The sequence below is a fragment of the Lygodium microphyllum genome, chromosome 5 (assembly GCF_053477565.2).
Source record: "Lygodium microphyllum isolate KBCC chromosome 5, Lygodium_microphyllum_v1.1.10, whole genome shotgun sequence".
NCBI classification, from domain to species: Eukaryota; Viridiplantae; Streptophyta; class Polypodiopsida; order Schizaeales; family Lygodiaceae; genus Lygodium; species Lygodium microphyllum.
Window position 1 is genome coordinate 168,070,173 of NC_141139.1, and position 72,089 is coordinate 168,142,261.

Sequence of the window (72,089 nt, forward strand, 5' to 3'; positions counted from 1 at the left end):
GTCGAGCTACTTGCACATCATAGGGATTTAGTCAATAGGTACGAGGCGGGGTGAGTCCAGTTGGCTAGGCGATTGGGGCGGTGCTAGTGCAGGGCTCCCGTGAGGCTGGGCAGGGAACATCTCAGCCGAGACATGAATGGTGTAGTCCCGGGCCGCTACCGTTTCCAGAATGTCTTTAAACAATTCATTAAATTCTACCCTATTTCGAGCTGCCCTTTCTGCCCTTGAGCATCTGGTGCCCGAGCGTACGTTGGGGGTTTGTGCCATTGGTGTTGCCACATTGTGTGCGCCTCCTCGAGCGTCTGCTCCCCTAGCCCGTGGATTCTTCGGCCTTCATCCGGGGCAGTGTCTCTTGGGGCTGCGTTTCTTGGCGTACCTTTTAAGAGTGGGCACGTAGCACACCGGCAGAGGGGCGTGTGCTGCATGTTTCCGTCGGTTGGCGGAGAGCGTCCTTGCAAGCTAGCTGCCCTTGGTTCCTCATGTTTTCCTCGTAGGGGGCTTGTAAGATGCGAATCAAGGATTAGGATTCGTCACATGATAAGTCCCTTCATATGTAAGGGATTATAGTGCAGGTTATCAAGCGCATAGGACGAGAAGGGGAGGGGTGGGGCATGCAGTGTTGTTGTAGAGGGATGGCCCCCGTGGTGTATATTTAACCTCCTACCATTAGTAGATCTTGGTTCACGCTGAGTTACGTCGGCTGGCGGTCATGGATTTAGGCAGGGCTCCTCCTCGGAAGGAGAGGATCGGAAAGGGAAGAAGGTGCATAGAAAGGGACTATACCCTGTCTACACTATCAGAGTTGTTGGTCAAGGCTTCCTATGGCGGTAATGTGGATTGCATGCCCTTCACTTGGAGGTGGGGATGGTCACACGGCTTTTAAATGCATGATGAGAGGAGGACTTGAGGAGCTTAGCCTGTCAGACCCAACTCTTCTCCCTGCGCTTGACTATCATTGCTTGTGTGTGTTGATATTGTTTATACACGGTGACACACAAATCAGTGTTTATTTATATACATATTTATGAATCCATGTCACTTCACGAGGATAAGAACCAATTGTAGAACTCGGGATTGTACTGGAGCATGGCACATGCATCTAGTATTCGTGGGGCAGCTTACTTAATACCGATAGATATTTTGCCACATCGAGTAGCATGGAACCTTGTCCGAGTCTACTGGCTATATGTAACTCCTCCTCAGTGAGAATCTTATCAAACAGAGCGTTCTCTTGGCTAGTTCCAGCTAAGTCTATACCCCGAATGGCAGTCAGCACACACTCGAAGGGAAGTTGGTGCCACATAGGTTGGGTCTCTTTGAGACCGCCATTTGGCCAATCACTCCTTTGAAACTGTCATGATATGAGCCCCTAGTTCGGCCATTACAACGCGGCTTTCGCACCAACGTTGCTCAAATTGACTCTGGCCTGCTGACAGTCGCTTTAATTGCTCTATGTCTACGAGATTTGATCGGCACAGCACTTCATTGAACGTGACAGTTAAGCGCAGTTTGTCAGCCTCCTCGTCAGAGATGAGTCGCATGCGTTCATGCAGGAGCCTCTCGTAGTGCTCGTTAAGATGTTCTTGCTCTTCCCAAGATAGAGAAAAGGGCAAGTAATCTCCAAGCTGCTCCTTGGGGATTGTGCCCATGTCCGCAAGGACGTAGACACGTGCGACCACTTTGAGCTTAGCATCCAACTTAGTTAAGCATTCTGTGACACTTCTATGTTCAATGAGGGCTTGCTCGGTTGCTATCTCATGCAAAGTTCTAAGAGTTTCCTTAGGCTTTAGCATGGCTGGGGGCTCAGGCCTAGATGAGCAAGATTGGTCAATGCTAGGATTTCTTATGCTCTTGGGGTTCTCAAGTTTCTCCTAAGGTTCTGCTGCTATTTTGTCATGGTTCTTCTCGGATGTGACTGGTATAGATTTGTCACCCTGTTGTGACGACGTTGTATCCACTCTTGATTGGTCAATGCGAGTTCCGTTGTCAATGGATTGAGTGTTGCAAGCAACTATTGATGGCAACGGCTGCTTTGATTTTTCAGAGCACACGGATGTGTCTGAGGTTTCACCGCTATTAGGAGAGGCATTAATGGGTTCATTGGTGGATGGACTCGATGTGTTATTCATCGGCTCTCCGGTGCTCTTCGTCTCAATGTTCTTGGGCTCCACAACCACTTGCAATTGCTGTTGTTTTCGCTGTTTTCTCCTTTGTTTCCTGGTCCATGAAGGTGCATCTCTCAACGACTCAGGATTCTGGACTAGGCCAACCGGTGATGTGCTTGGTTGGGCCTCAACATTCTCTTTCTCTAGTGTGTCCTTACGGGACATGACCGTGGCCTGCTGAATAGCCTCGCTAGGTTGTGAGAGCACAACTGCCTCCCTTTTCGGAGAGTCTAGCTCTTCAACCAACTCCCTTGTGTGTAACTCCTCCAGCCTAGGCTTTAGGCACTTTGAAAGTGCTAGAGTTGTCGAGGAAGTTGGTTGTGACACCTCCTCCACAGGTAAACTTCTAAGGACATGTTCCACAAGGGGTATTGTCACAGCCAAGGGCCGTGACTGCTGTGGTCCCTGATTGGAAGTAGTAGCAGCTAGTTTAGTGGACTGGCTACCATTGGTAGACTGCGGTGTCAAGTCCTTAGGCAGATCAGAAGTGGTCATGCCTTTTGTTGCCCTTTGCACATTCACTTGTGTGGGTTGAGCAGCGGCACGAGGCTGCTGTTGCCGTGCTTCCCGTGTCCATTTAGGTGAAGAGGATGTAGGAGATTTGGGACTCCTACGTGGGCTTGGCACTGATGACTGGAGAATTTGCTCGAGGCTATTAGGCGATTGTGCCATTTGTTTTGTTGAGCAATTAGCCACCTCACAAGTAGCCTGGTGCCCCTGGTGCCCCTTATCCTCTTGGGGAATCAAAGGCTCTTTGGGCACTAATGGCTTTTGTGCACGCTCAATGGCTACATATGTCATCTGCTTATTAAGCATGCTAGGTTGAGGCTCTTCCTTTCGAACACTCATGTTTGCTTTCTTTTCTCGAGACCTAGAGTTCTCTTAGATTTCCTCCTGTGCTTCGTTGCTTTTGATGCACTCTGGCCTTCAGCTGATAGAGGTGGTGTAGCAGGGGATTTTGGTACCCAAATCCATCGGTTACCTGCGTAGTACCCTTGAGCACGTAGCAACGCTTTGGATATCCATCGCGGCGTTGTGCTGACCCTCCATCGATGCCTGCATCTATAAGGCTTGGGCTTCTTTTGGGGTCTTCTACGATATTTGTAAGTCCAAAGCCCATCCTTGGCATTGTCTCTTGACCTTCTTTTTTTAGGCCTGGCCTCACTCACTGGTTCTTGCTATTCGACCTGTGCTTGCATCAGTTTTTCTGACAAGTCCTTGCTCTCGTTAGTAGGCTTGACTATTACGTCAGCACCTTCCTTGCCTTTCCCTTGAGGTTTGATGAGGTCACCCTTGCTAAAGGTTGTGACTATCCTCACACCCGGTAGTGTCAGGTGTATCCTCTGTGCTACATAGTCGGGCTCACACTTGGTCTCCCTTTTAAAGGGTCTTCCTAGGAGGGTTTCTTTCCCGCAGCTAGCACTATTTGGAGGAACATGAAATAGGATAGGCAAGCTTTCTGTTTCAATTGTCGCAAGGATTTTGCACTTCCCTATGAGTGCTTGTGGGTGTCCCCCATAAGGGCCAAGAGTTGCACTGGTCGGTATGAGCTCTGGTTGGCCTAGTAGGGTCCATGATTCATAGGTCAAGATGTTAAAATCTGCTCCTTCATCAATCAGAGCATCGATAGTATGCTCTCTTTTCGCGGTGAGTTCGACCCTAAGATATGCAGGTGGTACTATGCCTTCATCTTCCGGGTCTTGGCTTGTAAATTTAAGCCTTTTGACAGATGCCCTTGAGTCCCCAACTGCACAATCAGATGTGGATTCTCTACTGAGGTCTTGGGTCATTTGTGCAGCGCTGCTCAAGGCACATCTATTGTTAGGACTGTCATGTCTAGTCATCCCCGCATTGATAGCTTGAGAATGTTGCATTTCGCTCTGACTAGACATGGTTTGAACACAATGTCTTTGTGTTCTCATGGTGTGGCCTTTTTGCCCTGGATGGATAGATTGGCCCGTTGAGGTTCTAGGGTCTCTGTTTCTCCCTGTTCGGGTATGGGCTTTTGGTTGCTCTTTTACAAGTGAGGATCCATGCTCGTGTAGAGCCATTACTACACTAGGGTCTAATTTGGAGGACCTGTCACGACGCATGTTTTTCCTCCAACCTACTTGGGGGAGGTGCAGAGGGGGCAGAGCCCCCTCTACGGGGGTCCGGGGGGGGCAGTCCCCCCCGGCCTGCAGGGCTGTTATGGTAAAAGCCATGCACAATTTGGAGGACCGTTTATAGCCAAATTTTGAACTACATGCTCTAAATTTTAGCCCAGTGATGGATCTGTGATGTGCCTTTAGCTCTACGTAGCCTTTGGGGTCAATCTCGAGGTTTAGATGTGTCAAAATTTGTGTTCTAGATACCTGTCCGATTTTGACAGTTTTTTGTCCGACTCTCAAATGTCCGATTTTCAGGAGTCCGATTATCAGAATCGGACGTCCGATTTTGGGTTGGTCCGATCGGCCTAGTGGTCCGATTTTGGTCACATCCGATTCTGGGACTTGGATCGAAAAAGTGGTCCGATTTTCAAAGTGGTCTGATTTTCAAAGTGGTCCGATTCTGGGAATCGGATCGGACAGGGTGGTCCAATTCTGGACTGGTCCGATTCTGACTGGTCCGATTTTGACTAGTCCGATTCTAGGTGGTCCGAGTGTCCGATTCGGACGGTTTGGTCCGATCGGACGGTTGTCCGAGCGTCCGAGTCTGAGTGGTCCGATTTCCAAAATCGGACGGGTTGGTCCGAGAGGTCCGAGTGGTCCGAGTGGTCCGCCGATCGGACAAGATGGTCCGATCAAACGGTTGTCCGAGCGTCCGATCATGGACTGGTCTGATTCTGGATGGTCCGATTCTGGGACTCGGACGAGCCAGTCCGACTACGCGGCCGACGGCCCTCGAGTTACACGCGATGCCTCTAGGCTAACGTCTACTACACCGAATCGTCCAGCGCCTTCCAGATAGGTGCAAGACACTACAAGGGAATGCCAGACATGCCTGGAATCACTGTGGTGCTCGAATCAAACGGCAATCCAAGGATCTATGCCCCTATTTTCCTGTTTTAGCCTATTATACAGCAACAGAAACCCCTACTGTTTGCTTCTTTTTCTTTGTTTTTTTCCTATCCTGAATGCATCCAAATCACAAAGTAAATACCTACACTACTCCATTCCACAACATAAATCTCAAGAAAGTAAAACACCTACTTGCCAAGGAGATTGAATACCATCTTCAACCCCCTCACTTCCTACCTATCTACCTCAAGCACCGGTCCGGGGAAAGCCCTACTCCAATGCTCGATTCGAAGCGCGCAAGCGCTCAAGGCTTGAATCCGTTGGTCCCGGCAACGGAAGAAAAATGTGGGAGCTTTCGCTCAACTGCCAAGACCCACGGACCGCTTATTGTTTCAAGCGTTCCAAGCCGAGCACTAATGGCTACCTCTCACATAACCGACGCGCCATCCATATCTACGGGTGTAGTGAGCTTACCTCCGTGCCGTTCAAGTTATCTCCTCTCCCGCACACTCCGGTAGCTCCACAATCCAAGTGCAAGCTTCAAGCAAGCTCGATCCTCAAGCTCCATGCTCCAAGCTCCATTGCCGCGAGCAAGACAAGAGAAGAGAAGAGAAGAGAAGAAGAGAGGAGAAGATGGAGAACTTCTCCTCCTCGGTCCCTCACCCTCACACACTCACACTCCCTCTCTCAAGCAAAAGCTCAAGCAAGCAAGAACAAGAAGAAGAAGAAGAAGAGGAGAGCCACTTTTTGCCACACACAAGAATGAGCTTCTCATTCACTTTTCAACTTTATATACAAAACCCTAAATCTCTTTTGGGCGGTCATCCCCTTTTCCCCTTTTTTACATAGCTGGCCGTAGCCAAGGCCCTTTTTCCTATTGTCCTTCTATCTTTCTAGCTTCCTTTCCACCACCCGTCTACATTTACAAATTGCACGGGTGAGAGCCCGGCGCTCCTTGAATTAAACCATGATGCGCTTGCGCTCTTTTACAAAAGTTTTGACTTGCGCTTTTCCTTGTGCGCCTTTCTCCCTTATTTAGGACTCTTCTCCTTGTGTGTCTTTGTCTTCCGTTTCTCTTTGCCTTGGCCTTTGTCTTTGTCTTCTGCTTTAGCTTTTCTGGATTTTCCACCTTCGTTCGTTTGAGGGTTAACAGAGAGGGTGGCAGGTAAATAAGCTTGGACTAACCATCTTATCGAGTTGGAACGCCTCACTGAAACTAGACTCGTCGCCACCCATGCTCTAATTTGTGAAAAGGCGCGAAGAAAGATGTGGTTTGACAAGCATGTCAAACAACGTGATTTTGACCAGTGCGACCTTGTGTTGTTGTACTCTATGAAGCACCATAAGCAGAAAATGAAGTTTCGAGGGTTATGACCTTTTAGAGTGTGTGCCATGAGTAGGATAGGCAATGTCAAACTTGAAACACTAGAAGGTGAGGGCATAGGCTTTTTCAATGGCAATCACATGAAGAAGTACTATCCTCCCACACATCCTTTACATGAGCCCCCTATGATAGAGGCCCCTGTCAATGTTTGTGTCGCAACCATCACTGAGATAGAGGATGATGAGGAAGTTGTTGCTCCAGCTTATTTACAAATCACGGCCATAGTCCAAAAGACACATTCTTTTGATGCTTTGATCGATGAGGGAGCTAACATCAACATCCTAACCCATGCTCATTGGACCCTCATTGGTCAACCCCAGTTGCAGCTAGCTAATGCTAAACTTAGCCCATTTGGGGGCGAATCCTATGCACTCCTTGGAAAGTGCAAAGTCGTTGTCTCTATTGAGTTTGAAAGTTTGCCAATCATCTTCTATGTGTTGCCCAACATGGAGGCAAGCAAGTCGTCGCTGCTAGGGCGCACTTTCAAAAAACAAACCCATTGTTACATCAATTACGACCTACAATGTCTCCACCTCGCCATAGGAAATGTGCGTGTTGTGACAACTTTTAGCAAGGGTAGTGCAAGTCCCTCCAAGACCGCCACTCCACCAATAGAGAAGACCATGCCTAAGGCTAAGGAGGGGGGTCGTGATGTGTCACACCCCACTCAGCCCACAAAACACCACCCCACCAAACCCACTCCTAAGGTTAAGCAACCTACATTTCAATGGGTACCTAAACATCAAGGCAAGCCTTCCCACAATAAGCAAACATGAGCCCGCAGACCTAGGAACTCTCATGCAAAGCCTAGAAAGCAGCCTAGACGCCAAAGCCATAAATGCACCCTTAAGCTGCGATGGGTCCCCATAACCCTATTACATGCTCAAGGATACTATGAGGGCAATAGTTGGGTCTGGGTGCCCAAGACATCACTCCTTAAGAACAAACCCCTTACACAGCTTGTGGCCACACCTACTTCAAGCAGCGTGTTCACTAAACAACCAGTCACACCTAAGACCCAAGCTATCAAATCTATGACAACCACAAAGGCCAAAGCCCTAAAACCTAAGCCCATCTATTGGCAAAAGCCACAACCCGCTGGCTCTACACCAGCCATTACTAATGCCAAAGCAAAGTCTCTAAAGACTCGACCAATCAGTCCCATGTAGCTTGAACCCACTATGTCTCTCGAGATCTCACAAACCTATCAACTTACGCAGCAGCTAGATGTCCCGCAATCATCTAATGTGACCGACTCTTGCATGCTCAAACCAACTCAAGATGAACGTTGCATGTCTTCTAAGCCACAGGACACACAACTAACCTTCCAAGTGGATGCTCATCCCAAGGAGAAATCTAGCAGAACATCATTGCTAATTCATCCATCTAGTTGTGTTCCACTGCAGCCACCAGCAAGTCTTAGGCCTTCATATGAGGGATGCTCATTTCTTGCTATGGCCAAGGACCTTGCTGCCAATTCAAGTGATGACTTGGTTACTTGCATTAAAATGTTGGACAGCACATTCATGACCTTCGCTCGAAGTTATGAGCGGCTAGACCTTGGCCTTCTTGATGAGCCACTTGCTTCTGAAGTCTGTGCTTTACCATGCACCTGGGAAGAGTACGAGATCATGACCATCAAATTCCCCAAGGTTATCAATGGAGCATCCAAAGCAAGGGATCGGTCAAGCATCACCTATAACATCCAAACATCATGTAGCAGTCAATGTCAAATCTTTGACAACCCAAATAAGCATCCAAGAGCTCCAAAGTATGCAAATGAACACCCAATTGAAGCCCCAAGTGGCAATCAAACACAAACAATGTAAGGAGCATGCATTTTTTATGTATGCATCAAAGCATGTACCAAAGGGTCAAGCATATACCATAGTCATAATGACTATCATAAAGCATGCCACTGTAGATCAATGCCAATCAAATGCCAACCAAGAAGGAATTTGATCGAAGCTCAAAAGGCATTCTGAAGCAATGCAAGACATGTACCACAACCTCTGTATACATCCGTGTAGTCATATGAGTCACCCCCAGGAAGCACCCGTGACCAATAGGTAGAGCATACGCTGACCAAATAGGCTTCATCCCTAGTTATTACAGTAATAAATTCACTATCAAAACTAAGTAAATTTGTCCTCAAACGAAGCTCAAAGCCACCTCAAATCATGGGCATATGATATACCAATGTGCTGGCATCAATAGTACACATCAGGGAGTGCACATAGAACACCCAAATCATAGCTAGAAGCAATAGGCACATAAAATCCATGTTAAAAGAGGTTCAACCCTACTATATACAACACTAAATACACTGTCAAACCAACCTATTTCAGTTCCAAAATCAGCTCCAAATCGAACACATAACACGGGCATAGCATTGCCATACATGTAGATATCACTTCAACATAATTGGGCATCATAAGACCAACAAACCTGACCATAGAAGCATCAAACAAAGTGTTGCCCTGTATTTCCAGCCAACAAACCTCAACCAAAATAGAGTAAATGAAGTGGTTAAATCAATCCGAAATCCACTCCAAGCAATGACATAGCATGCCCGAATATAAAAGCATCAACCAGGCATAACCGAGCATCATTCAACCAATGGCAATGAGTGTAGACATCAAAGATAAGTGCTGCCCTATTTTATGATAGTTTGTGGACTATTATAATAGTCCAAAACTAAAGCTTAGCACTCAAATGGAATGCCAAAAGTGGAAGGATCAATGCCAAGCATCAAAACCAAGTGTATAAGTTCTTGTATAGCTACCCAATGAAGGAGATATACTATAGGAGATGAAAAACGTGAGTTGTTGCTTTAAAAAAAAGGGCCTATTCCATACAACGTGATATTGCACCAGCAAGGTGAGGGCTATGTGGGCTACTCCAACTTTCTCGAGAAGGCTCAAAGAGTGCCCATGAAGAATGCAATTGATAGGAAGCTCGAATGGAGTGACTATGGTTGCCAATAAAGAGATGACTATTGTAGGTATTCGAATGGAAGCTAAAAGTGTGTTGGACCAAGCTCAAGCTCGTGAAGAAGAAGGCTCTGATACTAGTTGAAGGGAGGTGAGCCCTGAAGTGGAAGCACGAGCAGGAGCAAGAGGTATGGTGGAAGGAGCATGAGCAAGAGAGAGACACACACAATGGGGGAACTCCAACAGTCACAATTTGTGACCAACCTTCCCTTTATTTAAATGTCACTGAAAGAATAAAGAATGAAGTGATAGTGATGGGCACCTGCCACTTGCAGTGTGTAGGCATAGGTATTGTCAGTGTAGTAATACATGGGCAGTTAGGAAGAGGCGCCTCTACCTCCAACAAGATGTAGAACATGGATGGAGGATGTGGGCTGCTAACAATACTCCTAGGGATTTGTATGTAGCTTGTCCCAATGTAAAGGTGACTATTGGAGATGTCCAAGATGACCTGCACTTCTTTGTGTAGGATTCCTCTTCTCATCTTATCATCCTTGGATAGCCATATATCGCAGTTGTACTCATGGAGACAAAGGTATTAGCTGATGGTTCAACATGTGCAAGGATTAGCAAACTGTGATGGCAAATAGGTTGTATAGTTTCTTATTATTTATGTGAATCATACAAGGAATCGTGATACAATGAGGGATTATTCTTTGCCATCTAATGTGAAAGAGTTTAGAGATTCTCATGAATTGGGTTTTTTGCAGGTACCATTGTAAAGTGGGGATTACAATGGTGAAATATGAAAAAAGCTCTTGCCTCATATAGTAGGCACATGTTTTTATACAGGTTTATTGGATTTTCAATAGGAAGTTTTATATATTTTCAATGGATTGAAGATATAAATAGGTCTACGAAAGAATACATTTTGAGGGCACAAAAAGACATGAAAGGACATGGATTAATGGAAGCTAAAGTATGAATATCTAGAATGTATGATTGGTTGTCTTGTACTGATACAATGGATGAACTTTCAACTATGTTGAGATTTGGGCTGAAATCTAAAAATAACATGATACAAGTATGTTATTTGGTTATATATAAAGTAAAGTAGAGTTTGTGTATATCTTTAGATGATAGGGTTGGAGTAAAGGTTGATACAAAGTATAAGACTGTGGATAAAAGGGTTAAAGCAGCTACATCATCACCTCTAAGACTCTAGATAGTGAGGAGATGATTGAATTTGCTTCTCATCAACCGAATTTGAGGGATTCGAAAGTGATTAGACTCCAATTTACTGTAGAATCTCTCAAGGAGCTAAATATTGATGTATTGACTTTCACCTACAGAGAATCAATGTTTTGTGGATATGTTGTATAGGCATGGAAGAACTTTTGCATTTTAGTCACACGAGAATGGTTGCATGGATCCAACTATTATTTCACCTATGGTCATTTTCACTATTCCACATGTACCATGGAACTTGGGCCAATTCTTGTGCCAAAGGCTCATCTCCCTAGGCTAATTGATTTATTGAAGGAAAAGATTAAGATGGGAATTCTTGAGCCTTCACTAGCTCCTTATTCAAATAAGTGGTTTATAGTGCATGGAACATTGAGATTCATTCAAGATATACAACCGGTTAATAAAGTGACTATCAAGAATGTATGAGTAGGGCCTATTGTGGATGAGTTTGTAGAGGCTTTTGCTGGAAGAGCTATATACTCTTTGGGTGACTTATACTTTGGTTATGATTAGTTCCAATTGGCAATTAAAAGCATGGATCTCACTACTATGAAGACTTGGATCATTGTGTATTTGCACTTTACCACAGAGGGCAATGAATTCTATTGCTCACATGATGAATGCAATGAATGAAGCATTGTGGGATTACATACCACATCTTATTATGCCTTTTCTAGATGATGTGCCAATAAAAGGGTGTGCAAAAAAGGATAAAGATGAAGAATTGGATGCAATGGATGCAAGAGATTCATTGTAGAACTCATCATTGGCTATGAAAAGAACTTAACTATGACTAGGCTGGAAGAGGTGAATCTTACTCTTTAAGGGCAAAAAGTCAATCTTTGGGGTGATTGAGGTTTTTCTTGTGGAAGACTTGTGGTCCATATGGTAGAAGCACATCTCTAGCAAAAATGGATGCTATTGACCAAATGGAAAGAACTTGCCCATCAATTTTAGATGTGGGGAGATTTTTGGGAGATTGTGTGTTTTATCTCATTGCATTCCTCATTTGCCTATATTGTAAGTGCTCTTTATTAGTTATTGAGAAGAGGCTAGTAATTCTAGTGGAATAGAATGCATAGAAGGCTATGAGGAAATTAAAGACATTGTTGAAGACTACACTTACCTTGAGGAAAGTTGATTATGCAAGTGAAGACCCATTATTGTCAATGTTGATATGAGCCCTTTAGGCTTTGGCTATGGCCTATCGGGTATGATGTTGATGAGGGAAATAGGTATGCAATCAGATTTTGGGCTAAAGCGTTGAATGAAAGGCAAAGAAGATATCCACAAATCAAAAGAGAATTGTGGGGAGTGATTATAACTTTGAAATGTGATAATGAGTATTTTATTGAAGCAACACCGATTGTGAAAACAAATTATTTACCTCTTCTTGGGGGATGATTGCTAGTTGTTTCACTCTTGACATTGCTATCTTATGATGGATTGCCTACATTAAATCCATGAATCATGAATTTTGACATATAGTAGGAAAGGATAACCCAATGGCAAATATGTTGTCTAGAGCAAGGTATGAAGATGAAGAGGATATATGATATGGTTGATGATGAAGAGATTGAAATTGTAGGAGATGCACTTAATTATGAATGTTCTATCTCTTCGATAGAAACTTGTTTAGAGGAGTTATATGATGAAGAATGGCTACAGATTAGGTAGTACTTGAGTACCTTGACTAGAAACGATGCATGGTTAGATAATGAGTATAAGAGGATTAGAAGAAAGGCATATGGCTATTTTATGAAAAACGGATTTCTTTAGAAGTGCCCAAAGCATAAAAGAGGTACCCCATTGTGAGTAGTGTGTGACAATGCTACTCGTCTTTCTATGAAACATGCATAACTTTCTTTGAGAGTCTATAGGCTAGTCATAGAGGAGTCTAGGCTACATTCAAAAGTATCAAAGAGAGATATTGGTGAAAAGCCATGTACAAGGATGTCTTACAATTTATGGAGACTTGCAATACATGTCAAATGTATTCTTTTGTGAGATATCATGATGATTTACATCCTACTTACATGCATTACAAATGGGTTATGGATTTAGTGACCATGTCTATGGGATTATGGCAAAAAAGATATAGTATGCTTACTCAAAGGACCTTACAAATAAAGTTGAAGGACAAGCTTTGAGGACAAAAGCTACTAATGCCGTATGTAGGTTCTTATTGGAGGATTTGAAATGTCATTATGGATGTGTGGGAAAGATCATAATTAATGAGGAGAGTTGGATGTTAATGAGGTTAGATCTTTCTTCTCTAAGTTAAGAATCAAGCTTGCACTTACATTGTCATATAATCCTAAAGGAATGAAAAGAGTGAATGGGGTTATCCACAATTGTCAAGGCTTTAGCAAAAGCCTATAGAGAAGAAATACGAGAGTGGCACGATTACTACCAAATGCTTTATGGGCTAATCACACTACTCATAGTGTTATGCTAGGATATATATCTACTAAGCTTATGTATGGGCAGAAGCTAATTACGCCAACATAGAAGATGACTACCACATAGAATATCTTACCATGGGAAGAAGGGATGAGCAGAGAAGAGTTGCTAGCTCTAAGGATTTACCAGTTGACGAGGAGACCAAAAGATATAGGGCTTGCAATAAAAAAACTAAAGGAATCCAAGCTACAAAACAAAGACAATTTTGATAAGAAACATAGACTTTAACCAAGAGCTATAAAAGAAGGAGATTGGGTGCTGGTATATAACAATAGTTTGGACAACTATCATAGTACCATCAAGAAGGTCTCAAAGAGATGGCACGATCCTTACATCATGAGATGTGCATATGATAATGCTACATATTCTCTTTGTGTGCAATGATGGGATAGATTTAAAGATACCTATAACTAGGAAAAGGATCAAACTATACAAGACAAGAGTCTACCACTTATGAGGAAGTAGAGCATGACATTGAAATGACTTATGATAGCATAGAAGAAGAAGAAGAAGAGGAAGATAATGAAGATGAAGTAGAGGATCTTGATCAAGTTAAAGACTAAGATATGTGGCACATGCCGGAGGATGTGCAAATTTAGAGGGGGTGAATGTCATGTAGTTCTATGCCCAATGATTGAAAATTCTAGGGAAGTTTGATAATGATCATGTTTTGCCTATGTGCTCGTGGGATTGGCCTACTTGTATTCATGCTATTTTACACTACCTGTACACATTTGTCAAGAAGTTAAAATGGAGTTTACACCTCTGTGTATGTGCTAAGTGTCAGGCACTTTTCTTGGACAACAAAATGGACATTTCAATGGATGTTAAACAAGATTTAAGTGTGGATTATAGTGTGAATGCATAGCAAGGTTGATCTTGCTTTTTTCACTGCCATTTATGGTCTATTGCATGTGTCTACAAGTTGGGAGTGAAAAATATTGAAAAAGCTAAGCATTGCATGCTAAAGACAAGATAAAAGGAAGAAAAAGTCTAGTGAAGAATGGAAGAGAAAGTGGTGAAGCTCTTGTTGTCTGAAGAGGAATTATCTGGGATCATTGTGACTCTTGTGGACTATTCTAAATAGGGAATATAGGCTATATATTTATGTTCATGAAGAGATTTCTCTAATCTACCTGGGATTTGTGTTTGAATATTGCTCTTGGTTGTCTTGAACAGAGGAACATTGAGGATTGTTTTGAGGTTTCTTGATATACTACTATAGTAAGTTGAGAGATTGAACCTTTGGGTTGAAAGGTCATTTTGAAGCTCTAGAATGGGGTATTATTGGTTTGTGTGGGCTACATCGGTGCCGGATTGTTTTAATGCATGTACAAGCTTGATTTTGAGCAACAAATACATTGTATGATGTAGAATCTCATGCATGGAAAACAATAATGCATATGGGATGATTCTAATTGGGTCTTCCTAAGCTATAATCTCAATTTATGGTTTTTATGTTGATGTATGTGTTGTCCAAGGATTGAACACAACATTTTATGCAATAAACATACTCCATAGTTGGGTTTTGTCTATCTATTGGATTTCTATTGCTTCATACATTCTGCTTCTACATATTTTGTTTCCTCTAGGTTGCAAACTCTTCTTACCTGAGTTCCAATAGATTTTGGCCATACATAGTAAATACCTTGACAACATACACACACACACACACACTCTCTCTCTCTCTCTCTCTATATATATATATATATATATATATATATATATATATATATATATATATATATATATATATATATATATATATATATATATATATATTTGGGAGCCAGGCCTTGCCGATTATGTACGGACATTGATGGAGAGACCTCAGGTGATCATGATATCTCGATTGATTCGCAGCAAGGCCTCAGTCCCACATGACATTGTGCGAGCAGAGCTTGCCACACCGCCCATGCTAGTCGAGGCATTATTTCAGACAGTCTGCTTCCTACACAGATTTCAGGATATGGACAGAGATCGCATTGCATACAGAGCATATATGGCATCTCAGGAGATGGCTCGAGCGGGGGATACCACATCATGGTATGCACAGACTAGAGCTTGGTTTGACAGACATGGGCTGGACATTGATAGACTCCCACCTCTTCTATATGATACTCAGGCGCCCACTTACACCCTCTCTCTCTCTGAGAGGAACAGAGTCATCAGACAGGAGATATGGCATATTTATATACAGAGGACATGGATCAACCCTGCACAGCCACTGCCATCGAATATGGCACATTATTATACACAGTTCTTGAGCATATCAGAGCAGGGATTCATAGAGATTCCGAGATATATGCAGATCTATATGCCACATCGATTGAGAGTTCTTATTGGACAGCTCACGGTATCATCACATCAGCTTATGATTGAGAGTGGCAGAGCCAGTGGCATCCCACGGGAGGAGAGGATATGCCCCCTTTGCAGATCAGAGGTGGAGAGTGAGGAGCATTTTGTTCTCAGATGCCCGGCATACTCAGAGTTGAGATCTAGATACACATTGAGCAGCTCACTTCAGGGATGTATGACTGATATGGATCAGAGATCATTTGGCCGTTTTCTGGGAGAGGCATGGCACATCAGAGAGCAGAGCACACAGCGAGTCCCAATCAGAGAGGGGCCCACCCAGACGACTATTACACAGTTCTTTCAGACAGACAGAGTGAGAGCTACTGTACCAGCCTCCAGCCAGACCCCCGGGCTCACACTACAGCAGGCTGAGAACTAGCGTACCCGACGCCGCACGAGGATCCGTGGGTTTCGGACCCCACAGCCACATCGACAAGAGATCCGGAGGATTCTTGATCTACATCGACAGCAGACTGAGATCCGACGACACTCGACACATTGGATCTCAGATCTCCAGTTTGCTCTTTCTCCACCGCCGATGTACCACATCCTGCATCCAGGAGGGATCACCTGCTATTAGCGACTTCGACGACTGCTACTACATCCCAGGATAGTATATCTCCCTGCATCTGTTACATATACACATCGCACCACTTTATCACAGCCGACAGTTGTTCCCCTATCACAGCCGACATTTGTTTCCCTTTTGTAGCCATTATCTGGAGTACCAGAGCTACATATGCACATACACATATACGACACTTATCACACTCACAGCACCGTATTTTCAGTTTTCAGTTTTTAGCTTTTCATTCAGCACTTTTATTTTGGATAGCTGGACCTCATCAGTTGTATCACAGTTTGTCTCATAGGCCAGTTTTGGTCTTTAGAAGACGTTAATATAACTTTCTTTCTCTCTCTCTCTCTCTCTCTCTCTCTCTCTCTCTCTCTCTCTCTCTCTCTCTCTCTCTCTCCCTCCCTCCCTCCCTCCCTCCCTCCCTCCCTCCCTCCCTCCCTCCCTCCCTCTCTCTCTCCCTCTCTCTCTCTCTCTCTCTCTCAATAAATACAAGTTTTCAAGAACATAGGCAAGTCCATGATATTGTTCATTAAGAAACATGAGTCCCAAAGCAAATCGAGTGACATGTCTAAGTTGGATATCTTCTTACATTGATGGCTTGAAAAAAATGAAGAGGAGCTAAAAAATACTAAGTCTTAGGAGTAACATGTGGAAACTTAACCATGTCTTGAACAAGTATAGCTTCTTAGGCACCCCTGAGCAATGGAGATCCATAAATGAGGGGAGCCTCAAGCCACTCTTATTTTTAGTGGGCTCAATAATAAAACCAATTATTTGAGATAAGGTAACAAACTCAAGGACACCAAGTTGTGGGTTACATATATGAGCTCACACAAGATGGAGAAACCAAAAGACATATTTGATAGCATATGGTGTTGTCTCTATGCATTTATCAAGTGCATGAGTGTGTGTGCATGTGTGGCTACTCATTTCTTCAACAAGCAATCTCCTTGTTTCTAACAACAATGTCTATATTTGCAGTAGCAGTTTCCAACAATCCTTCATTTCACACCATATCCCCCCTCAAATGTGTATTCACATATATAAGCTTAGAGCATTTACTAATCTTTCTCATTGCCTCACTCTGTGATGTAAGTGCAGTGATAGAGGGTGAGGTTAGAATTGAGCTCTTGCCCTAACAATGAGATCTACCTATAGACTTTCCCAATGATCTTGACATCACCTAAAGTTATTTCCTTAACAATGAGATCTACCTAAAGACACTCTCAATCATCTTGATACCACCACCCAAGCCAACCTCACAGCTTATCCTATGGAAGGTACCTACATTAGTGAGTTGCAACTTGGAAGCAAAGAATATGGATTTGAAGGACTCACTTGCCAAAGTTCTTATACACTTGTTGGAGCTAGAGGGAAAGCTAGCATTAGAGGTGGATGTAGCTCATGAGTCATAAGAAGATTGAAGAAGAGTCGAATTAATTATATGCAAAGTGCGAGAGGATTCATAGAATGAAATTGAAACAAGGGAGGAAAATAAGTGAGGTGCGATGGACAATATCTTTTCGGTAGTTAATGAAGCCACATTACAAAAGAAGATTGCATCCCACACACATTTTGGAGGCCTCCTTAACAAGCGGTAAGATGAAACATAAGAGAAACTAGATCATGAAGACTTCCAAGGATGTTCAAAGTCATACATAGAAGATGACCAAGCAAGGAATAATCAAATGGGCCTGAGATGTGGATAAAAAATGAAGATAGACCAACACAACTCAAACCATCACTAGGTGAAATCACCAAGATGAAGGCAACAAGAAAAGAGGTCAAACTAGCTATTTATTGAGGTTGCAAAGTCATCATGAAGAGTTTAGAAAGCCAATGAGATGCTCTAGGGTCACGATATATCTAATAACTTTTCTAGCTTTAGCTGGTTTTTTTGGGGGAGCACCAATGGCACATAGTAGTGGATATTTATTTGTACCAATGGCACCTCAAAGCGGTTACATGTAACCAAAATCTTGATGAGTGTCACTTTGTCATATATATGTCTTTGAGATCTCTTAAGGGACTCTAATGTAACAGCCATGCGCACGCATAGATCTATGTATTATCCACAATCACTTGCTTATTTGGGGGCTTTAACAAAGGTATGTAGTATGAATTGAAATCCATATACCCTATGCAATAATAATAAGCATTTCGAATATTGGGTTTAATTATGTTTTAACCCCTTCGTCTAAGTTGTCATATTACTATCAACTTGTGGTCCTGAGTTGTTCTACCATCATCATATTACAAGGGAATTCGTGCATATACATCGCAAGTACTATATATACAACGCACATACTATAGAGCCTAATATCAACATGTTTTCTCGGCATACTCATAACAATAATAAACTTAATAAAAGAGGAGTTCAAGGTGTCAAATATATATCAATGCTTAAATAGCAATCGACAATACAGTCCAATGGTATTTTGTGCATTATGGTATACCTGAGCATAGAGCATAGAGAAAAATCATTGCCATTATATTGTAACACAACATATAGACTACCAATAAAACAGAACAGATATATCAATGCCAAAATGCACAAGAAAAAGCCGACACAAACCACATGCCTAATATAGAAGCCACTATCAGCAGTGGGGCACTAGCAGTAGCTCTTGTAGAATTGGAAGTATGGAATTGCAAAAATTGGATAGCAGCATTATAGACAAATCTAAAATCAAATGCGGCAGATAGGTATCTCCCTATTTAAACCAATTGTTCTAGTCATTCTAGAGTTTGTTCAAATCATTCTCCTTAGAAATAATCTAGCTTAATATCCCCTTTCAGTCAGAAGTCGTTCTCAAATCAAGTTGTACTCATATCTATGGTTTGCTACTAGTTTGTTATAATCCATCCCGAAATTGTAGCCTTTACTCTACTCATGTGGAGGACTCCTAAGGTCTTGGTGAAATTCACAATGAGTAATATGGCACAACTTTCTCTTTGCCATGCACCATCCCTTATATCTTATCTCATGCTTTTACACAACCTTTCGTGGGCATAAACCTTTACAACTCACCATACGCCATCCCTTCAACTATTTGCAATTATGAGGAGCCTCATATTAATAACATTACAATATACACCCTATAGTATTACACTTATATACCATTCCTTATCCCTCATTAAACCATTTCTTACAGGCTCACACTTGAAGACCTTACATATTTACATAGTTTACATCCTTAAAGCCTTACATGCCTCTACATTAGACCTTGCACTTACACCACAATGTACATCTTACACGTCTCTACACCATATATTAGACCCTTATAGTCTTACATAACACTACAACATCCCTTACACACACATGCACTACAATGTATATCTTACACATCTTTATAGCTTCTTTTCCACATATAGCCTTTTACACTTATACATGATTCATTTTACCTCATATACACATATAGACTTATAAACTGCAATTGTACACCATTCATTACATTCTATATATCCCTACATATCACATATACCATTACATTTCACACCCCATAGCATTTGCTAACATCATTACCATTAGACCATAGCTTGCACCCTCATAGATTTAAACCACACCTTCGAAAAGCATACCTTTACCACTCCCTTACATCCCTAAAGCTTTACATTACCATTTCCAAAAAATAATGTTACACAAATCTTTAGACCTTCCACTTATACAGTTGCTTTAGAAAATAATAATATTAGAAGGCTTTTCTTTGGTATGCACCACACCTTATACCACACACCTCACACCATGTATATCCCTTACACCTTGCACCATAGCCAGGTTGGGCCCTATCACTCTGTTGATGGCATCACGATTCATTTTGGAGAAGCACATGCTCCCTTTGTGCGAGATTTGGATACATTATAAATGCAAATACTTACCCCTTAGGTGCTTCTGCCCATAAATTTGATAATAACTAAAAGTTTATCAAAGTTGCTTGGTAAGTATGACCGAGCAACTACCATAAACTTTGGTCATAAACTTTGATAAACTCCCCTTGGTCATACTTACCCCTTAGGTGCTTCTGCCCATAAACTTTGATAATAACTTGTTTAGACAGAATACTCCATCACCCACAAATTTTATGACAAGGATTGTACAACAGTGGCCCATCAATGTATTACTAGTATTATCGAGCCATCGCAATGCAATTGATCCTTAATATATATCTCCTGTGTATATCTTTCTTTTATATCACGTCCATGTTGCTTGGGCTCTATTACGAGCTCATCACACCTTTTGAGAGCAAAGAAGTATTAGTTTTCTATTTGGAAACCCAAATTTGCTTTAAAACAGATGCAATTTAAACTTGGTTACGGTTTGCACCTTAAAATGACTATTCTAGATTATATTTTCCACCCAAAGGGAACCTTACTGAGATGGACAGTGACAAAACATATACATACAAAACATTTTGAAGTATAGACTATGCAAAATCTTCTCTTTAGAGAGCCCATATTTTATATCTACCTCCCGAACTCCCTAGAGCTGGAAACCTTTAATCTTTGGTTATAAATTTATTGACCATCTCAAAGCAAGGCGACTTGAAGCCATATTTCAACCAATTATATGTCCAACACATTGACATTTATAGGAGATAGAAGTCTCCAAGTTGGGACACTTGATGATAGAGCTTTTTGTGCCTTTTTCAAATGTACTTGAGCAAACATCATCTCCTTTGCATCTAAAGAACAAGCTTACCCAATCTAGCATTGTAGGCCCATCACCTTATGCTATCTATCTACAAATTGATCACTAAATGAATACGCAACATGAATAAATTCTTTTAAAGGAGACTTGTTCCACAATAGGGTTTGTGTCTAATTATATTTGCTATTTGCATGTAGACATAGAACATACAAAGTACACTGGTCATGCCAAAAACTAGCATCACTAAAGTTTTACAACATGCATTGGAGTTGCAATATTAAAATTTAGCTTAGAGTGCTAGCTCAAACCAAATGTTTGCTGAGACAAATTCTCATTATACAGCAATAGTGTTAGATCAGTTTTGTCAAGCATATCCCTTTATTTATGCTATATCTACTCATGTATAGATGGATAATTCAACTCCACAAGTAAATCAGAACCATTCTAACATGCCAAGTGGAAAGACTTCAGTTCCTTTTACTTCCTCAGCATGATTTACAAGTTCAGATGTTATCCAGGTGTATCTAGAGAATCTGTGGGCCTTCCTAACAATGTCAGAATCTCTGTTTTATTGCTGCTTAGAGAGAAGGATCGTTCATAGAGTACCATACTTTAGACAGTATTTCTCTATCCATCCACGTTATATACAGATCTCTGGTGTCCACATGGTATAGTTGAACAATGCACATGCATGCATGTTGCTGCTTTATGCTATAGCTACTTCTCTCTAGATGGATAAAATGATTACACAAGCAAATCTGAATAATTTTAACACAGCAAGTGGAAAGGCATTGTTTCCTTGTTCTTCCTCAAAGTTATTCAATTTTTGATATTCACCATGTGTGTAAACAGAGGCCTGAGCCTTTTTGACAATTTCAGAGTGTCATATTGTTGCTGCTTAGAGATGACAATAGGTCATAGAGTGACACATATTGGGGACCATTTCTACCCCCATCTGTTACACACACATACACATTATACACATATCTTTAAGTTAACATGCTACAGCTGTACAATACACATGCATGCATGTCACATGGAGCTGCAAAAAGAAGGAAACAAAGGCAAAACAACCCAAGACAAGACAAGACAGGAAGGAGGGGAGGAGGGCAAGGGCAGGGAATCAAAGAGACAAGGGAGGGAGAAAGTGAGGAAAAGAAGAGGAGGGAGGAAAGGGGGCACGGGGGAGAGAGGCAGCAAGATGTATGTAAGTTTACACATATTTCAATTGTTTAACAGTCTATGGATGTACACAAGCATGCATCATTTGTATGTAATGCACAATTGATGCACACTTGCATTTAGTGAATCCACACGCATGCAAGCAGATGGCAAGGCAATGGAACACAAGGAAAGGCAAAGGAGGTAAGAGAAGGGAGAAAGGGGGGAAGGTGAGGTGACAAAGAACAGGAAAGGGAGAAGCAAGGTCGGAGGGAAGGAGGAAGGGGAAGGCTGTTGGGATAAATGAAGGAAGAAGGAAGTGCATAGACCCTGTGCTGAAACATGCCTCATGTCTAGGTAATGTCAATTTTGTTTAACTCGTGTTCTACCATGTTCCCAACTTTACACAAAACACCGCAGTTCCATCATTTGATTGTTAAGGTTTAACTATGACCTTTCACTCCTTTAAATTCAGCAGCCTAAAGTTCAGACACTAAGTCAAGGTTGATAAATTCTGCAGTTGAAATTGAATGAATGAAAAGAAAAAAGTATATATTTCCTTCGCTATAATGACATTCTGTACAGAAGTAAGTCCATCTGCTGCCTGTTATTTCCTCTGGCACTACTTATCCACCTGTCCTATCACGTATTCTCTCTGGTGCAGATGATCCAGTTCTCTCTTCATACTCTTTCTCCAGCTTCTGAAAATTTTGAAACACACCGACCCACAGAATGTTACTGGGAAAGCACTCTGAAATTTTTACAGCATGCTTTGTCTAAGCATACAATCAGCCACCAAACCAAGCTCTCTACTACTTTTCCATAACTCAATGCACAACTTGGTTCTATAAGCTTTCATAAAAAGCCCCATTGCAAACCTACCTCCAATGCTGGAACAATTGTTTGAACAACCTCTGGTGTCATTCGTTCAAAATATAGTTTGGACTGCACATCAGGTCTTTTGTTAATCTCTCTCTCTCTCTCTTTTTTTTTTTCGTAAATCTCTCTCTCTCTCTCTCTCTCTCTCTCTCTCTCTCTCTCTCTCTCGCACCGAATAGGGGGGCGTGGCCTATGAGACGGGGCAGAGGACTGTACAGGAGACCCCGATACGTGTGGCAGTTTGGAACTGCAACGGCTCTCTATGGTCACGACCGGACAGACTTGAGGAGATTTTACCCGACCATGATGTTATATGCCTCACAGAGACACATGAGAGCCCAGAGAGAGGGCTTCCACGCATTACAAGATTTGAGTGGGTATCTGCATACCGGGCTACTACTAGGCAGAGTACATCTAGGGGCTCAGGAGGGGTGGCAGTTCTATTCCGTCAGGGGATACAGAGACATATCCAGTTAGTGAGACGAGATGAGGAGGCCAGTTACATATGGATCAGAGTGCAGATATCAGATGAGAGATGGATCTATATGGCAGTATGCTACTTTTCACCACAAGGGTCCAGATATGCTACTACGCAGGGTGATATTCAGGCCAGAGATTCCCCCTCCCCTTATTCACAGCTCTCAGAGGACATTATTCTGTATTCTAGTTTGGGTGAGGTCTTCCTTATGGGGGACTTCAACGGGCACACACAGAGCCGACAGTGTGAGAGTTTTGATATGGAGCAGCCAGAGATCATGAGAGCATTAGACCCTGAGGAGTTGGGGATCAGTCGGGAGTCAGCAGATACTGGGCCAGACGCCACAGGGTATGGAGGGCATTTACTTGAGCTTGGTAGTAGACATCATCTCGTTATTTATAACGGGATGGCACGATGGCCATATTCAAGAGGTCTTACATGCTTCCCACACGGGGGGAGTGAGAGTACTGTAGATTATCTGCTCAGACCGATCGATGGGATGCATACTATCGAGTCCTTCGGCCTTGGGAGACTTCCACTCGGTGCCGATCACACCTTTCTCAGTTTCTCACTCCTCACCTCATTACCATCACCACCTGCAGATATCATACCCCACATGCATACTACCATACACTTCACTCTTGAGCTCTCACATGTTTACTCACAGTATCTGGAGGAGCACATCACGTCACTTGATCCATACGCACCCCTTGATACACTGACCACTGATATCACACGCATTCTGCATGATTCTGCTACACTCACTTTTCCACATCACACATACACGCATCCCCCTCGGACCGGTACCATGCCACAGAACAGGTGGTATGATGATGAGTGCAGAGATCTACGTCGACAACTACACGATTTGGAGGCCAGAGGAGAGATCACACACAGACAGGCGCAGAGACGCATGCACCGCTTGACCCGCCGTAAAAAGCGGGAATGGGAGGAGAGATATTGGGATATATACCACCTTCTTATGAGCAGAGATTGTGCAGAGGCATGGAGGCAGATCAGAGAACCACGCTCACCCACACCGATACATGACCCTGCAGTATGGCATGGATACGCACAGAGTTTATATCATGTATCCGCACAGCCGCTGATACCCACACCATGTACACCGAGACCGGGTATTTCATCCTTTTTCACCACTAGTATGGTGAAACATGCTATCTCACGGTTACAGTATGGCCGCGCTCGTGACCTTCAGGCAGAGCATATTATATATGGCAGAGACACATTGGCTCCACTCATTGCTCACCTCTTCAACCGTGCATCATCTGAGAGGTTCCCTGACTCGTGGACAGAGCACACCATTGTACCTATTCACAAGTCAGGGGATCCTATGGATCCTAACACATATAGGACCATCATGATTGGGCCAGTTTTGGCCAAACTTTTGGCACGGTAATGGAGGAGGAGCTCAGCACGCTGGCAGAGAGAAAGTGCATGCGCACACCCGGACAGGCAAGGTTCAGGCGGGCATTTTCTACCATAGACCACATCTTCACTCTCCGTTGTCTGATCGACCAGACACGAGTGAAGAAACAGAGATTGTATTGTTGCTTTGTGGATTTCCGCAAAGCCTTTGACATGGTTCCGAGAGAGAGGCTTTTCAGACGCCTACTTGATCTGGGGGTGGATGATGACATGATGTGGGGTATTTATGCACTATACGAGCGGGTTACTGGCAGAGTCTGATGTCCGGGAGGTATATCAGATCCCCTTGTGAGCACCATTGGTGTGAAACAAGGATGCCCACTCTCACCGACTCTATTTGGGCTATACATTGATGAGATAGCAGAGTTTATTCAACAGCGAGCCGGTGGAGGTATAGATCTCAGTGGAACCACAGTTCATATCTTACTATATGCAGATGACATTGTGTTGGTCTCAGATTCAGCTCAGGGATTACAGCAGCATTTATTAGCATTGGATGATTTTTGCATACAGAGAGGCATGACAGTGAACCTTGGTAAAACCAAGGTTCTTATATTCCATACATCAGCTCAGATACGCAAACAAAGTATTTTCATGGCAGCAGGAGGAAGTATTGAGGTCACTGGATCATATGTATATTTGGGAGTCACCTTTACAGCAGCTTCAGGGACTTTCTCGATGACACAGGCAGCTCGTGACCGCCTCACTAGAGGATACTCAGCATTGGCTCTTATGGAGCGACAGTGTCATCAGGCACATTTCCAGGAGCCCCGCACCAAGGGGTGGCTCTTTGATACTCTAGTCACTCCAGCACTGATGTATGGAGCAGCTATATGGGGGCCAGGCCTTGCCGATTATGTATGGACATTGATGGAGAGACCTCAGGTGATCATGATATCTAGATTGATTCGCAGCAAGGCCTCAGTCCCACATGACATTGTGCGAGCAGAGCTTGCCACACCGCCCATGCTAGTCGAGGCATTATTTCAGACAATCTGCTTCCTACACAGATTTCAGGATATGGACAGAGATCGCATTGCATACAGAGCATATATGGCATCTCAGGAGATGGCTCGAGTGGGGGATACCACATCATGGTATGCACATACTAGAGCTTGGTTTGACAGACATGGGCTGGACATTGATAGACTCCCACCTCTTCTATATGATACTCAGGCTCCCACTTACACCCTCTCTCTCTCTGAGAGGAACAGAGTCATCAGACAGGAGATATGGCATATTTATATACAGAGGACATGGGTCAGCCCTGCACAGCCACTGCCATCGAAGATGGCACATTATTATACACAGTTCTTGAGCATATCAGAGCAGGGATTCATAGAGATTCCGAGATATATGCAGATCTATATGCCACATCGATTGAGAGTTCTTATTGGACAGCTCACGGTATCATCACATCAGCTTATGATTGAGAGTGGCAGAGCCAGTGGCATCCCACGGGAGGAGAGGATATACCCTCTTTGCAGATCAGAGGTGGAGAGTGAGGAGCATTTTGTTCTCAGATGCCCGACATACTCAGAGTTGAGATCTAGATACACATTGAGCAGCTCACTTCAGGGATGTATGACTGATATGGATCAGAGATCATTTGGCCGTTTTCTGGGAGAGGCATGGCACATCAGAGAGCAGAGCACACAGCGAGTCCCAATCAGAGAGGGGCCCACCCAGACGACTATTACACAGTTCTTTCAGACAGACAGAGTGAGAGCTACTGTACCAGCCTCCAGCCAGACCCCCGGGCTCACACTACAGCAGGCTGAGAACCAGCGTACCCGACGCCGCACGAGGATCCGTGGGTTTCGGACCCCACAGCCACATCGACAGGAGATCCGGAGGATTCTTGATCTACATCGACAGCAGACTGAGATCCGACGACACTCGACACATTGGATCTCAGATCTCCAGTTTGCTCTTTCTCCACCGCCGATGTACCACATCCTGCATCCAGGAGGGATTACCTGCTATTAGCGACTTCGACGACTGCTACTACATCCCAGGATAGTATATCTCCCTGCATCTGTTACATATACACATCGCACCACTTTATCACAGCCGACAGTTGTTCCCCTATCACAGCCGACATTTGTTCCCCTTTTGTAGCCATTATCTGGAGTACCAGAGCTACATACGCACATACACATACACGACACTTATCACACTCACAGCACCGTATTTTCAGTTTCCAATTTTTAGCTTTTCATTCAGCACTTTTATTTTGGATAGCTAGACCTCATCAGTTGTATCACAGTTTGTCTCATAGGCCAGTTTTGGTCTTTAGAAGACGTTAATATAACTTTATTTCTTTCTTTCTTTCTGTGTGTGTGTGTGTGTGTGTGTGTGTAGGCCTCCAAATGGGCAGTTTTATCAAGGTGGCAAAGACATAATAGAGGCATTCAAAAAGCTTAAGGAGTAAGTTATTTTTGGGTCATGTTATATTTAGCAACTTTTATAGCTTTAGCAGTTGGTTTTCTTTTTGTGCCAATGGCCTCATGCAGTGGGTTTCTTTTTGTGCCAATAGCACCCCGAAGTGGGTTGTAACTAAAATCTTGATGCATCTCTCTTTTTTCCTATACGCTTTTGAGGCGTCTAAAAGCATGTTAATACAAAACTCTCCCTTTTTTCAACAATGAGTAATTGTATTAATCACAAGAGAAATACAAGAGTCGTGGCAGAGTAGTAGAGAGAAGATCCTTGAGCCTAGCAATGTGACTTTGAACCCTAGAGGCGGAATCAAAGACAAGGTATTCCAGGTGACTTAGTTGTGCCAACAGCCCCAAAATCTAAGAAAATGAAACACAATCTTCATGTTTGGCTGCATACAAGTGGGATCTTTTGCCTTTTGGAAGACCCAATCAGAGGGACGCAGCAAAGGTCCCACCACAACACTCCAAATGTCAAACAGGAGAGGGTCCAGAATTTCCTAGCTAAAGGGCACAAGATAAATCTATGGCAAGGAAGATTCTACACTAGTAGCGCACACACACACACACACACACACACACACTCACTCTCTCTCTCTCTCTCTCTCTCTCTCTCTCTCTCTCTCTGACCTTCCACTTGGTGGACATTCAAAGGAAGAGGCATAGTATTCTACTCGAAGACAAACCACCACCAGATTGCCTCAGAACAACATTGATGTCAATGCTGATTGTACCAAGCCCTGAAAACAGAGAGCATGTGGGAATAAAATACAAGCAAACACCGCTCTTTGTCTAACATCCCATCATGCACTTGAAAGGCAAACCAGCTCCAAGATTTGCACTACCAAACTACATCGTTGCATGTAGAAAGCCTCACTCAAGCCTCCACATCCACCACACTTATGGATGGATGAGGCCAAAATAGCCCCTCTCCACCACTTGGAGATGCTCCCTCTTTGGCACTAGACAGTCACGAGGGATGATGGCACACTAGGGCTAGAAGACTGATTCCATGGTCACCAAGGCATCGGTCAAGCAACTAGAATCTATATCAATACTTGTGGATGATGGAGAGTCGATAAAACCCTTGCCCTTGGTTTCCTTCTGCTTCCCAAATATCATTAGGTTCTTGCAGTCCTTTCAAAGACAAACCTTCATAGGCTAGAAGAAGTATTACCCCTTCTTCTTCTTCATGGCATAGGGAGGGCAGACTGCATGTTGCAAAGCTGGTCCTAGATCTAGCTAACCCGAAGAGGAGAGATTGAATGTTGTCAATAGACTCGAATTGGATGGTTTGAAGCTGACCATAGAATATAGCCACATGCATGGTAGATGGATCCTCACACATAAGTTTTAGCTTCTTCCACCTCGAAAGTTACCCCATAAATGGTGACGACCACTAGAACTTCCTTCAAGATACAGCTAAGAAGTGCTAACTATGCTTTAACATCGTATCTCAATGGAGGTTTACTTCCTCAAATTTGTCTTTGTCCCAACCAGATGGAAAAGGAGATGGTCATCAAGAACCATAAGTCAATCTTGAAACAAGGTATCACAATCGATTTTGCACAAACCAACCTTTCATAACCATACTTCAAGTTAAACAAACAGAACTTTTGAGCTTATCGTTAGCAGAAGAACACAAAGGAGCCATTCAATGATGAAATGGTGAAAGGAGTGAAGAAATGGGTATGAAAGAGTACTTGGAGCACTGATGGTCAATTCACCCAAAAAACAAAGGTTCAATAGTTCAAGCAAAAAACAAGAAACAAACATGAGGTGAAAACAAGTCCCATAAGCAATGCAACATGTGCAATGGCTTCAACGATTGTAAAAGGTCAATGTCAAGGTCACCCGACTTAAGAAACGTGAATCAACTAGAAATGGCAAACACAATAGGCCCTAGATTAGACGGCAAGGACCAGAAAAAGGATCATGACAAGTAGAAACAAGTCGAAGAAGCAATAGTTGAAACAAAACAAAACATAATTGCCACATCATCAATAGTCAAATCAAAACAAAACATAAGTGCTATGTCAACAATAGAATATCACTCACCAACATAGTGGGATAAACTCAACAAACTAAACACAAAGAGAAATGTCAAGACCAACAAATGCAACTAGGCGCAAATTGTTGAGCTAAAAATGCATTAGCTTGAATTAAACAACCCCAAAACATGCTTAATTAGTGAAGAAAACCTTGTATTTAAAAAGAAACGCGATCCTAGGGAGTTATTGTGTCCCACATGCAAAACCCTAATGTAGGTGCCCCAAACTTTATATAAATAGGCATGCAACCCACCATTCTCCCTCAATCTCGTTTTTGCACGTTTCCGGAGCCATAACTTTGCTACCCACATCCCATTTGCGGAGGACATTGCGGTTAGAGCTTCCACCAGCCACTTGCTAACATTTGGCACTTGATTCTAGCCTTCAGCATGCGGTTGCTGCTGTCACCAGCTGTGTGGAGCTATCATCTACTATCGGGAGTTGTCGCCCACTGTTGGATGTTGTTGCCACACCTGTTGTCTATTGTCGCCAATGTTGAGAAACCCTTCACCCGCAGTTTGCGTTTTTGCGTTCTGCGTTTTGCGTTTTGCGTTTTGCGTTTTGCGTTTAGGGTTTGTAGCCCCAAAAAGGGGTGCCATCCTAGATTGACTGTGCCTATTTATAGGCCACTCTCATTCATTCCTCACGGCTGATTCATTCAGTCCGTCACCTCTTCTCTCCAGCCTCTCCACTACCGTCACACACCTTCACGAGGACATTGCGGTTCGTCGTTCGTGGTTGTCTTCATCATCTTCCTTGTGCTACGGCACCCTTGTTCCCTTGTATCACATTCACTCCATGATTCAGATCTTCATCATTCCATTCATCAGAGTTTTGTCTCTCTTCTCTTCTCTTCTCCATGTTTGCCGAGTTCACTCTGTGTTCCTCCCCGCAAACCCTACTGTCCCGCTGGTACGTCATCTTTTGACATGGTATCAGAGCTGGATCCGCTCATCTAGCAGCGAAGATCCTCCACTCCAATGAAGGCAAAGACCGGTGGCGAGTTCGGCATCCACTTCTCTTCTTCTTCCGCTGCATCAAAATCTCGTTTTTGCAGGTTTCATGTGTTTTCAGCTTGCTGCCCACACCCCTTTCGCGGAGGACATCGCAGTCCAAGCTGGCCATTGCTGTCTACAACAGTCTGGCGCCTGTTTCCAGCCTATCACACACTGTTCGAAGCTGATTTCAAGAAATTGACTGCTGCTACTGTTTTTTTCCTGCGTTTTTAGTCTTTCTCTCTGCTACAGGCTGTCCTACCTGCGTTTTTAGTCTTTCTCTCTCCTGCTGCCTACGTTTTTAGTCTTTCTCTCTCTTGCAGGCACAAAGTTCGACATTCCTCCTCTACATCGCATGCTTTCATCATCTTTGTACTAGGGCACTTGGGCAAGTGAACAATTTCCCCACGAGGGACACTGCCCAAGTGGCACCTGTTGCATGAGCATTCTTTAGCATGTAGTATTGCATCTCCACCTCACTCTTCTCTTGTTCCCCTTTTTGGGCCTAAGAGGGGGTGTTGAGAAACCCTTCACCCGCAGTTTGCGTTTTTGCATTTCTGCATTTTGCATTTAGGGTTTGCACCCCCAAAAAGGGGCACCATCCTAGACTGACTGTGCCTATTTATAGGCCACTCTCTCAAGCATTCCTCACAGCTGATTCATTCAATCCATCACCTTTTCTCTCCAGCCTCTCCACTACCCTCACACCCCTTTAGGAGGACATTGCAGTTTGTGATTCGTGGCTGTCTTCATCATCTTCCTTGTGCTACAGCATCCTTGTTCCCTTGTATCACATTCACTCCATGATTCAGATCTTCATCATTCCATTCATCAGAGCTTTGTCTCTTTTCTCTTCTCTTCTCCATGTTTGCCGAGTTCACTCTGTGTTCCTTCCCACAAACCCCCTACTGTCTCGCTGGTATGTCATCTTTTGACAGCCAAGATTTTCTCTCTCCTCTGAATGCCGCATTTGCAACTTCTCACTACCGCCTAACATTCTCTCACCTTTGACATTTGCATTTGTATCTAATAGCTGTCACCTAGTTTTTCTCTCTCCTCAAGTACCTGCGTTTTTAGTCTTTCTCTCTCTTCCATTGCCGTCTACATCAAATCTAGCCTTCCTTGGCTACGTTTACTCGTGTTCAACACTCGGAGGCTGCCTTTGCTACAATTCGTGATCCATTCAAAGTATGACACTCTACAACTCATAACCTCTGCCTTGATCCCAAAGATATGACAGTTCAAGATTCAATATTCACTGCACAGTGTGTTTGTTGTATGAGCAATGTATATTCATTATTCATTCACTTTATTATTCACTGTGTTCACTGTCTTTGAGTTACCCTAACCCTAGCCCTAACTGTATTTTGAGTTTACCAATCTATGCCTTGTCATATGATTGGTTTCGTGCTTTTTGCTTTTAGAGCATTTCTTCACATGGTATTAGAGGTAGGTACTCTCTGAGAAACCTTAGCCTCCAATCGAAAAGCTCATTTGCAAAAGTAGGAACAATAGAAGGGTTAAATGTCCTCAAACACATTCACAAGATCGCTCCAATCTCCATAACCAAATATGCACAGAAACAATTAGAAGTGGGCCTTCCGGCTTACTATTGCCAAATTTGACATGGGCGGAGAACCATCAGACTACCATGAAGTCCACAAACCATATCAAATTTTTGCCGTTGAATATGATCTCATCCTTATGCATAGGGCTCAGCAGGAGGTTGAAGGTGAGCTTGAGTTTTCTCCTTAAGATTCAGTGTACAAAACTAATGATCCCACAAGACCTTCGAAATCTCCACTACAAATTGATCATCTACAAGTGGAACTTGACTCAAATTACACATCACTTCACAATACTACTTTTCTCCAATGCCACGTATGAACCCTATTATTTCAAATTCTATGGCAACTGATTCTTTATTTTCTGTTGGATTGGGAGATGCTCATCAAGAAGGGACTCTTCAAAACAAGCTTTGATTTGTGAGTAATGAGGAAAATAGGTATTTCTTCATGAACTCAAAGCTAGGTAAAAAGCTAAAAGAAGAACTTGTAAGTATTCTTGCCCTTATTTTTCCTTCAAATGATTTTATTTCTCATGGTCAATATGAAGTAGGTGCATCTTCATCTAGTGCATTTAATGGACAAAAGAAACCTACAATGTTTCCCACAACAACATCTATCACAAATACATTTGGGCTCCCGCCCATCCCTCCCTCATCTTCCGTTGCACATTCCTTTCAGCCTCCATTAAGTGAACCACATTATCCACTATCACACACCACACCGGGGGGTTCTGCACATTTAAGCACAACCTTTAGGATCTTTACATACCCGTTTTCAAGTGGTGTACGTGTGACGGAGACTCAACCTCCCACATACACACTTTTGAGTTTTCCCCCTCCAAGGCATTTTTCAAGTGAATTGTTTGGTATCACAATTTGCCTCTATGGCATTACCTCGTGGATCATCCAATCATTCTATAGTGCCCCAATCAACATTTGGACAAGGCTATCATGTCTCAGTGCCTTCATCTACACCTGTGGTATCATATGGACCTATGTCTGTTTCGGTACATCCACAGCAATCAGCACTCATTGAACATCAACAACCCATTTTTGCCTATCCATCTTTACTCCCTCCTCCTTATCCACAACCACCACCACTATCTTATCCTCCATCTTATTCCATCTATCCATCTTTCCAAACACCTCATGGTTCTAGTTCCTCATCCACCAAGCATGCTTTTAATTACAAGATTCGTTCAAATGGGTCAAACTACACTACTTGGTCAAATTTGATGAGGCATGTCTTAGACTCTCCAAACCTATGGGATTTAGTGCAGATGTTGGTATCCCAACCTTCTTCCATACGAGGTCGTCTACTCATGGAAGGCTCATAATGCCTCCGCTATTATCGAGCTTATGCAAGGCTTATTGCCTACGTTTCTCTCTCAGCTTCAACACTTCGACTTAGCATTTAAGCGTTGAGAACACTTGGCTGACCGCTATGCGGCTTCGAATAGGACCTATTGCACTAATTTGAATCATGAACTCCAAAATTTCAAAATCACAAACAAGGATGACTTAAAAGTCAAGTTGGATGAGTATCGGTGCCTCCTCGCCGAGTTCTCAACAACTAAGTCTCCCAAGTCCTCTGATGAAGAAGTTACTCTGTTCCTTAACAAGCTGCCAAGAAAATATTTCCATTTGTGTACCAAGTGATTTCACAACCTCAAATGCCTACATTTTATGAGTTTGAGTATCAATTGTTGCATTACATACGATAGTTCGATCAATTTCATAACACGCCCTCAATAGAGGGAACTCTTGTTGCACCCTAGTTGGATAGGTACACAACCCAAATCCAAGAATCTGACCCCTGCACCCTAGTTGGGTAACCCCCAACAAGGGAAGTAAGGTGGTGACAACCCTCAACAAAGGCAATGGAGAGGTCAAACCCACACTACCACCGGTCCGTCATCACAGTCAGTGAACTACTCTACTCCAGAGGGTTTGTCTAATTGGTTTGCAAAGGCCCACATCATCTCCTTAGAGACATAGGATGCAAGTCTTGTTCACATCTGCGAGTTGCCTCTTGATGAGGTGCCTACAAAGGCCCACTCATGAAAGCCGAGCACGTCAATACCTATTTGGCTTGTGGACAGTGGAGCTACCCATCACATGACTCCTAGAGCAAACATTTTTCTTTCTTGAGCCCCTATAGTCGGGAGTGTTTGTGTAGAAAATAACTCCTCCGTCACGATTCAAGCCTAGGGTCCAATCAATTTTCCCACTAACCTGGGTCTAAATCTCGCTATGGTAGATGATATCTATCATGTTCCTCAGCTTGGGGTGAACTTGGTCATTTAGTAGCTTTGCCAATTGGAGCAAGCAGTTTTCTTCGTAGCGACCACAATCAAGGTCCTACACTCTCAGATTGGTTTAGTGATTACTTGCGACGGCAAGGCACAGCCTAATGGCCTTCACCACACGATCCACTTTCTAGGAAGCCAACTACCGATGATTCAAAGTTCCATCGCTTCTAGACTTTGGCCACCACACGAAAGCCTACAGACTCCGAGTGCCTTTGGCATTTTCGCTTTAAGACAACTTGGCTATGACTCTCTCTATGAGCTATCGCATTAGGGGATGGTTAAGGACCTTCCTCCCCTAAAACTATCTTAAGAGGTCTATAAAGCATGTCAGCTAGATAAGCACCATTGTACACCCTTTCCTCAGCAATCTATCACTCATGCTACAGAACCCCTTAGGCTCATTCATGTTGATCTTTGTGGTCACACATCCACTGCCGCCCTAAATGGCGCACTGTACTTCTTTTTTATAGTGAATGATTTCTCTAGATACATGTGGGTGTACTTCCTCAAGCAGAAGTCTAATACCTTTACTTATTTCAATGCTTGGGTGTTGTTGATTCATAACCAGATTGGTCATTGTATGGGTACTATGAGGAGTGATTCTGGTGGCGAGTTTACCTTCCACAAGTTTTCCGAGTTTCTACAAAAGCAAGGTATTGCAGGCCAACTCACCTCTACCAACTCCCTTGCACTAAAGGGAGTCGTAGAGTGTAGGAACCGAACTATCCAAAATATAGCACACTCTATGCTATCCGCAATAGATCTCCTTGAGCGCCTTTGGGTCAAGGCTGTTAACACTTCAGTGTACATCCTTAACCGATGCTCAATAGCAGCAATCCCTAAAAAGACTCCATACAAGGCATTCTTTGACTCTCGGCCTATTATTTCTCACTTCAGATTTTTGGGTAGTTGTGCTTACACACTATATAAATGACAAGATAAGAAAGCTCATTCTCGAGCAGATCTCTTGATTTTTGTGAGCTATTCTTCTAAAGAAAAAGCTTATCATTTGTTCGATCTTCGGACAAACAAAGTGATCGTTAGAAGGGACGTCGTCTTTACTGAGGGGGATATCGTGTAGTCCTCTACATTGGACTCTTCGTCCTCACCTTCGCTCACATCAATTGAGATCATGCCTACTTAACCAAGTCTATTGCATGCTTCTGACCTTCCTGCAGATACGTCAAGTCCCACACCTCCTCTGCGAGACCCGTTATCTCACTAGTACCAGCAGACCATGCGGGATTTGAGGATCCTTCCACCGAATCTCACTCTAGAGGGCCCTAAAAGGTTTCCTCGGCTCACCCCTCATGCTTTGTATGCATCATTGTTTACAATTGATTTCATTGCACATCTTGGGCCAAACAATTGACGAGAGGCTCTCCAGGACCCTCTATGGCGTGAGGCCATGGAAAAGGAACTTACCTGTATTGGCCGAAATGAAACTTGGACCCTAGTGGATTGTCCTTGTCACAAGGTCATCGGGACGAAGTGGATCTTTAGGACCAAACTAAAGGCTACTAGTACTTTAGAAAAATGCAAGGCTCGCCTTGTACTACAAGGTTTTAGGCAAAAGCACAGCATTGACTATGAAAAAAACTTCATACCTACTGCTCTGTTGATATCTTTTCGTCTATTGGTTGCACTCGCTGCTCACCACGGTTGGCCAATCTATCAAATGGACGTTAAAAGTGCCTTTTTAAATGGTTATTTGGAGAAATTCTTTGTGAAGCAGTCTCTTGGCTTTTCTTCAACTAACCAATATGACAAGGTATTTCACTTACGGAAAGCTCTTTATGGACTAAACCAAGCACCAAGGTCTTTGTACTACAAAATGGATGAGTTTTTACGGACTCATGGATACCATTCTATCCCCTATGACCCAAATCTAAACGTATGCACCACTAGTGCAAGGGTCAACTATATCTTGTTATATGTAGATGATATACTACTCGCTCGTTCAAATTTTGCAGCTCTCGCAGAAATTAAGGCACAACTTTGCACTACCTTTGAGATGACATTGTTGTCTTATTTCTTGGGAATGGAGATTGTTGGATCCAAGAAAAATATCTTTCTATCACAACAAAAGTATATCCTACAGCTGGTGGAACAATATTGCATTGATCAAATATGGCCAGTGGCCATGCCTCTAGAACCCATTGTCCATCTACACAAGGATACCTCAGGTTTGTTTTTTGATGCTCATACCTATTGTTCTATTGTGGGAAAATTACTTTGGTTGATTCATACTACGCTAGATCTTGCATTCTCAGTTAGTTTGTTTACTTAGTATTTGAATATACATAGAATATCTCATTGGACTGCTTGTCTTCGTGTGTTAAGATATTTAAGGTATACCTATAATTTTGGACTAACTTACGGACATGGTTTATGCCTGTAGGGGTATATTGATTCTAACTAGGAAGGAGATCCTGACACCCGGCATTCTCATAGAGGCTACCTCTACACCTTGGGCATGGCTCCCATCTCTTAGGCCAGCCATAAGCAAGAGATGGTGGCAGTTCCCACGCCTGAGGCAAAGTATCGAGCTCTCTTTGATGGCACTACGGAGGCCATCTATTTGAGGAACTTGCTGATTGCGCTTCAATTCCCTTGCAAGTCGCCTACAGTTGTCTATTGCAACAACCAGAGAGCCATTGCCCTTGCAAACAATCCTATCATCTCCCCTCGAACACAACACGTGGAGGTTCATTACCATTTCACCAGAGAGCAAGTTGAGCTAGGCACCATTCACCTAGAGTTTGTGCCATCCAGCAATAATTTTGCAGATATTTTGACCAAGGTGATCAACTGGCCGGTTCTACAGTATCTACTCCCGCAAATCGTCTTGGGTATAACCTCCTCTACTTCTTCAGATTGACGGGAAAAGAGTCCTACCTCTTACTTCTCCTTCCAGTTTGAGAGGGAGTGGTTTCCTTCTCTTAATAGTGACAGTGATGATGTTCACAGTTTTTCACTCTCAGACATTAATTTCTTATGTATTATATATTGTGGGCAATTGTAACTTCATCCACACTATCAGGATGGCATTGTAAAAGGGCGCTTGGGCAAGTGAACAATTCCCCTACAAGGGCACTATCCAAGTGGCACCATTGCATCGCATTCTACATGAGTATGAATATTGGCATTCCCCTTTACATTCCCCTATGCATTGACATTCTATTCATGTAAACATTCATCTATGCATATTTATCTCTTTTCGGTCACCCTTGGAGTAGTCAACTCTAGATTCACCATAATCATGACATTGCACATGGCAACCTCCGAAGGTTTCTTTTTCCTATGCTTGCATGTTGGCTTTGCTTGTCTTGCTTGCTTATCTATTTTGCCTTTCTCTCCCCATATTCTCCATATGATTAGCACACGTACACACACTTAGGTATCCCTAGGCACTTATCCTAGTAGTGTGTGGGATTGTTTTGCTTGTTGTATAAAGGTAGTGGGGCAATCCATCCTTATTTTAACCATACTTCAGGGCACACTGACTCAATGGGACGAAAATATATTCAATACCCTCACTTAATGCTAAATCTTTAGAAAAAAATCACAACAACAACCCTTGTTTTTTTTTAAAGGATCAAAAAGTCCATTGATCATTCCATCCGCTTGTGTAAGACTTGATAGGCCCCTGGGCAACTGATCCAATGCTTTGGCCTCTCTAGGGGGGACCACTTCGAATCCCTTGATAAGATAACCATCGCCTTTGTAGTCTTGGTAGATCACTGGGCAGCTGACATGCACCCTTTGCTCAATGCCCCGACTGCTTTGGGACGGGATATCTTGAGGTAAAAAGAAATATATATCAAGGACTTATTTCTCAAGGCTTTGTTTTGAGCTTGAGAGGGGGTATTGAGCTAAAAATGCATTCGCCTGACTTAAACAACCCCAAAACATACTTAATTAATGAAGAAAACCTTTCATTTTAAAAAGAAACGCAATCCTAGAGAGTTATTGTGTCCCACATGCAAAACTCTAATTTGGGTGCCCTATACTTTCTATAAATAGGCATGCAACCCACCACTCTCCCTCAATCTCGTTTTTACAGGTTTCAAGAGTCATAACTCTACTACCTTTCACGGAGAACATTGCGGATAGATCTTCCATTGGCCACCTACTACCATTTGGCGTGTGATTCAAGACTTCTACATACAGTTGCTGCTGTCGCAAGGCCTTTGGAGCTATCGTCTATTGTTGGGAGCTATCGTCCACTATTGGATGTTATCGCCACCTTTTGTCTATCGTTGCTAGGATTTTCTCTCTTCTTTGAATATTGTATTTGCAATTTCCGGCTGCCCTCTAATGTTCTCCCACCTCTAACATTTGCACTTGCATCTAACAGTTGTTGCCCAATTTTTCTCTCTCCTCAGGTACCAACGTGTTTTGTCTTTCTCTCTCTTACACTGCTATCTACATTAGATCCAACCTTCCTTCACTGCATTTGTTGATATTCGACACTCCGAGTCTGCCTTTGCTACGATTTGGGATCCGTTCAGAGCACGACACTCTACAGCTCATAACCTCTACCTTGATCCCAAATATACAAGAGTTTGAGGTTCAATATGCACTACATAGTGTGTTTACTGCATGAGCACTGTATATTCATTATTCATTCACTTTATTATTCATTGTGTTCACTGTCTCGGAGTTACCCTAGCCCTAATCCTGTGTTCTGAGTTTATTAGTTTGTGCTTTGTCGTTTCGTTTCATGCTTTTTGCATTTAGAGCAGTTCTTCACACAAACACCAATACCAAGACCAAGTGCTCGGTCAAATGATACAATGTGAAAAAGAGGTGCAAATATGAAAGCAAAGAAGCACTTATTGAACATTGAAAGAGATGGCCAAGAAAGCAAGAATAGAAGAACTCAATGAATGAAGAATGGGCCATAGAATCCTTGATACTATGTGAGAAAGAGATGCAAATGTGAAAGAAAAGAAGCGATTGTTCAACACTTTTTACCGCCATGGAACCCTTTCCAAAGGAGGAGAAGATGCATACAACCCACACAAGCTATGGCGACCACCAAAGTACCTCCATTCTCCCTCTCTCCAAAGGACACAAATGTGCAATGAATGAGGAGAGTGGAGTCATTTTCAAATGGTGGATACATTGATGCCCTATTGAGCTTTGACTCCTCGACCTAACTAGAATCACCCATGTGTTAGCCTATATTTTGTCAATATGTCAACTCCTAGTTGTGAGCAACATTCTATTTGACATTAGAATGTTTTCAAAAGCACCAGCTATCTACATTCCTTTTTCAGTGAGCTGGGCAGCCTGTTTTTGTGCCAATGCATGAAGTGGGCAGCCTGCATTGGAGTAAGTCAGCCAGATTTGGCATTTTCAAGTTATTTATAACCAGCCCCTACTTGGCAGATTCATTCATCTTTCTTCTGAAGATTCAGCACACTCCGACCTCAGCCTCCCTCGTCTCCGATGCTGCCATAGTCATCAGCTTGATTCAGTGCAGATTATCACTTCATTCTCTTCTCTCTTGTAGTCCCTCTCTTCTCTCCATGTTCATGTTTCTCTTTCATTAAGCACTCTCACACCATGTTCTTGTCAATATTTCACATCATGGTGTCTTCTATAACAAAAGGATGGTCACATCTCCTACACCATGACTTACTCTATGCACGTCCAACTCTTAAACAGCTTTGTGCTACTACAAGTGGTGTTTCTTCACAATCTCCTCTAATGATGACTTTGATTCTACTTCAATAGAGATGCTCTTGTTGGAAGGGATGCACTCATCCTAGAGTCGTCAAGTGACATTATTCACATGTTCCCAAGCTAGAGAGAGAAGTGAGAGAATGGCAGTGGGGCATCCTTGCTTTGCTAATATATGATATGGTGGACCATTGCATAAGCATTTCTATGCACTTTGACTCTAGGTCCATGAGGGATTGTTGACTGAGTGAATTGGCTCATGCCTTGTATCCACATACAAAACAATTTGGCAAGATGCCTATGTTAGCCTGCTCTTTATCATTCTCAGTCTGTCATCTCCTGGTTGTGAGCTCCTGTCAGAGTCTGACAGGAGACAGAGGAGCTCTGTCAGTTCATTTTGTGGCTGCCCTGGTTAGCCAGCAGCCTTGGGTGTCATACAGCCCAAACTGGGCTGTTTTTGTGCAGTCTGCCCATTTTCTGGGCAGTCGGCCAGATCTGGCCAAAGTCGGCCAGATCTGGCTGGTCGGCCAAATCTGGCCAGGTCGGCCAGATTTGGCTGGTCGGCCAGTTTTCTGGCCTGGGGGCTATATATAGCAGCCCCCCAAGTCATTCCAGCATTATGCTCTGCAGGTTCAGCACTGCCTCCGTCATCTCTGTCTCCGGCATTGGTGCTGCCACTGCTTCCAGTCTGTCCTGGTCCCCTCACTGACGCTCCGGGCTGCGTGCAGGGACTGTTCTGTCCATTTCAGTGTATTCAGCATTCATCTCAGTCAGTGCAGACTTTCTTCCTTCATTCTCTGCTTTCTCTCTCCTCTCCTCTGTGTTCGTGTTCTTCTTCCGTTGCGCACTCTCACATGGTATCATCGCCTGATTGAGAGCACGGAGGACATACCCTCAGGAGTGAGATACTCTACTGCTGCTGCCAACAGATCAACAACTGCCAGGCGACTGCTACAGGAGGCTTTTCAGCCTGCGTTTTGCTGCCCACGCTGACTGCAGAGGCTGCCACGTCATCCAGCGACGCAGAAACCCTGCGTTTTCCACCAGGCTGTCCCTCCTGCTGCTGGGCGACCTCCCTACAGGCTGCGTTTTGCTGTTCTGCTGGTCGCTTCCACTTCAGGCGGCACTTTTCCTGCTGGCGACTTCTGTTCGGGCTGTTTCCTGGTGCTGGTGGTCTCTTCTCTGGTGCTCGACATCAGTTATCTTTGCGTTTTGCAGATCCAGGTGTTTGTAGGCACTCTCTGCCTGCGTCTTGGTGGTTGGTGACCACATTGCTGGTCCTATTTCGACAGCGGCACAACTTTCTTTGGTATTTTGCAGATTGGAAGATGTCTTACCAGTTTTCAGGCTTTGAAGACTCAGAGGATGAACTTCTCTCTCATCATTCCTCTGAGCGGAGGCGGGATTATCGTGAAGTTCGACATCGGGAAGAACCTCCTCGCACTCGTCCTTCTTCAGTCCATGCATCTCAGAGGGTTCCATCTACCGCGAAGGTTTCTTCAGTGAAGACTGCTTCAGATGTGCAGATGCCTTCCTTGATTCCCTCTATTCAGGTGCCGATTCTCCCTTCCTTTCCGAAGGAAGATAAGTTGGATGGCTCCAACTACTCCCTATGGTCATGCAAGGTGGCTTGCATCCTCGATACCTTTGACCTTTGGGAGCTTGTTTCTTCGCCCATCGACCGTCCCCCCGTGGATTCGTCCGATGGCACCTCTATGGACCGTGCAGCCTTATGGGATAGGCTCAACTCTCGAGCCCGTTCCTTTCTTTTTATGAGTCTCCATGATTCTATTCTTGTACATGTTCACGGCGGAAGTGTGGACGAAGCTTGCGTCTTTGTATCAGCACAAGACATTTGCCCACAAGATTTCCCTGGAGAAGAAGTTGCGGATGCTCAGTCTTGATGGTTCTTCTTCCATGAAGGAGCACATCACGAAGATGGAGGATATGCAAGGCGAGCTAGCCTCTCTTGGTCGTCTGATATCGTCTGAGGATATGGCGATGATTCTGTTGACTCAGCTGCCATCACCCCGTTATGATGTCTTCTACACCAGCCTCATCACTTCGAGGACCCGTGAGACACTCCTATGGGAGGAGCTTTCCCCGCTTGTCTTGGAGCATGACGAGCGACTCAAAGAGGTGGGAGCCAGTGGCTCCACCAAGGCATTTACGGCCGGCACAGGTGGCGGCAAGAAAAAGAAACAAAAGAAGGAGAAGGCCAAGGACAAGAAGGATACGAAGGAGAAGAAGCCCAAGTGTCCCCATTGTGGGAAGGGCACTCATCCCGAGGAGAAGTGTTGGCAGAAGTATCCCCATTTGAAGCCTAAGGAGAAGGACACGAAGGCGGCCCCAGCCACAACAGAATCTGCGTTTGTGCATGTCTTTGTTGAGGAGGACACTGCCCTAGCTTCTACCACACAGGAGAAGCCTTGGCTCGTCGACAGTGGAGCATCTTCACATATGACCTTCCGTCAGGATTGGCTTCAGGATCTTCGTTCCAGAGGGGGTACAGTCACCATTGGTGACAATTCTACAGTTCCTGTTCGAGGCGTGGGGACTTTACCTATGTTTTCTGACAGGCGGTCTTCCTCCGCCAAAGTTCTCTATGTCCCTGATTTGGGTTTTAACCTATTATCTGTGCATGGCCTTACTCAGTTAGGTACCCGAGTCATTTTTACACAGGATGCAGTCACAGTGGAGGATGCTTCTACAGGTGATGCTCTTTGGACAGGTACACAGGAGGGTGGGCTTTGTACGCTCACAGCCTTGGCTGCGCGGACTTCCCATGAGCTTGGGCTGCTTTGGCATGCTCGGTATGGTCATTTGAACCTTGATTCTCTTCGCCGGGCTTCTAGGAGGAAGATGGTGGAGGGGCTTCTTGATTTCCCTCCTCTACACACTTTGTGCCCTAGCTGCTTGAGGGGCAAGCAGCACCGGCAGCCTCACCCGCAAGTTGCTTCTAGGAGGGCTACTTCTCCGCTTGAGTTGGTTCACACCGACCTTTGCGGACCTATGGGCACGGCCTCCCTTGGGAAGGCCAAGTATTTGATGCTGATTGTGGACGACTTTAGTCGTTATGTGTGGCCATATTTCTTGGAGTACAAGAGCGAGGCATACTCCCGTTTCTGTGAGTGGCAGGTGTTTGTGGAGACCCAAACAACTTCCAAGGTTTATGGCGTACGAGTTGATCACGGTGGCGAGTTCACTTCTCACCTTTTCTCTCAGTTTTGCAGGGATCATGGTATTCGGGTGGAGTATTCCCATCCGAACACACCATCAGAGAATGGTGTGGTGGAGCGTGCGAATCGGACCATGATTGAGATGGCCCGATCTATGCTGGAGCATAGGAGTCTTCCTCATTTCCTTTGGGGTGAGGCGGTGGCTACAGCGGTGCATATTCGCAACCGCTCTCCGACTTCGGCGTTACAGGACATGACTCCGTATGAGGCTTTCTTTGGGAAGAAGCCTTCCGTGTCCCATTTTCGCATCTTTGGGTGCGATGCTTTTGTCCATGTGGACAAGAAGAAGAGGAAGACGAAGTTCGACTCTAAGTCGAGAAAGCTTATCTTCGTTGGTTATAGTACGACCACGAAGGGATATCGGCTCTATGACCCGACGACGCGGACGGTTGAGGTGAGCAGGGATGTGATCTTTGATGAGGCTTCGGCCTTTGAGGATCCGATTGATGGTTCCATTACAGATGTTTCTTCATCATCGACGGACCCCCCCCCCCCCACCTTCTCTCCCTTCACTTCCTTCCAGGATGCCCCTTAGCACCCTCCCTATTCCTCCTCCTTCGGCTTCCCTTTCCCCTTTGGTGGATGTGCCTCCGTCTACTACGAGCTCTTCTACCGCCACTTCGGGATCTTCACGGGATATACAGCCTTCTTCAGAAGCGGAGGATCTACCTTCACTCGGTGAGGGGGAGTCCCTCTCCGATTTGGGTGCTTTGCAGGTTCCGGAGACCCCCCGATCTCCCTCACAGCAGGAGTCTCTCAGGATTCCTTTATGGTATCGCCGGCTCATGCAGGATTCAGGTGTTACTCACTTCCCTGCTTCTTCTACAGGTCCACGTCGATCAGCACGTTTACAAGCCCAGCGGGACAGTTCACTATGTGTGAACTATGCTCTTATGTCACAGATTCTTCAGGATTCCGAGCCTTCCACTGTGGAGGAGGCTCTTGCACAAGATATTTGGAGACAGGCTATGCAGGCCGAGCTCGATTCCATCGAGCGAAACCATACGTGGGAGCTTGTTCCGCGTCCCGCGAAACGGAAGGTGATTGGTGTGAAATGGGTCTTTAAGACCAAGTATCTTGCAGATGGCTCCTTGGACAAGCATAAGGCTAGGCTTGTTGCCAAGGGTTTTGCACAGCGTACAGGGTTGGACTACTTTGAGACTTTTGCTCCTACAGCCAGGATGTCCACCATCCGAGTTCTTTTGGCTCTTGCTGCTCACCACCGTTGGCCTGTCTATCAGATGGACGTCAAGTCTGCTTTTCTAAATGGCGTTCTTGAGGAGGAGATTTATGTTTCACAGCCTCCTGGTTTTCTTGTGCAGGGGAAGGAGGATCATGTCTACAGGCTGCGGAAGGCTCTTTATGGCCTAAAGCAGGCTCCTCGTGCTTGGTACCAGCGGATTGACCGCTTCTTTCTACAGAGTGGCTTTGCACGCTCCGCTTATGATCCCAACCTCTACTTACGGGTTGTGGATTCTCTTTCGGTGTTCCTTATCTTGTATGTGGATGATCTTATCATAACAGGGAGCGACACTCAGCAGGTGGAACATACACGGTCCATTCTTCAGCAGGAGTTTGACATGACGGATCTAGGGATCCTTCACTTCTTTCTAGGCCTGGAGATCTATCAGATGGCACAGGGCATTTTTATCTCGCAGCACAGGTACATCTCCGAGCTTCTTTCGGAGTTTGATATGGCTGAGTGTCGGCCTATCTCATGCCCCATGGACCCTGAGTCCAAGCTTTTGACAGCTGGAGTTCCTCTTACCGATCCCACCCGTTACAGGTGCCTTGTCGGCTCTCTTATCTGGCTGCTTCACACTCGGCCGGATATCTCTTTTGTGGTGGCTTTATTGTCTTCTTTTATGCAGACTCCTACCCAGGATCACTGGCACGCGGCCTTGCGGGTTCTTCGCTATTTACAAGGGACTCGATCCTTCGGGATCATGTATGGAGATGGGATTACCCTTTCTGGATGGAGTGATTCTGATTGGGCAGGTGATGTAGATTCGAGACGATCCACTACAGATTATGCTTTCACCCTTGGATCTGGTGCTGTCTCTTGGAGCAGCAAGAAGCAGCCTACTATGGCACTTTCTTCTACAGAGGCTGAGTATCGGGCCCTATGTTCGACCGCTATGGAGGCAGTTTGGCTCCATCGCTTACTCGCGGAGATTGGTTTTTCCCAGACCGGACCTACAGAGCTGTGCGTGGATAACCAGAGTGCTCTTGCTCTGGCCAAGAACCCGGTGTTTCATGCTCGCACGAAGCACATTGAGGTTCAGTATCACTATGTTCGAGAGCGGATCGTGGATTCGGAGCTGGTGGTGGTCTATTGTCCTACGGCGGACAATGCAGCTGATCTCTTCACAAAGCCTTTGCCTCAGGCTTCTTTGCTTCATCACATGCGGTTCTTGGGTCTTCAGACTCTCCCAGGAGTTGAGAGGGGGTGTTAGCCTGCTCTTTATCATTCTCAGTCTGTCATCTCCTGGTTGTGAGCTCCTGTCAGAGTCTGACAGGAGACAGAGGAGCTCTGTCAGTTCATTTTGTGGCTGCCCTGGTTAGCCAGCAGCCTTGGGTGTCATACAGCCCAAACTGGGCTGTTTTTGTGCAGTCTGCCCATTTTCTGGGCAGTCGGCCAGATCTGGCCAAAGTCGGCCAGATCTGGCTGGTCGGCCAAATCTGGCCAGGTCGGCCAGATTTGGCTGGTCGGCCAGTTTTCTGGCCTGGGGGCTATATATAGCAGCCCCCCCAGTCATTCCAGCATTATGCTCTGCAGGTTCAGCACTGCCTCCGTCATCTCCGTCTCCGGCATTGGTGCTGCCACTGCTTCCAGTCTGTCCTGGTCCCCTCACTGACGCTCCGGGCTGCGTGCAGGGACTGTTCTGTCCATTTCAGTGTATTCAGCATTCATCTCAGTCAGTGCAGACTTTCTTCCTTCATTCTCTGCTTTCTCTCTCCTCTCCTCTGTGTTCGTGTTCTTCTTCCGTTGCGCACTCTCACAGCCTAAAGATGGGAATCCGTGGTACATGTCAAGCTTCTACATGGCTATGCATGATAGATGGGTAGTTTTTCACTTACGCCTCACTTATGCCGACGCTCACATAGGAGAGTCGGTGATCAGTAGGACACGGGGGCACTTTTTACTCTCGGTAGGAGAGGTTTTTCCCCCTATACTTATGGTCTTATTTCGTATGTGCTTATGTCACACATTTACGGGCACTTATCGTGTTCGAGTGTGAACACCCCCTACAACCCTAAGCTTTAAGGGTTGTACCTTGTACTTTCAATTTACACTCTCTTTTAGTCTATTGCATTGGGTGTCGTGCTTCACTCTCACATTGTCTATTGCATTCTATGCTGAGCTTCGATCTTGTCTCCATCTCACGTTTGGTATAAGAGCATTGGCTCTGTTCAACTCAGCTAAGTCTTCTGCTCAGGTCCAGTTCTACTCCCTGTCGCCACTGCCCCAAGACCACCACAGCCGCGCCTGTCCTGTAGCAGCTCAACCTGCGCCCTATCCTACAACAGCTCAACCTACTTCCTGGAGCCGCCCAGCCCTCGCCTGCTGCACTTTCCCTATCTAACCACGCCGGTCTTCAACCTCCTGCGCCTGCAGCCGCCACGCCCGCTTCTGACGACAGCTGCGCCGCCTGTACCCGCCAGCTCGCCACTGCCACGCCAAACGCCAACATCTAAGGAAGCTCCCGTCAAGTCTCTAACATGCAGCCTGCCACCATTTTGAACCTGCGCCTGCGACTGAATCTACACCTGGGCCACAAGCTTGTTTGGCACTTTTAGAGTTTTTTTTTTTTAACCTTTTTTATTCCAGAATTCATTTCTAGACAAAGGGACTTCAGCCTGGGCAGACGCAGAACTATGAATACGTGTCCTAGACACGGTTGATGCAAATTAATTTATCAGAAATTTTGGGTCTTTTGTGTTTTTTGAGGACATTGGCACATGTACTGCAGTTTCAGCCACGGATAGACTGTTTTGGACAAATTTGAGGCAAGAAATTTTAGGGATTTTGCTAATACAGTATTGCTGAACACTGAATGCACCTTGGATTGCGTGCATTACAGACAATTTTCACAGAGTGCACCCGAATGTATTAATTGCAACAAGTTATCTGCTGTAATTTCTGGAAATTTTGAGATTTCTAGTTTGGTCCAGCTTGGACATTGCTCTTTTGCTTCTTTTGGTAATTGATTATCATGGCAAATCAGGGAGGAGATGTCTTTACCTATGTATCCAAGGAGGACAGATTGGATAGAAACAACTACTCACTTTGGTCCTTCATGATGAAGAATGTGCTTGTGGCGAAAAATCTTTGGGATTATGTCAGTGGAGAAGAAGTTAGGCCCGGAGTTGTGGCTGCAACTACTCCTCCAAGAGGACGTGGACAACAGGCACCTCAACCTACTCCACTTTAGCCACTTCCCCAAAGATCAACAGCTCAAAAAGCATGGGATACAAGGGACGCACAGGCTTTGTCGCTCATTGCATTACCAGTTCAACGGTCCATCATCCCCCACATTCGTTCAGCAACTTCTTCATGAGAAGCTTGGCTAACTTTGGAGTAGATGTTTACATGTAAGAATGAGACTCGCATCTCTTTCTTAAAGAAAGAGCTAGAGACATTAAAAATGGATGAGGGTGATTCTATTCAGGATCACTTGAACAAAATTCAGGACTTGCGTGAGCAACTTATGAATGTTGATGAGTACTATTCAAATACACGAATGATATCCACTACATTGAACTCATTACCTCCTTCATACTTGGCTTTTCATACGGCCTTAAACCTCACCATGAGGATTGCCACACAACCAATCGCTTTTCTTCAATTAGTCAGTTTGCTTCTAGAAGAGGAGCAAACAAGAAGAAATAGTGGTGTGGATGCCATAGCCTTTGAGCACACTTTTATGGCTAGACAAAAGAGCAAAGGCAACCACGTAAAGAATGCTCCGCAAAGCTCTGGGACTTCTGGCACTTCACAAGGAAGTAAAAAACAAGGGGACACGCAAGCCAAAAAAGGCAAATGCCATTATTGCAAGAAGCCAGGCCACTACATCATTGAGTGCAGAAAGTGCATCACCAAGGAGGAGGAGTCAGGAATGACTATTTCTAATGCTCCTTCCACTGCTACTGAATCTGTGTCCTTTGTTGCAGACAGGGACTTGCTTTTACACATGCAGTTATGACACTTCTTGGGCTGATCAAGCATTTAGTTCTACTAAGGATGCAAGCACTTGGTTTTTTGGCAATGGTACTTCTAGACATATTACATCTCGCAGAGATTTATTTGCTTCTATTGGTGCAGCTCCAGTTGCAAGTCTGTACGGTGTGCCAACAATGCATCATACCCTGTTAGAGGTATTGGGGAGATTGTGCTCATAGCCATTGATGGCTCTATTCTCCGCCTACAGGATGCTTTGTTTGTGCCAAAACAAGAATCTGCTCTCTATTTCTTCTTTGGCACATTGTGGATTGAGGAGATTGTGCTCACAACCATTAATGGCTCTACTCTCTGCCTATAGGATGCTTTGTTTGTGCCAGGCATAAACAAGAATCTGCTCTCTATTTCTTCTTTGGCACGTTGTGGATTGCAAGTCGCATTTGATGATGATAGATGCATGGTGAGAGACAAAGAACACATGACTTTGGTCTTGACAAGCACTTTATGTCATGGGTTATACGAGTTGGAGGCTCTTTAAGTTGATCAACCAGCGTACTTGGCATCCACTCTTACTTTTGCTATGATACATACAGAGTTATGGCATGCTCGGATGGGGCATGTGAACTTTGGTAGCTTTATACTCTTACAGCGTACACAGATGCTAGATGGATTACCTCTTCTGGAGAGACCTCCTGAGCACTTGTGCAAAGGATGTATTTTGGGAAAAATGCATCGGTTTTCATTTCCCCATGATGTTGCTTTTAGAGCAACAGCCAAGCTGTAGTTAGTACATTCGGATGTCTATGGGCCTATGCAAACAAAGTCATTGGGAGGATTTTGTAACTTTTATTATGACTTTACACGATTCTGCTCGGTCTATTCTTTGGTAAACTCTTTGGTAAAAAAGTCAGAAGTATATGATGCATTCTTGGCTTTTGTTGCACACATTCCACATGTACTCAGAAAAAAGTTGGATAACAAGACTATCAAATGCATTTTTGTGGGATATAGTAGTGAGAGCAAAGGCTACAAACTATATGATCTTGTCTCTAAAAAGGTGTTTGTCAGTAGGGATGTACTATTTGATGAAAAATCAGATTTGTCCCTTCTTGGTTTAGACACATATCAGACTGCCCATGATGTATTTGAAGGACTGCTGCCCATTACATTTGGTGATTCAACTGGAGTTTCAACAAGTGAACTCAATGTTCAGCCAACTGCTTCATTGGAAAATGCAGAAAATCAGCCACTGGCTGATCTAAATATTCAGCAAAGTGCTGAAACTGAAATTCAGTAAGAGCTTATGCACGGTCAAGAGGCAAGGCAAATGCCTAGATGGTATTTACAGACTATTAAAGATAGTCATTTGGATGAACCCATGGCTGGTCATACTAGAAGTCAAGCTCGTATGCATGATACTGCACATACCATGGAGTTTGTTATGGCAGGAAGCACACTTGATAATGAGGAGCCTAAATGTTTTAAGGATGCACAACAGAGTGAGCATTGGATAGCAGCAATGAAAGCTGAATTGGATTCTATCACTAAGAATCAAACATGGGATTTAGTGTCTTTGCCCTTTGGGAAGAAAGCCATTGGAACAAAATGGGTCTACAAGCTGAAACGGAATGCAAATGGATCCATTGACAAATATAAGGCAAGGCTTATAGCTAAAGGATATGCACAGAAGAAAGGCATTGACTATGAGGAGACATTTGCTCCTACTTCCTGCACGACGACCATCAGGTCTATGGTTGCTTTGGCTGCCCATTATGGATGGACTGTGCATCAATTGGATATTAAAACTGCATTTTTACATGGGGAACTTCATGAGGAAGTATATGTACAGCAGCCCATTGGTTTTGCAGTTGAGGGATTGGAACACTTGTTTTGCAAGCTGAAAAAAGCTTTATATGGTTTGAAACAAGCTCCTAGAGCTTGGTATGCAAAGATAGATGTTTTTTGCTTAGCCAAGGGTTCATAAACAGCTCATCTGAGTCTACCCTTTACGTATGTAAAAAGGGGGGATCCATGCTGATCATTTGTCTATATGTTGATGATCTCTTGCTTACAAGGACACATGCTGATTAGATTTCAGTATTCAAACAAAATTTGCAGCAAACTTTTGACATGTCAAACTTGGGGTCTTTGCATTATTACTTGGGCATTCAATTCATACATGATTCTAGAGGTATTGGTTTATCACAATCAAGATACATTGGTAAACTTCTTGAGAAGTTTGGCTTACAGGATTGCAAGCCAGTCTGTACACCAATGGAACCTGGACTAAAGCTGTCATTACATGATGGCAGTGATTTGTTTGATATACACACATATGCTCCAACAGTTGGATATCTTATTTACCTATGCAACACTAGGCCGGACATACAGTTTGCAATTTCAGCCTTGAGCAGATATATACATCAGCCACGCATGTCACATTGGCAAGCTGTTAAGCATGTCTTCCGTTACTTGCAGGGTACTAGGTCTCTTGGATTGCTTTATGCCAAGGGGGGACCACTGCAATTACATGCTTACAGTGATTCTGATTGGGCTGGTGATTATAATTCACCTCACTCCACTAGTGGCAATTGTTTCTTTCTTGGCTCATCTTGCATATCTTGGCTTAGCAAGAAACAATCCACTGTTGCCACATCATCATATGAAGCTGAATACAAGGCAGCTTTCACTACCACAGTTGAATGCATATGGATTAGACGATTGCTAGCTGATGTGGATGTATCTATTATGAAGCCTACTCCTTTGTTCATCGACAGTCAGAGTGCCATTGCAGTGGCACAGAACCCAATGTTTCATACACGCACGGAACACATTGAGATACACTATCACTTTGTCAGAGAGAAGCTACATGCAAGAGATATCAACCTTGTCTATTGTCCTACCACTAGTAATATGGCAAACATCTTCACCAAAGCTCTTCCTCCTGACAAATTTGAAGCATTTTGCAATGCTATAAATTTAATCTCTTTTGGTGGCAGATGATCCTTGTACTCTTGATCACTCTTCACTCCAAGGGGGTTTGTTGTGTATTTCACTTACGCCTCACGCCTACGCTCACATACGAGTGTCAATGATCAATAGGACATTGGGACACTTTTTACTCTCGGTAGAAGAGGTTTTTTCCCCCAAACTTATGGTCTTATTTCGTATGTCCTTATGTCACACACTTACGAGTACTTATCGTGTTCGGGTGTAAACACCCCCTACAACCCTAAGCTTTTAGGGTTGTACCTTGTACTTTCAGTTTACACTCTCTTTCAGTCTATTGCATTGGGTGTTGTGCTTCACTCTCACACTGTCTACTGCATTCTGTGCTGAGCTTCAATCATGTCTCCATCTCACAATAGATATAGAGATTCTCATGTTAACACTTTCTATGTTCGAGGTTGCAGATCCACTAAGGTGCTTCTCCCAAAGCACATCTAGCATTGGCCGATACACCCAATGCTAGAGTTATGCATGGTGTATCTATTGTTGTGGTCATATGTATTATGATGTTAAGATTTTTCGGATGACTATTCAGGTATGCGACATGGTGAAAATTCCAAGGATCTTCTTTGGTGGTTGATTCCAAGCACTACATCATTGTACATTTTATTCCACTGATCACCCATGATATAAGAGAGAGTGTTAACATTGTGCATATTATGTATGCTAGACATTTTAATGGCTTGTACTGGGGTGTATGTGTGGCCACTTTATGAGTAGCCTAGGAACACCTTTATGGGATGGTCTTGGTCTTCTCAAGAGTATCCCAATCTCTCATGCTATGTAAATGTATGCCTCCATCACATTTATTCATCACATAATTGGAGGCACCGGGTGGGTGGGTGGGTTTGTTGTTGTTTTTTTTCCTCTTTTTTTTTGGCATGGCACTAGAGGTGGTCCTCCCCTATAGTCAAGTGCCTCCACTTGGTATGCTTTGCATTTTGGCTTATTTATGGATTCCATTGCTCGGATTCTCACAAACACTAAGATGACTTTCTTTCCTTCTTCTCACTTCATTTCTCATCTATGTACAAGCATACATATAACATAATACATCTATATGGCATGCATGGCTATATATCATCCATTCACCCATCCATCCCATCCTTATACATCATTTTTATTTAAATGCAAAATATTCAAGCCCCATAACATGGCACAAGTTACATGCAAGTGCACATTTATACATTCATCCTCTTTCCATAAATATGCCCTCCTCTTTCTTACTGCAAAAATCTCAGCCCATTAGTAAGCAAACATGCACATACTCACAATTACGACCCTTCATGTGCACACCTAGGCATTTGACAACCGATCTGGTAGCACATCAGACTTACGCACATAGAACTCAGTTTAAATAAATAAAGAAACATGAAAGAAGAAAGTTCCTAGACCTGCAAATGATCATACTCATGCTGAAATATTCTGGCTGGGAATTCCTTCAAATTTAGAGAAAACTTCTTGCCATCGAGACGCTGTGCTTCAATCCTGACAGTTGCTGGTCTCTGTGAAAGAAAAAACGGTCTACTGAAAAGTCACATTAAAGGTGGCAAAGTCCCATATTAAAAGTGGCACCATTCAGTGAACTAACCTCTACATCTGCTTCTATACCAGGAAAAGATAAGCAGCCTTCAGTATACAAGTAGCGCTTATTCCCATACTTATAAATCTTCGGATTAACAAGCACTATCTCCTCTCCTTTACCCTTTTCACCTTCAGGATTAAACACCATTAACTGTACATTGACTCCAACTTGTGGTGCTGACAGTCCAACTCCATCAGTCCTTACAGCATGAAAAGTGTTAAATGTAAGTGATGATAAACTTGAATTAAAGCTGTCTGCAATTATGTAGATGATGTTCTACAAGTATGCCATGTGGCCTACCTATACATAACATCGAACATCTCTTCTGCCAACTCTCGCAGCTTGTCATCGAAAACAGTTATTTTCTTGTTTTTCCCTCTTAACCTTGGATCTGGATACAAAACTATCTCCAATGGTTTCTCATATGCTAATGACACGGCTGCATTTATTTCCAGCAAGTAGGTAAGACCACTATCAGAAAGCCAGAACAATCTACATCAAGAAATCAAGGAATGCAAAAGATACTACACATGGCATTTTGAGAGGAGAAGTTTAGAAATGTGTGCACCACTTTCTTTATTTTAAGAGACTGCCAGTTTTGTCATATTGAAGAGACACTTTGGACAAGATGTCCCAAAGTTCAAACCTAATAATATTGCTCCCTTTGACAGGAACAAAGATCCAAGAAGTGGACAGTAGAGAATGATGAACTTAGGCAGAATGAAGACAAAAGCACAAAGACTGAACTCAGATTTGGATATGCAATGTATAGTGCGAAATTCAAATCCCGGAAAAGAAGAAATGCCAAACTGGTCTGACCTGTAAATTAGCCAATCAAATCATGGGCCATCTTGATCAGCCAGCTGGTGGGCCTGAAAAATGCTAAGGGTGAAAATTAGGGGCCTTATGATTCCCAAATACAGTCCCCTAAATGCAACTGACACCTGTACTTGTACTCCCTCGACGACATTTAGAAAAACAAGGATGCTGAGAGTATGTACAAATTTTTAAAATAGGATAGAAACAGCAGCCCCTCTCAAGATGAAGAAAACCAGAGTGGTCCAGCCCCAACTATATGTAAAGAAATGGTTAGAAATAGAAAGAATGAATGAAATTATGAACCATGTACAATGATGATACAATGAGGACCCTTGGCTTCTATGTCTCTGGTACAGCGGCTGAGGCATGAACCACGGAGTCTAGAGCTAACAAAATGGCTCGAGATGGCTGCACTATCCTAGCTGATCAAGCGGCAGCACCTATGAAAGTGAATACTCTATGGCGGGAGTGAAATACAGTCCTCCAAGCAGGAGGGTGTCAAAGAAGACACCAGATGAGGACGAACAGAAGTAGAGGGAGCAAAGTGCAGTCTTCCACAGCTATGTTGAAACCAACCTTCCTTGGGGGGAAAAGGGAGGTAATGACCCAATTTAACTCTAATTATAGCAAGCAAATAAATTTACATAAACTGCAATACAAATGTTAACACTTAATCTTGGACATTGAACACCCCGTTGGCCCCAAAACTAGCACCCCTTGCAAAATTTCTTTAACTTGTATTGCGAATGGATGCAATGGATTACACTTAGATTTTTCAACCTCCTCCACTAATCCAAGTGCCTCTTGCTATCACAAATGACCAGCAAGCCTTCAAACCAATTTGCCCCTTGGTTTGCTCAGGGAATTGGCCTTCACCATGCTCCTTTGGTGAGAATTGCACACACTGCCAGAGAGTAGGCCATGTGGACGAGGAGTGTCGCTCCAAGGCCCAAGGTCTTCCACCTAAAAAGCCTCTGTAAACCGCTACGACTGCACAATCCAGTGGGGCTACACTTTCCGCTCCTGCTTCATCTGCTCCTTCACCACTCGTTGCTGCTGTTGGACATGTGACCCGAGCACAACCTCAATAGACAATCTCTTTTACTACCCCTAAGGGACAAGCTAATTAGTTTGTAGGTCCTTATCCGATTGCACTACATGCATCCATCTCACCTTTCTCTCCACCTCATCAGGCGTTCCCTTGGCAAAGCCTTGCTATTGGACGTACCCGATGGTGAACAACTTCTTAGACTAGCATATCTCTAGGTCCCTTATGATACCCTAGGTCAGTCTAGCATCCATTTTTCACACTCTTAGAGTCGGGGCCATAGGATTCATTGTCCTTATCTTTTCCATTATTAAGTCTTCCGCTGCATTTACTCATACACATACACATTCATTGCATTGTCTTTTCAATTAGATGTTTCTCTCTGTTATGTTTTGCTTTGGAGCATCTCACCACTGATCTCTGTGTTTGCAAACTCTCATCTCTTTTGCAAAGTTTTGTCTTTCAGTGTAGGGCTAACTTGCAAATTGCCTTGGTCCTACCTAGGCTAGAGACATGGGGATGCACACCGTTCCTTTCATGGTTTCATCATCCTAAGACTGCTTGCTCTTCTTTCAACATGGAGGTTTCCCCTCTCGAGGCGGATCGTGCAACATCTCTCTCAATGCTATCATAGCGGTGACTTCTACCTTGCTCTTCCAACAGGGTCCCTAATCAACTTCATCTTCTTCCATTCCTTATGGTTCTCGGCACTACACGAAGACCGACATCACACTTCTCTTCCTTCTTCGGCATCTACATCCAGGTTGAGAGGGGATTCCTACACTTCTTGGTATTCTACAAGCTTCAGCACTTTGTCTTCGACATCGGCTTCTCCCCCCTGTTGTACCTTCCCCTTTGCATTGCATGATTTCATCATCATTATACTAGGGCACTTAGACAAGTGAACAATTTTTCCACGAGGGACACTGTCCAAGTGGCACTTGCTACACGAGCATTCTTTAGCATGTAGCATACTTTGCATCTCATTGTGCAAAGCACCACTTGAGCGGATCGTAAGCTGTTTCCCTTAATGGCTATTATCACCATACCACCATACTCCATCACACGGATGCCTCATCACCTGTTTTTCCTCGTCATCCACACCCTTGAGTGGAAGGGTACACTTATATTGTTTTGTAATGTGTTGGGTGTACCCAACCTACTCCCATCTTCTGGGTCACTATTACTCAATCGGCCGCATCCCATAACATTTCACTCACTTTTTTTTTAAAAGTTCGATGTGGTTCCATCCGTCTTTGTAGAGCTTGGTAGGCCACTGGGCAACTAGCGTGCACCCTTTGTCCGATGCCCTGTCCTCTTTGGGGTGACTACTTGGACTCCCTTGGTAAGAAAACCGTCGCCTCTATAGTCTTGGTAGGCCACTGGGCAGCCAGCGTGCGCCCTTTATCCAATGCCCTGGCTACTTTGGAATGGGACGCCTTGGGATAAGTAAAAATCAACATGGCTAGCCTAACCTTTTGGCTTAGTTTTGGGCCTGAGAGGGGGTATTGAGCTAAAACATGCTTTTTAGCTGAAAAAGGAGAGCAGTGCAAGAGAGTTTCAGTGATCCCCCAAAAACCCTAATTCTTTGGGGCACTCTTCATTATCTATAAATAGACAAACTGCCCCCATTTAGTCTTTATTCCCGTCTGTGCAGGTTTCACACCCTTGAGTGCAAATTTCAGTCATCAATCCACACACATGTGGCTATCTAGCCCCAAAGACTGCTGCCACACCTACTATTGTGTTTGCTGCTCTAGTGTGTAGGCGACAACTAGCAGTGCATCTCCATCATCAAGCAACCTTCTACTGTTGCGTTTGGACCTATTCTACACCTAGCGGCAGCAACTAGCAACTGCATCCACAAATTGCCTTTGGTGTCATCTTCCTAGACGATAGCTTCCTCCATCAGGGGACAGCTTCTTCACACCAGGCAACAGCTACCAATCCTCTTCGTCACCTGTTCAACTTGCATTTGGTGCTCCATGTCCTCCTAACACCTACGTTTGCTGCATCCTCGCCATTCGACACTTCGACTAGTCATCACAGACTTGGGATCCATCTCCGGAGGACCTCACTCTCCGACACACTGCCCTGCCCTTGAGTATCTGTACACTCTTACATTCATTTGCAATATTCATTCACTTCAGAGTTGTGTTCTTCTCTCCCTTTTTCTATTTGTGTTTTGAGTTTTACATTTGAGTTTTGCATTTAGAGTTTGAGTTTTGCTTTCTGTGTCTATGTCTGTCTCTTGGTGTTTCTGTCGTGGTCGTACACTCTGTGTTTCCTCAATGCAAACCCTAGTAGTTTTCTTCACACTGCCCTTGCTCCTCCTATAGTAAATCAAAAAAAATGGGACTTGAAAGATGCACAAGCTTTGTCACATCGATTGCCTTGTCAATTAAGAGGGTCATTATATCTCATGTGCGGTCATGCAAGGCCTCTACAACAACATAAGATATTTTGGAGCATGTGTTTGTAACTCATAAACGAAACCAAAGTGAAACCAACCTTTCTCCTCAAATAGTGCAACCTAATTCTAACAAGACTGCACAGTCCATATAAGTTCCATTTTCGGGATCCTCCTTAGGAGGGGGGATGGAATCTAAAACAAGAGCCCAAAGATTAAAGGTGTCGAGTATGCACTCCACCTTACTCAACCATAATGAATAGTTTGAACCATAAAGTTTATCTTCTTTGGATAATGAAGGTAAGACAAGCACCTATACCGAACGTATCAAGGATGGTAACTTCACAGAGGACGAAGCCTTCTGAGAAAGATGAATCGAAGGGGGACGGGTGGGGGACGGGTGGGGGACTCCTCATGCCAACTATAAGCGCAAGAATCACATCTCCGCTCAAAAGAGTGTCTAGAAAGAAGCTCCTCCTCTAAGTCATCAAAGCTCGTGAACTGATAAGACAACTTCAAACCTGCAATCACCCAAAAAGCTGTGTTTGACAGAGAAACAACTAGCGCCTACCACCAAGAAGCTGGCATCTATACAAAAAGCTATCACCAAGTCTCAGGAAGCTGTTGCCCATACCAATATGATGACGCTTGCACTAGATAGTGAACACCAACAAAAATGCAAATTTGTATTTTGAGCGAGATGCAAAAGTTGATGCCACCTAATGCTAGAAAGTTGCCGCCTCGTCCCTGGAGACTGTCCCTTGGCTGCCTAGGGATACAAATGAGCAATAGACCACTTGTTCGGGCAATAAACGCGGTAAACGTAGGCTGAAAATCTATATTTGGAAAATCTAGGCTGCTCCTCCACCATGAAAACCTGCTCTTTTGAAAGAAATCTCCAGACTATGTCTCCACTTAGGCAATGATACCATGCGAGAGTACCCAACAGAAGAGAAACACGAACACAGAGAGAAGCAAAAAGAGAGAGAGAGAGAGAGAGAGAGAGAGAGTAAAGGATGAGGGAAGGATACTACACTCACTCACTTAGAATACTGACTCAATAAGAATACTGCACTAACTCAATAAGGGCAGCCACCAGGAGAGTAAACACAGCCTATCAAGGCCTATCAACGCAAAAACACAAGTAGCTAGGGCTGCAAAAACTGACACCAAAAAATGCTAATGCCTAGCTGGGATAGGTGACGCTAGATGTGGGAAAGGTCTCCATGCTACCAATGCTAATGCCACCTAAAGAGAGGGAAAGGTAACACCACATTTTGAGGTCTCCGGGCTACCAAATGCAAATGCTAATAGCGCATAGAGAGAGAAAGAGAGAGAGCTGACCCTTTTGGTGGAGATGGTGACGCTAGGCAAGGGAAGCTCCAAATGCAAAGGCTGGATGATGTGGAATAGGGAGCTTCAAGCAGAGGGTGAAGATGGAGTACGCGAGCACAAACCTTGAACTACAATGTCCTCCAAAAGGGGTGTGAGCAAAAGGGGAGGGGCTAGAGAGAGAAGGGAAGGGCATGCGATGATGGAATAAGAGTCGCACAAAGTGTGGGTGGTGGTATTTATAGGCCTAAGCTATCTAAGGTGGCACACCAGTAAGTGGGTGCCCGATGACAAAGTGCCCAGAACGAGGGTGCCAGCCCTTTAGGGGCTGTCCATGCGAACCCTAACCGAGGTGGATACATGGAAGAAGTGGTTTCTCAACACGGGGGAGGGGGGAGGGTTCCAGCCTCTTACTTTTGCAGAGCTGGAAGGCCTCTTATTGCAAGAGGAACAAACTCAGAGAAATGTCCTATGAGGTCAAGGGACTCACCACCCCCTCCCCCACACACAATCTACATCTGCTTGTTTCGGATGAGGCAACATTCATTTGAGAAATGATTTCTTGAGTTAATATTGCAACAAGCATTCTTAAAAAAAAGGCGGTACTTTCTCTATTGGTTACCCGGTGCCTTGATATAAGGCACTAGTTCGTTTGGGAAGTGATTTTTGTGAGTGTCGTCTTTTCAATCGATCCAATTATGTTTTCTTCGTCGTTTGAGAACAAATGGTGACGATGTTGAGAGGGGAAGGCAAACCTGAATCGCTTTCCTCTTGCAATCTCTGAAGCTCTGCGAACGCACTCCTGCTGCGAGCGAAGCTAACAAGCCTGGTTTCCGCCTTCCTCCTGGATGTCACTGAGTCCGTCACAGCGAAAGGAGCGCTCTGTCTGCTCCCTCCTTGCAGAGATGATCTTACAATCGCGATGGACCGGGCATGGACAGCGCTGTCGCATTGCAGAGACGAAGAAGAGCCCGGACAGGAGCATGAGAAGCTCGGCCGTAGAGGTAGACAAATGCGCGAAATGGAGAAAGACGTCGCAGGCAATGGGAGGAGCAGTGGCTTCAATGGAGAAGCGCCTATTGCAGTGCGCATTGTTTGGTGTTACTGTGGAAATTAGACCACGACCAGATGCCTGGGAGTCTGGGTCCGAACCTGTAATTGGGATAATATATCTCTGTTTTGGGAAATCAAGGGATAAAGTGGTGGATTTCAACCTCTACTTATGTTAGGCAGTCCGAGGTTATCTAATAATGGCGTCGTATTTATTTAAAAAACATAATGATCCATGGATGTTTGTAAAAAATACACAATATTATTTTTTATTTTTATATTGGTTGTACATAATGCCAATAAATAGCAAAGACTAAAGTAGCATTTTAGTATTTAAAAATAACTTTCTTTTATGAGCATTGCTATCAATGATAGAATGTGTACAAGTGCAAAAGCTTTAGCTAAAGCATCGACATTGGATTGTACATCCTTACAAAATATGGAACCATTGTTAGATATTGTACACTTGCACCTACCTACTAGACTAATGCAAGCACGATGTCAAGGTGCCTATCTAGCATGGATGTGCAATGTCTCTCTCTCTCTCTCTCTCTCTCTCTCTCTCTCTCTCTCTCTCTCTCTCTCTCTCTCTCTCTCTCTCTCTCTCTCTCTCTCTCTCTCAATTGCTCATGAAATTTCTCAACATACTTGTCTTCCTTGTAACCCTATGCTTCCCTTGATCTCTCTATGAGAAAAACCCATTATTCCATTATCACACTTTTATATTGATCTCCTATCTCTCATCGAATAGCTATAATCTCTTCTTGAAGGGTCGCAGAAAGCTTGATCAAAAAGGTTGCATGTGAAGGATCATATAAGGAGCCAAAATATGAAGGGGCTAAACTATGATGGCACCCAAAAAGAGTGTGACTCGAGCAAGAAAAGTGATCATAAGGGCAAGTGAAACTCCCTTGCCACTAAATAAGCTCGCATACTTATAGATTGATCAAACTATGCTAGTAAAGACAAGAGATTGCACCATTTCTATAGTACTAATCATTTTGCATTTAGTTAGGTAATATTACCATAGCATCACATTATCATTTCCAAAGTTATCACATTGACTTTTTTGTAAGGAAGTAATTGTATTATAAGGTAAGAAGTAAAAAGATTACAACATCTAAGAGATGTAGTGAGGCTCAAGCGTTTAGACTTAACCTTTTTCCAAAAAAGTTTGAATATCCAATGATCATATTTTTTCACAATAGTCTACTGCTAAAGCCTCCTGGCACAGCTGGGCAATGCAGCAATTAGGCTTACCCTTCAAATTGTTTATTTTGGACCAAATAAACTTAAGGGTTGGGCCATTGATAAGAGATAGCAATCACCATGTATTTTTCTCTAACCTACCACAAATCACCATGTATTGTTCTCTAACCTACCATGATCAACAAAGAAGGCCATTGTCATCTTAAAACCTCCATTGAGTCTAGTGTCTTTTAGCCACCCTCTAATTGCCTTCCACACCGATGTCACATGCAAGCATTCCCAAAAGAGGTGCTTTTCTCCCTCCTCTTCCCACCCATAGAAGGGGCATAGTGAAGAGACATGAATTATCATAAACAACCTTGCTTTCACAAGCAACTTCTTGAGTAGTAGCCTCCACCTCAAGACGTTGATACAAAATGCAAGTCTGGCTTTCTAGACACTCTTAGCTCGCTTCTCCCATGGCCCCATGCTGGCCAAAGGGAAATTTCTTCTCCATTTGGCTTGAATTCTTAGAAGAACTACCCGTGAGGGTGGTTTGGTGTCATTGGTAGACCTACAGTGCCATAGTTGCTGTCCAATGAGGCTAACCAGGTCCTTCAAGATGGAGTCTTGAGAATCCACCAAGGATGTAGGTCAATCCTATTTCACACATTATTCAACTAGTTTACCTCTCTCTTATTGAGCTTATATTGCTCAACTATCTACCAAAGGTAGTATCAACCTGGGGTTTTGGTGGACTTCGACTTGTAAGAATAAGGAGAGAGCTAGATATTGCAACTTAATGATGAGTCCCTACTAATAGACGTGCATAAATTAAAGGGAGAAGAGACCACACTATTAATGTTGGTGACTGAAGTAGACACTTCCTTGAAGAATGATGTGACCCTTTTAGTGAAGGTGCTATCGGACTTCATTGCACAGAGGGTGCCCAAAATAAATGCACAGCTGACCCTGTCATAGGCATTATCCCAATCCATATTTATGAGTAGATAGTTTGTTTGCATGTTGATACCATGGTCCATAGAGTATATCAATTCGAGAACAACAAGCCAATGCCTTAGCAAGGGCCTTATAAGAGAAATTCAGCATTGTAAGCAATCTCCACTTGGAAACCCTTTTTCTTTCCTAAGATTTGGAAATTAGCTTTATTAACCCTTGATTTATATATGTGGGCTCCAGCCCCCCTAACTATCTAATGCAATTAAGTAATGTCACCAAGTCCCCACCACATGTAAGCTACAACTTTTGACAGAACTGTTCGACCCAGGGAATCTTCTTGATTTAAAGTTGATGAGATTACCTCCTTGATCTCCTACTTTTTGAAGGGCTTGTTAAGAAGCAAATATTGGTTAGAATCAACAATAGTAATCAAATCTCTAAGGAGGTCCTACAACCTTTGTTCATAAGCAGGTACACATGGCAATTTTGTGCCCACTACGGAGGCAAGATGATCCCTGAAAATATGGAACATAGCAATTCCATCTTGGACTAGAACCCCATTCTTGTCCTCAACACAAGTAATTGTTTCCATCTTTTTCTTGGCACACTGCTTGGCAAAGTAAAACTCATTTGGCCCATCACCTAGCAACTCCCATTGGCCTTTTAGTTGTACTTTAGTTACACTAACTTCATAGGCATCTTGCTCTCTCGTGAAAGTCTCCACATCCTGCAGGCAATGATGAAGGATTCCATTGTGCGGGCAACCCTTTATAGCCTCCCTTAAAAAACCCTAGCTCTTATAGCTAGCTCCTTGGATTGTCTTTTGATTTGAGCTTTTGTCTCCTGTAGCTTTTAGCCACTGAAGTAACAACCTCCTAACACTTCTACCATTTGTACTCAGGAGTTTTATTAGAGTCCCTTGTGATCTCCCACACATGTGATAGATTAGTGATAAAACTTCTATCATCAAGAGATGCTACATCCATCCTAAATGGGGGTGGGCCATTACTATAACCAACTAGGAGGATGACTTTCAATGTCATCAAATTGGTGTATGATTAGAGGCAACCACACCCCCCGATGCAACATACTTCAACTCCTCGTTTATCCACTAGGATCCCTCTATAGCATAAAATTTGTCTAATCTCCCACCTCTCTAGGACATGCCAATATGTGTATCGTGCCAAGTGTATCCAGGCTTGCAATCCACTGTGGCCAATTGAGTAATGTCCTCCAACTCACATGTGGTGACAAAATGATTCCATGCTTCCCTTTCCTCCACAATTCATTGTATTGGTTCCATGGGATCTTGTAAAATATTACACGGCGTAGCGAACAGAATCTGAGAAAGAGATAGAGAGTACACAACAGATAAGAGGAGAATCAGTAAATTCTTTAACTCCAAACAACTAATACAAAGATGGCTTTGTCCACCCGTGTGCTTCCACTGTGTGAAGCTTAGATGGCGATCTAGACAGAAGATAGGTGAAGAGCTTAAGGCTAGCTGGAACAACAACTCTGACTGGGTGAAAGATGAGTGATTGATGGTTGTGAGGGGGTTTAGCTTTTATAGCCTACGAAGGTCGTGAGGTTGGCCTGACCGACCTACCATATAAGCCTCCACTAGTCGGCCAGGGAATATTCCCTTTACCATCGGGCCAGGGGCAGCCGTAACTCGATGCAATGCGCCTCGAGTTGCTACCAGCTTAACCACTCTGTCTAACCCAAAGATTAGACCCACAACGGTCACCTTTTTGCCATCCGGTCACATAGACCTCATCTGATATACAAGTCAGGACTCAACCAATGTTCGGGCTCACATTTGGCTTCTCCTCATAATGGGGGCCTTACAACTTTGAGCACCATGGATCATTGGTAGCACCTAATGAGGGTGGGGCATTGATCATATCTAACACCCCCTCTCAATGTCCACCCATAGGTGAACTATCTCCTCGGCCCAATGCCGAGTCTCTGAAGATGAACTTGAAGTAGATCCTTCGTAAGTGCTTTGGTGAAGATATCCGCTCCATTCTCCTCTGTTGGACAGTATACCAGTTCCACTATCCCATCCTCCATCAAATCACGCACATAGTGATACTGGATCTCTATATGTTTGGTGTGTGCATGAAACACTGGATTTTTGGCAATGACAATGCAACTCTGATTGTCAGATCTCAGCACAGTTGGTTCTTCATCCTACACTTCCATATGCCATAGAATCCTTCTCAACCATACTGCTTCACATGCAGCAAAACAAGCTGCCTTGTACTCTGCTTCGGTAGAAGACAATGCCATTGTTGGCTGCTTCTTACTAATCCAAGAGAAAATTACTGAACCCAAAGAGAAACAGTAACCAGAAACTGACTTCCTGGAATCACTGTCTCCTGCCTAATCTGAGTCATAGTTCCCCACAAGAGAAGTTCCGAAACTGTATGTGATACCATAGTCAAGAGTTTTCTTCAAGTATCTAAGCACCTGCATTCCAGCCTTCCAATGACTCTCATGAGGTTTGTTTGAGAACCTGCTCAAAACACCAACAGCAAAACTGATATCTGGTCTGGTGTTACACAAGTAGATCAAACTGCCGACCAACCTCCTATACCTCCCAATGTCTGCTAGTGCTGATGTATCCTCGACGGATAACTTTGCATTCACCTCCATAGGTGTAGCTATCTCCTTGCACTCGATCATGCCAAATGCCTTCAAGATCTCCCATGCATACTTCTTCTGAGAGATGAAGATCTTTCATGGCTCTTGCCAGACTTCAATCCCCAAACAATAGTGCAGCAAGCCCAAGTCTGTCATTTCAAACTCAGAACTCAAAGCCTTTCGAGTTTGGTTAATCATATCTTCATAGTCACCTGTAATAAGAAGGTCGTCCACATATAGGACAATCACTACAGACTTTTTACCATCCCTGTAAGCATACAAGGTCACCATTTAAGAACGCTGACTTAACATCCATTTGGTACACTGGCCACTTCTTGTGGGCAGCACTGCCAGTACCGTGCGAATAGTGGTCATTCTGGCAGTTGGGGCAAATGACTCTTGAAAATCAAACCCTTCAACTTGTGAAAATCCTTGGGCAACCAATCTAGCTTTGTACTTTTCTAAGGTACCATCAGCCTTGTACTTTACCTTCCAGATCCACTTGGTGCCAATAACCTTCCGCTTTGATGGTCGATCCACTAGCTCCCAAGTGTCATTCTTCATTATGCTGTCATACTCTGCTTGCATAGCAGCCTTCCATGATGGATCTGCAAGTGCTCCTTCTAAGTTAGTTGGCTCCTCTACTTCTCTCATAATCTCAACCATCAAGGCCATATTGACTATGTGAGCAAAAGCCCTCCTTTGCTCCTCTATTCTCTGAGACCTCCTTGGTCCGTCTGTCTTCTCCTCAACAGATGTAGGCATAGGATTATTGTGGTCATAGAGCTGCTTCACCCAGCGCAGCAATGGCTTTTCCGGTGGGGTGATGTCAGGTTGGTGAACTTTTTCCTCATCATCTGAAGATGATGCTTCCTCCTCCTTAAGGATAGGGATGGCTCTCAGGACAGGTTCATAGTGGGCTACTTCTTCCCTTGATGATAAAGTGGAAGAACTTGCCTTCTCCTTCTCCACTGTATGCGGCTCCTCCTTGAACACCACATCACGGCTCGTGATGATCTTCTTTGCCTCTTGGTCATATAATTTGTAAGCCTTCTGCTCATCACTATAACCCAAGAAGATACATTTTCTGCTTTTTTGTTTTAACTTGTTTCTCTTCTCATCTGGAACATGTGCATAACATTCACATCCAAAAATTCTAAAATGTGAGACAGATGGTTTTTTACCAGTGTAAGCCTCATGAGGTGTTTTTCCCTTGAGAGCCTTTGTGTAGCTCCGATTTAGAATGTAGACTACAGTATTAACAACTTCAGCCCAAAAATGGTTAGGCAATCCCTTGCCCTTTAGCATGCATCTTGCCATCTCCACAATGGTGCGATTCCTGCGTTCCACAACATCATTCTGTTGAGGTGTGTGAGGCGTCGTCAATTGACGCTTGATCCCTTTGCTCTTGCAAAAGCCTTCAAACTCCTTTGAGTTGAACTCACCACCACCATCTGTTCTAAATTTCTTCACACTTTTCCCTGTTTCATTCTCAACAAGTTTTAGCCATTCTTTAAACTTATCGAAAGCTTGAGCCTTATCACGAAGGAAGTACACCCACATCTTCCTACTGTAGTCGTCGACTATCAACATAAAATAAGAAGATCCCCCCAAGGCCTGTGTAGGCATCTTACCACACAAGTAAGCATGCACCAACTCTAGAGGAGCCTGTGCTCTATTCTTGCTTTCTTGTGGAAATGCCTTTCTCTGTTGCTTGCCCATCATACAAGCTTCACATGGTTCCTTCAATTCAGTTATTGTAGGTAGGTGAGCAACCATGCCTTGCTTTTGCATCTCCTTCAACACTGCAAATCCGATGTGTCCAAACCTTTCATGCCAAAGCTTACTTGTACCCACTCCAGCACTGGCTGTAAGAGCACTTAGCTCATACAGGTTGTTCCTTCTTTCTCCTTTGCCAACAATTGTGCCAGGCACTATCAAGAATTTCTGCACCTGTCTTCTTGAACCTCACTTCATGACCAAGATCAGTTATGGCAGCAATTGATAACAGATTTCTCCTGATTTCGGGAACATACAACACATTTGAAAGCTTTTTGACTTCACCATTTGCAGCAACAAAAGAAATAGTACCTGTGCCCACAGCAGGGCATTTAGCATCATTTCCAACCATCACAGTGATGGATTCTTGTAGAGGCTGCATAGAACTGTATAGACCTTTCTTGTTGGTCATATGACGGGAGGCCCCACTATCCAACACCCATGAGTCAGTGGTAGATTCTTCTTGCACCGAGGAGCACACTTCCTCAATGGTCGCCATGAATAATTCCAACTCTGCTTCAGCCGTATTGGCTGTCTCTTTCCCTTTACTTTTAAGGGTACCATTCTTTTCATCTGCCTTCTTGACACGACAATCTGCAATTGCATGTCCTTTCTTCTTGCAGTAGAAGCACTCTCCTTGAAACTTCTTCTTGCCGCTCTTCTTCTTTTTGTCACCGTCATTTTTGGTGGAGGAACCACCTTTGCCTTTTGTATTGGCAGAGAATGCAGCATCTCCATTGTTGCTTCCTTCTCGGGCTTTCAGCCTCAACTCCTCCTCCATTAATAATGCAAAAAACTCCTCAAAAGTCAAAGCTTGAGGTCTCACCTGAGTATTAAGGGCAGTTACTAGTCCATCAAACTTTTGTGGACAAATCCGAAGACACCTCCGAGCTAGCTCTTCGCTAGTCTTTTGTATCCCAGCGCCAGCCATCTGGTCGCGCAGATTCTTAATCCGAGTGATGAATGCTTCAACCATCTCTCCTTCAGCAAACTTCTCCGTTGCTAGTTGATTCTCCAAGTTTTGAATCCTTGTTTGGTTTCGTGTTTCATACTGACTCCTTAGTACATTCCAAGCCTCTGACGCTTTGGTTGTATGCTGAATCAAAGTCAGAACACTGTCAGAACAGCTTGTAACTAAGGCACACAATGCATCTACATTCCTTTGTTTCCAAGCTCGTAGAAGATCTGCATTCGGAGGAATCATCACACTAGGATTTGATGAGTCGGGGGTAGGCTGTGGTTCTGCGTCAGTCCCCAGCACAGTCTCCAGAAGCTCATAAGAATCAAGGATAGTTGTAATTTTGAACTTCCACAAGGTGTAGTTTGTACCATCTAACTTGCCTTCGCTGAAGGTTGGTGGATGAATCCTCAGTGTTTGAATAGCCGGTACAGCAGCACCACCTCCTGCACCGCTTCCTGATGCGCCAAAACCACTTCCGGAAGTCGACATAGTTCCTCTTTGCTGTTGAAGTCTTTGCCTCTTGCACACTCTTCGATCTCTAGAGCCCCCTGGGCTCTGATACCATGTAAAATATTACACGGCGCAGCGAACAGAATCTGAGAAAGAGATAGAGAGTACACAACAGATAAGAGGAGAATCAGTAAATTCTTTAACTCCAAACAACTGATACAAAGATGGCTCTGTCCACCCGTGTGCTTCCACTATGTGAAGCTTAGATCGCAATCTAGACAGAAGATAGGTGAAGAGCTTAAGGCTAGCTGGAACAACAACTCTAACTGGGTGAAAGATGAGTGATTGATGGCTGTGAAGGGGTTTAGCTTTTATAGCCTACGAAGGTCGTGAGGTTGGCCTGACCGACCTACCATATAAGCCTCCACTAGTCGGCTAGGGAATATTCTGAATATTCCCTAGCCGACCGACCTACCATATAAGCCTCCACTAGTCGGCTAAGGAATATTCCCTTTACCATCGGATCGGAGGCGCTGCCCCCGGACCCCACAATAGGGGCCCCTTTTAACTCCCTTACTCCGCAACTCGATGCAATGCGCCTCGAGTTGCTACCAGCTTAACCACTCCGTCTAACCCAAAGATTAGACCCACAACGGTCACCTTTTTGCCATCCGGTCACATAGACCTCATCTGATATACAAGTCAGGACTCAACCAATGTCCGGGCTCACATTTGGCTTCTCCTCATAATGGGGGCCTTCAACTTTGAGCACCATGGATCATTGGTAGCACCTAATGAGGGTGGGGCATTGATTATATCTAACATCTATCTTCGCCCCTATCTATCATATTCCAATCCCCCCAATTATAGTATTGCATCCTTTAAATTGATGCAGTAAATAGAGCCATTGATTTGCTCTTAGGACCAAGCAGTTTGCTATATAAACTAAGCATATTGTGAACTCCTATTGGCACATACTAACCTTGACTCCTAAAACAAAGTAGTCTCCAACACTAAACTCCAATGAAGATTTGAAGTCCTCTTTAACCAAAACCATGGCATTGCCTCTTCCTTTGGCTGCCACATTAAAGAAAGTTGTGTATCCAAGGATCATGAAAGACCTACAAGCATCTTCCCCCAACTTAATCTCTTGAAGAGCCAATAAGTGTGGCTTACATCTCCTCACTAGGCCATAGACAACTTGCTTTCCTAAATCCAAAGTGAATCCTTTGACATTCCAAGAAAAGAACTTAATTTTGGTGGATGGCATCATCCTTTCCATGCAACAAAGCTAATTAAGCCAACATCTCATGATCCTTGATTGGGGCAAATAAATTTTGATCCACTAATGGCATCCTCGCAAGGTGCTTGAGTGATGGTTTCCTCCTATGTTTCTTAACATAGCTCTTATCAACAAAGGCTTTCGGATCAATATTCTTCTTATTGGGATTGGTAGCCTACTCTGCAATCTATATGGAGGCTCCTTTGGCTGGTTGTGCCCCTCCCTTAGAAGTTGTGGCACCCTAGTTGGCACGACTAATCCTTCCATCTCCCTTCTTGGTTGCCTGAGCATGAGCCTGAACTTCCTTCCTTGGTTGAGTAGCACTGTTTTGCTTGTCGCCTTTTTGGGCAACCTCATCAATGTTTGCATGGCATTATAGATTGCCGTCAGACTAAGCTACATTGATTTCATTGATTTTGGGAGGGCAATTATGATGAGTGAAATGTCCATTGGCTTTGCAATGGTAGCGTGCATCCAAGAAGGTAGCAAACCTAACACTGAGGATGATGATCTCTAGTCCACTCGGATCTTTGAGTTGTAGAAATTTTGCATGTTCATTTCTCCTATCCCACAAAATGCATCCATAGCATGATGGCTTGAGAAGCCCCCAACAATGAAGGAGAATAAAGCACTTTGCCCAATGTCATAGCAATGTTTGGTGCCTCCTCCATAGCCAAGGAGGCAAATTTGTGAACTCAACCTAGACGAGACACTCATGGGAGAGGATGTTGTCCAAGGAGAATGAGAATAACCATAGGAGAACGTACACCAAGTTCCCTCTGAGACTAACTATAGATGCTAGTATCCAATCTCATTCTGCCTTAGAGCCAAGGAGAGCAAGATAAAAGCCTTTACCCACAAACCTATACTAAACCACAAAGGCTTTACCTTGATATGTGTCATCAAACTACCTAGTGAAGTCTTGCTTAACCTACAACCTCCCCATGAAGTATAGTTATACGCCTATAGCCATAAGAGTAGTATATCAATGGCACACATGATTGAAAGCTAGAGAAACAATAGATCTGTGAACCCATGAACCTTCACAGGCCTTGGTCTTATAGGCCATATTTTCCTTTTGTTGGTCATTCTTGAGCGCTTGCTTGATCTTTGATGTATTCAAGTCTTAGCACTACTCTTGCTTCGAAGGACTTGCATGCATTCTTGGGTGCCACGTGTTGCATTCAAATCCCTTGAACGTGCCATGCTTGGCCACATTGAGAGTTGGATGACACAGTGGCCACGTTGCAATATGGCATATTCCCGTCCAAACTCTTCAAAGTTTCATTTTGACTTACTACTGCCTCTATCCACCACTATGACTATCAACTAGAGTACTTTGCCACTAAGGTTATAATGCGTACAATGGTCAATCCTAGAAATTTTAAATTTTGATCCACTTACAAGTGTGATCTTCATAGCTCATAACAAGAGACCATATGTATTGGAATCATCAACTAAAGAGTAGTTAGAATTTTAAAATTTGACCCACTTATAAGGTCATTTGGAAAGGGAAATAAACTCTTGATAGTAAATCAAATTCACAAGCAAGGACTTGTGGTTTGTCAATCTTTAGGTATTAATAGGCTATGTACAAACTTCCTAGACACTTATACTTTATATGAGGATGAAGTTTATCCTTCCTTGTGTAGTGTTCAAAGGAATTGTTGAGCTACTACAATGTCTCAAGGAAAATCATGTTAGAAAATGAAATGATTTCTTAAGAGTGAGTGGGTTGTTTGCCTTGTTTTTTAAATTTAACTTTGAGAATCCCCTAAGGGAGAGAGCTATACTTATTTTGAGGCTTATCAAACAATGGTTTGGTGCATGAGAGAATCACCTCCATGATTGCACTATGGAAAAGATGTCAACAAAGGTAAGAGATCCAAAAAGGGCACTGCTTATACAACAGCCAAAGGTTGGGTTCTCTCCACGGTATCTTATGAGTTAAGAAGACTCAAAATACCCCACATTGGGCCTAGGATGGAGATGGAAAACCTTCATGGCCTAAGTTTTGTGAATGTTAGAATACCTCATTCTAAATAAAGGGTGGATTATGGATTGTGTCCATGGGAGATGGGCATTGTTATTGAGATGCTTTGGATACGAGTCCTAATGTAAGGAACAGAATCCCAAGGTCGCATTGCACTTTGGAGAAGGTGTTGATAAATGCACTATTTGAAATTGCTTTTAGAAAGATTATTTGGCATTGTCTTTATATTTATGTTAGTATTACTTGACTAAACACCTTCTAATGAGTCTAATTAAGGAAGTTATTTGTATATGTCATACTAATATGGTAAGATTAATTAGAAAACTAGAACTACAAGGAAAGCAGGTGGATGGATCCTATACAGATTCGTCCTATGGTAAGATGGTCTTAGTTAGCCAAGAGGTTTCCCACAAAAAGTGTTAGATTAGGAACTTCTAGGAAGAGCTAAACATTTGATATGCCAAACAACATCATCTTAGATATTAACTCGATGTCATTTCAGAGGACAAAGTGAGACTTTACCTTATGGATAGAGGGATCGATATGTCTAGCTCCCTTTGATTTCTCACTTTCTTTGAACCGTGTGACATGAGCCCACTTTAATTCTAGTCATCTCACATAAGTAATGATGGGGGTAAAGGCACTTGCACCTAACTGCATGTGTATTCATTACACTGATTATACCCGCACACATGGTGGGCACCCATCACTCTCACTTTATTCATTATTCTTTTAGTGACATTTGAATAAGGGAAGGCTTGTCATACATTGTAACTATTGGAGTCCTCACATATAGTGCCTTTCTCTCTTCCTCTCTTGCTCCATTCGCCATAGCTCTTACTTTGATATTCCTTTTGCTCGTGTGCTTCCACTCGAGCTCCACCTTTAAACTAGATCAATCATTTAAGGAGCTTCTTCATCCTTTGTTTCAACCTAGATTCAAAGCTTCAACTCAAGGTTTCATGGTAGCAATTATTTCTTTCTCTCAAGGTATGCATTGAGTCTTTTCTTCTTCCAGCTTATTCTAGCTTGCTCCCCGCTTGTTGAGGAGCTTCCCAAGGCTTAACTGAGCCTTATTGAGTGCTTATTGAGTTGAGGAGCATCCATTTTATCCATTTTGAGTGGATAAAGACCATGTTGTAGAAGTCGTGGATAGTTATGGTAACTTGATAGCACTATCATATTCTAGCCATAACTTTTGCATAAAGTATCATATTTAGAAGTTCTAAAGCTAGATACAAAGCTACGAATTTGGGCACTCATAGAGTTGATATTGTGCAGTTTTCTATTCTCTATTTCACACAGAACAAAACTTTTTTTAAAACAGTAAATAGTAAGTTCTATAATACATGTTTGA

The 72,089-nt window shown here is 43.7% G+C and overlaps 1 protein-coding gene across 3 annotated transcripts; it reads right to left on the reverse strand.

Moving 5' to 3' along the window:
* Nucleotides 1-19,844: 19,844 nt before the first annotated feature.
* On the reverse strand, nt 19,845-59,602 carry LOC148036666 (peptide deformylase 1B, chloroplastic/mitochondrial-like). Of its 3 annotated transcripts, XM_087678708.1 has the most exons (6): nt 59,176-59,602; nt 53,112-53,250; nt 52,818-53,010; nt 52,621-52,731; nt 22,819-22,881; nt 22,306-22,637 (listed from the first exon to the last, which is right to left on the reverse strand). In XM_087678708.1, the coding sequence occupies exons 1-6, from the start codon at nt 59,510-59,512 to the stop codon at nt 22,563-22,565; spliced, it is 918 nt and encodes a 305-aa protein (XP_087534834.1). In that variant the 5' UTR covers nt 59,513-59,602; the 3' UTR covers nt 22,306-22,562. The 3 variants fall into 3 exon arrangements, with proteins under 3 accessions (XP_087534836.1, XP_087534835.1, XP_087534834.1); XM_087678710.1 differs by lacking the exons at nt 22,306-22,637; nt 22,819-22,881 and adding an exon at nt 19,845-20,361; XM_087678709.1 differs by lacking the exon at nt 22,819-22,881 and having other exon boundaries at nt 22,304-22,637.
* Nucleotides 59,603-72,089: the final 12,487 nt, after the last annotated feature.

Bases quoted from the DNA above. Each gene is read 5' to 3' on its own strand.
- LOC148036666 (XM_087678708.1), bottom strand. From the start codon at position 59,512: ATGCGCACTGCAATAGGCGCTTCTCCATTGAAGCCACTGCTCCTCCCA. The intron at 53,011-53,111 runs GTAGGCCACATG...TCATGCTGTAAG, and splicing joins ATGTTCGATGTTATGTATAG to GACTGATGGAGTTGGACTGT. The intron at 52,732-52,817 runs GTTAGTTCACTG...TTTCTTTCACAG, and splicing joins GTATAGAAGCAGATGTAGAG to AGACCAGCAACTGTCAGGAT.